The sequence below is a fragment of the Callospermophilus lateralis genome, chromosome 2, assembly GCF_048772815.1.
Source record: "Callospermophilus lateralis isolate mCalLat2 chromosome 2, mCalLat2.hap1, whole genome shotgun sequence".
Lineage (NCBI taxonomy): Eukaryota > Metazoa > Chordata > Mammalia > Rodentia > Sciuridae > Callospermophilus > Callospermophilus lateralis.
In genome coordinates, this window is record NC_135306.1 from 204,449,313 (window position 1) to 204,513,863 (window position 64,551).

The 64,551-nt window shown below is 49.9% G+C and overlaps 10 protein-coding genes across 16 annotated transcripts; 4 read left to right on the top strand and 6 right to left on the bottom strand.

Annotated features, from left to right (window-relative positions):
• Positions 1-1,079: 1,079 nt before the first annotated feature.
• Positions 1,080-3,578, bottom strand: LOC143393015 (uncharacterized). The gene is made up of 5 exons (XM_076847531.1): positions 3,523-3,578; positions 2,974-3,065; positions 2,629-2,727; positions 1,353-1,419; positions 1,080-1,248 (listed from the first exon to the last, which is right to left on the bottom strand). Exons 1-5 carry the CDS (start codon positions 3,559-3,561, stop codon positions 1,165-1,167), a joined length of 381 nt encoding a protein of 126 aa, XP_076703646.1. The 5' UTR covers positions 3,562-3,578; the 3' UTR covers positions 1,080-1,164.
• A 5,314-nt stretch (positions 3,579-8,892) lies between these two features.
• Positions 8,893-14,744, bottom strand: LOC143393014 (sororin-like). Of its 2 annotated transcripts, XM_076847530.1 has the most exons (6): positions 14,615-14,744; positions 14,317-14,411; positions 14,173-14,238; positions 14,056-14,091; positions 9,456-9,875; positions 8,893-9,265 (listed from the first exon to the last, which is right to left on the bottom strand). In XM_076847530.1, the coding sequence occupies exons 1-6, from the start codon at positions 14,658-14,660 to the stop codon at positions 9,185-9,187; spliced, it is 744 nt and encodes a 247-aa protein (XP_076703645.1). In that variant the 5' UTR covers positions 14,661-14,744; the 3' UTR covers positions 8,893-9,184. The 2 variants fall into 2 exon arrangements, with proteins under 2 accessions (XP_076703645.1, XP_076703644.1); XM_076847529.1 differs by having other exon boundaries at positions 14,056-14,238.
• Positions 14,745-14,863: 119 nt separating this feature from the next.
• On the top strand, positions 14,864-18,889 carry Zfpl1 (zinc finger protein like 1). 2 transcript variants are annotated; one of them, XM_076847527.1, is made up of 8 exons: positions 14,864-15,061; positions 15,352-15,461; positions 15,772-15,883; positions 17,002-17,195; positions 17,307-17,379; positions 17,454-17,600; positions 17,833-17,950; positions 18,430-18,889. In XM_076847527.1, the coding sequence occupies exons 2-8, from the start codon at positions 15,360-15,362 to the stop codon at positions 18,614-18,616; spliced, it is 933 nt and encodes a 310-aa protein (XP_076703642.1). In that variant the 5' UTR covers positions 14,864-15,061; positions 15,352-15,359; the 3' UTR covers positions 18,617-18,889. The 2 variants fall into 2 exon arrangements, with proteins under 2 accessions (XP_076703642.1, XP_076703643.1); XM_076847528.1 differs by having other exon boundaries at positions 14,864-15,041.
• A 39-nt stretch (positions 18,890-18,928) lies between these two features.
• On the bottom strand, positions 18,929-19,548 carry Catsperh (catsper channel auxiliary subunit eta). Of its 2 annotated transcripts, none has more exons than XM_076847533.1 (3): positions 19,315-19,548; positions 19,158-19,225; positions 18,929-19,019 (listed from the first exon to the last, which is right to left on the bottom strand). In XM_076847533.1, the coding sequence occupies exons 1-3, from the start codon at positions 19,486-19,488 to the stop codon at positions 18,929-18,931; spliced, it is 333 nt and encodes a 110-aa protein (XP_076703648.1). In that variant the 5' UTR covers positions 19,489-19,548. The 2 variants fall into 2 exon arrangements, with proteins under 2 accessions (XP_076703648.1, XP_076703647.1); XM_076847532.1 differs by having other exon boundaries at positions 18,943-19,019; positions 19,126-19,225.
• A 2,897-nt stretch (positions 19,549-22,445) lies between these two features.
• Positions 22,446-38,907, top strand: Vps51 (VPS51 subunit of GARP complex). Its single transcript, XM_076847534.2, has 10 exons — positions 22,446-22,748; positions 23,201-23,330; positions 34,767-34,913; positions 34,994-35,213; positions 35,374-36,091; positions 36,468-36,683; positions 36,866-37,084; positions 37,446-37,567; positions 37,657-37,744; positions 38,514-38,907. The coding sequence occupies exons 1-10, from the start codon at positions 22,524-22,526 to the stop codon at positions 38,772-38,774; spliced, it is 2,346 nt and encodes a 781-aa protein (XP_076703649.1). The 5' UTR covers positions 22,446-22,523; the 3' UTR covers positions 38,775-38,907.
• Position 38,908: 1 nt separating this feature from the next.
• Tm7sf2 (transmembrane 7 superfamily member 2) lies at positions 38,909-43,397 on the top strand. Of its 2 annotated transcripts, none has more exons than XM_076847537.1 (10): positions 38,909-39,259; positions 39,606-39,802; positions 39,893-39,980; positions 40,289-40,483; positions 40,562-40,665; positions 42,004-42,123; positions 42,209-42,377; positions 42,607-42,687; positions 42,768-42,890; positions 43,108-43,397. In XM_076847537.1, exons 1-10 carry the CDS (start codon positions 39,208-39,210, stop codon positions 43,266-43,268), a joined length of 1,290 nt encoding a protein of 429 aa, XP_076703652.1. In that variant the 5' UTR covers positions 38,909-39,207; the 3' UTR covers positions 43,269-43,397. The 2 variants fall into 2 exon arrangements, with proteins under 2 accessions (XP_076703652.1, XP_076703653.1); XM_076847538.1 differs by having other exon boundaries at positions 39,893-39,947.
• Positions 43,398-43,590: 193 nt separating this feature from the next.
• On the bottom strand, positions 43,591-44,866 carry Znhit2 (zinc finger HIT-type containing 2). Its single transcript, XM_076844759.1, has one exon. It carries the CDS (start codon positions 44,769-44,771, stop codon positions 43,614-43,616), a length of 1,158 nt encoding a protein of 385 aa, XP_076700874.1. The 5' UTR covers positions 44,772-44,866; the 3' UTR covers positions 43,591-43,613.
• Positions 44,867-48,774: 3,908 nt separating this feature from the next.
• Fau (FAU ubiquitin like and ribosomal protein S30 fusion) lies at positions 48,775-50,250 on the bottom strand. The gene is made up of 5 exons (XM_076844761.1): positions 50,139-50,250; positions 49,801-49,883; positions 49,560-49,704; positions 49,115-49,170; positions 48,775-48,948 (listed from the first exon to the last, which is right to left on the bottom strand). The coding sequence occupies exons 2-5, from the start codon at positions 49,873-49,875 to the stop codon at positions 48,823-48,825; spliced, it is 402 nt and encodes a 133-aa protein (XP_076700876.1). The 5' UTR covers positions 49,876-49,883; positions 50,139-50,250; the 3' UTR covers positions 48,775-48,822.
• Positions 50,251-50,394: 144 nt separating this feature from the next.
• On the top strand, positions 50,395-53,639 carry Mrpl49 (mitochondrial ribosomal protein L49). Its single transcript, XM_076847542.1, has 4 exons — positions 50,395-50,487; positions 51,123-51,273; positions 52,102-52,226; positions 52,337-53,639. Exons 1-4 carry the CDS (start codon positions 50,410-50,412, stop codon positions 52,481-52,483), a joined length of 501 nt encoding a protein of 166 aa, XP_076703657.1. The 5' UTR covers positions 50,395-50,409; the 3' UTR covers positions 52,484-53,639.
• Syvn1 (synoviolin 1) lies at positions 53,552-60,614 on the bottom strand. Of its 3 annotated transcripts, XM_076847540.1 has the most exons (17): positions 60,530-60,606; positions 60,333-60,439; positions 59,527-59,675; positions 59,219-59,311; positions 58,978-59,130; positions 58,824-58,872; positions 58,302-58,405; positions 57,580-57,706; positions 57,387-57,486; positions 57,246-57,311; positions 57,034-57,150; positions 56,789-56,952; positions 56,391-56,519; positions 56,151-56,303; positions 55,877-56,063; positions 54,856-55,007; positions 53,552-54,783 (listed from the first exon to the last, which is right to left on the bottom strand). In XM_076847540.1, exons 3-17 carry the CDS (start codon positions 59,656-59,658, stop codon positions 54,677-54,679), a joined length of 1,833 nt encoding a protein of 610 aa, XP_076703655.1. In that variant the 5' UTR covers positions 59,659-59,675; positions 60,333-60,439; positions 60,530-60,606; the 3' UTR covers positions 53,552-54,676. The 3 variants fall into 3 exon arrangements, with proteins under 3 accessions (XP_076703655.1, XP_076703656.1, XP_076703654.1); XM_076847541.1 differs by lacking the exon at positions 60,333-60,439 and having other exon boundaries at positions 56,151-56,300; positions 60,530-60,614; XM_076847539.1 differs by lacking the exon at positions 60,333-60,439 and having other exon boundaries at positions 60,530-60,614.
• Positions 60,615-64,551: the final 3,937 nt, after the last annotated feature.

Sequence of the window (64,551 nt, forward strand, 5' to 3'; positions counted from 1 at the left end):
ACCCAGGGATAATTTACCACTTGACTATATCTCCAGTTCTTTTAATTTTTTATTTAGACTCGAGATCTCACAAAGAGCTCCAGGCTGGCCAGGCACGGTGGAGCACCCTTAATCCCAGCAGCTCTGGAGGCTAAGGGCAGCAGGATCATGAGTTCAAAGCCAGCCTCAGCAATTTAGCAAAACCCTAAGCAACTCAGTGAGACCCTGTCTCTAAATAAAAATCCAAAAAGGGTTGTGGGGATGTGTCTCAATGGTTAAGCATCCCTGGGTTTAATCCCTAGTACCAAAAAAAAAAAAAAAAAAAAGAGCTCCAGGCTGGCCTCAAACTTGTGATCCTCCTGCCTTAGCCACTCGAATCATGGGGATTATAGGCGTGTGCTACCACATCTAGCTAAGAGTTGTTTCTAAATTTCTTGAAAATTAAGCCTTACCTATACCTATCCACACATATATTCATATTCCCCTCATGCGACACTAGGGAGGATTTCCTAGAGCTGAACACCTGCAGAGGGCAGCAGTGCGAATGGGCACAAGTTCTTAAGCTCTGAGAGCCAAAATCCAGATGTGTCTCCAGTCCTGAAAGGTGTTGGGCCCTTGGGGAGTTCCCTCTGCCTCTCTTCTTCCTATTCCATGTCTACAAAGGGGAGATGGCTGATCCAAGGCCACAAGATGTGTAGTGGCTCTTCCCACCACTTCCTCAAGTCTTTCTGCACTTTGGAGTTAAAGCAGGTGCCTGGATCTCCCTGGGGAGGAAATGCAGTCCCCCTTCCTGTCCCACCCAATGCTCACCACAGGAACATCACCTCTGAGTCTAAGGGCAGGGCCATGTATGTAGGGGACAGATCAGAGAACAAGAGGTTGAGGAAGTCAGGGGGTGGTCCAGACACTGGCTCACTTCAGAGCTGGGGGCTGCTTGCCCCCCCACCCAAGTCCCAGGCCCTTGGACACATGGTGGCGTTATTTCAGCTGGGAAGTTTATTGTGAAATCTAAAGAGTTGCTGGATGATTAAGTGGCTTCTGACAAAGTGCCCAGCCTTTGGCATCAGGCCTTGCTAGCTCTGATTCTGGTTTCTGTGTATGTGGTGGGAGGTTGGATGGCAGGACCAGCAGCACTGCCTTCTGGGGGAGGGGAGGCTGTAGAGAAAAGTGTGTGGCAGGGAGGACTCAGCTATCCACCAGTGCGTGCAGGGCAGGGCTTCCTCCTCCCAGGCCCGTTTCCTTCTGCAGGGTCTGGTACAACACAGTAGGCTGGAACACAGGGGTGCAGGGCCTCAGGTGGGTACTGAGCAGCGGGAGCTGGGCTGGGAGGCAAGGAGGAGGCAAGACAAAGGGGTCTGGGTTGGGGGTCTCACCAGGTTTTGCAGCTTCTCCCCCAAGATCAGGTTGTCCGCTTGGGTAGTGATGAGTGCCTCCCGAAGCCTAGGGTTGAAAGAGGGAGCCCTCTCAGCCCCCAGGCTGTTGTCCCAGGAGCACCCCGCCCCAGCCTCCTACATCAACTCTGTGACCAGTATCTCCTAAGCCCTGTCTTTTCATCACAACTGTTGGGAAAAGACATGTTCTTCCCAGGCAACTCTGCAGGGCCCCAGAGGGACAGATTTTGCTTTTCCCCTACTTTAGCAAGAGGACAGGCTGCTTCATCACATGGGCTGGGCTGCAAATTCTCTGAAGTCCCATTGGAAGGGGATGAGGGGCAGAAGGCGGCCCCCTCTGAGGGCTGTGACAGGATCCGGTGTGATTCGAATCAGCCCTGCCCAAGCATTTCAGGAGAGCTGTGAATGACAGCTTCATCACAGATCCCGTGGGTGGCCGTGGGGGAGAGCCGTAACACCCCACTGCTGCACTAGGCCCTCTGCCACCAGGTAGGGCCATGACCCTGGCATTACCACAAAGGGGCATACAGCCACGGGAACGGGATCGCGCAGAACAAGCTCCAGAGCCCAATATCCAGAGAACAGTCCCCCTCCCTGACAGACAGCCCACCTCAGTTCTTGGACAATTAAAGGTGGGGACTGGTTGCTGATGGGTGCGGACAGCTATTCGTGAAACATATGCGGGCATAACCCATCAGGCACTGAGCAGCCCACCTTTAACCTTTTTTGGAGAAGAACCTTCTATAGAATCTCTTTGATGTTCCCGATACACTTTATAAAGCAGGCGTGTCCCCATTTTGTCTAGAAGCTCGATCCATCTGATCAGCTTCTGAAATTGCTTTCTGTGGTTTTTTTTTTCGCCATTTTATTTCTATGGGTTTTTATTTCTCAGCCAGCCCATTCCACCGAGGGGAACCCCATGTCCACTGCCCGCGTGGATGTGGGCAGGAAATGGGAAGCTGCCAGACTGCCCTCCAGTCATGTTGCATGGACACAGTAGATTGAAAGGGAAGAGCTGTGGCCAAATGTGGCCCCCACTTGTGAAGCAGGTCCTGTTCTTGTAGGACACTGTGGCAAGGAGACGAGGGCCTGCTGGCAAGGTGATGCAGTAGGAGCCAGAGTGGGAGGAGGGGAGAAGAAATGGAGGGGAGCAGGAGGGAAAGAAAGCAGGGCAAGTGACGACCCCAGTCTCTGCCAGCAGCCATAGCCCTGGCCTGAGGACCAGGCCTGGCCTTGTGGGGCTGTCCGGCTGGCTCACCTCCTGCAATCATTCTGCAGATTCCTCATCTCCTTTGAGGTCTGCTGGGGGCCCCAGTCTTCCTGATCGAGGAACAGGTTCTCCTGGATCTCCGAGTCCCTGGGGCAGGTGGGCAGTGAGAGTAGGACCAGAGGATCTGGAGGCTGGGCAGGGCGCAGAGTAGGAGTGCCCAGCCGCAGCCCAGGCTCCTTTAGTCCTATCTGCACAGCCCAGGGCTGAGTCCTACCCAGGTCTGGATGTTCCTGTTGGGAGGAAGCACCCTTTGCCTCCCGCTTGATTCTGTCTCTGTCTCTCTCTCTCTCTCTCTCTCTCTCTCTCTCTCTCACACACACACACTGGCCTTACGATTCAGAGTCTTCCGATGCATTCAAGAGTGTAAACAGGAACGTGAAGGCAGGTTCTGGCTTCAGGTCTAGCTTTGGCTCTGAAACAGGTGGCTTTGCAGAGAAGGTATTGTGGTGACTTTAGTGTCTTGAGCTGCTTGCACAATCTGGGTCCTCCCGCACTCTGCTGCCCCTGCCATCACCCTGCTTTGCAGGGGCTCGTGCTGGGCATCCCCAGCCCAAGGAGGCAGAGTGGTGAGGGAGGTATGGATGAGAACTGTCTGGGAGGTTCTCCCGTCGCTAGGCCCAGACTCCCCAGCTGAGGCCACAGGAAGAGGTCAGGTCTTCACCCAGGCCCAGAAAGAACCTCTCCAGCCCTCCTGCCTCCCCTCTGCCTTGGGAGGCCCAGTGTTTGCTGTCACCTCCATGTTTGGCTCCCTGGAGACCTGAGGTATAGACTTTTGCTCCTCATCAGCCTGCACCACTGGATTCAAGATCTCCTTGGAGGGGGTTCCTCGCCTGCCCCTGAGAGACTGAGGGGGATACAACCTGGTTGGTGACCCATACCCACCATGCAACCTGCCTGCCTTCTCAGCCTGGAAACCTCCATTGTCCAGCAAGCTAGAGCCGTCGGAGTTATCAGATTTAGATCTGGCTGGGCGCGGTGGCACAAGTCTGAATCCCAGTGGCTTGGGAGGCTGAGGCAGGAGGATCTTGAGTTCAAAGCCAGCCTCAACAAATGTGAAACACTAAGCAACTCAGTGAGACCCTGTCTCTAAATAAAATACAAAAAAGGACTCGGGATGTGGCTCAGTGTGATTAAGTGTTTCTGAGTTCAATCCCTGGTACCAAAAAGAAAAAAGAAAAAAAGATTTAGATCAGTCAGATTCAGCAAATACAACAATACAACATAGCATGCCTAATTAGAGTTTTATATTTAAAAAATGCGTGCTTTGTGTATGTGTGTATGTGTGGCACTAGGGATTTAACCCAGGACTTTGCACATGGGTAGGCAAGTACTCTCCCACTGAGTTTGACTCCCAACCCGAGGCCCTTGTTTTCTATCTAATTTTCTGCTTCAAAAAAGCTTCTATTCAGGGGCTGGGGCTGGGGCTGAGCGGTGAAGTACTCGTCTAGCACGTGCAAGGCCCTGGGTTCGATCCTCAGCACCACATTTAAATAAAATAAAGGTATTGTGTCAACTACAACTAAAAAATATTAAAAAAAAAAAAAGAGCTTCTATTCAGACCAACCATGGACCTTACTTCCTGACACCATCCCAAACTTATCCCTGAGACCATATTCTTGGCCATGGTCACTCCCACCCCACTGCCCTCTCTACTCTGCCAATGTGAGTGCTGCCCAGTTTTCTCTGCTGAGCAAATGCCCCTCCCCAGCACCCAAGGAGGGGTCCATGGTGATTGATGCCATGGCTAAGGCTGAGGACATTTCCATCTCCAGAGGCCGTATGAGACCTTCTAACAACAGAACTAGAAAAGCAGTTTTGTCCCAGGTCACAAGTCTAAAGCTGCCTATAATTTAATGCTTGCCTCTCCTGTTCTCCTTCCACCTTCCTTCCATGCCACCATAATGATGCCCATGAATGTCCTGGCTGATGCTCTCCAGAGCATCAACAGAATCAGTGGCAAATACCAGGCTCTCATCAGATTGTGCTCCAAAGCCATTGGTTTTTAGCTGTGATGATAAAGCATGGGACATTGGCAAGTTTGAAATCATTGATGATCACAGAGCTGGGAAATTGTGACCCTCACAGGCAGGTTAAACAAGCATGGAGGGATTAGTCCCAGAGTTGATGTACAACTCAAGGATCTAGGAAGATGGTAGGATCATCTACCCCCCTCTTATCAGTTTGGTTTCATGAGACTGATGATCTCAGCTGGATTCACAGACCACAAGGAAGCAAGATAAAAACACATGAGAGAGAAAATCCTAGGACCCTTTTTCTAAGAACCTAATGCATCTATTACACGTGCAAGTAATATAAAACAATACTATACTTTATAAGAATATTACTAAGTATATAGATTATTTCTATATAATGTGTCTAAATAAAATGCCTTGATGGAAAAAATAGTCATAAGTCAATAGAAAAGATTGTCACCATTTTTCACCCTCAATTTTTCAGAACCCTGTGTACCTGTTGGCTATGGGACTAAGAACAAGTTGATTTGAGGACAGGGGTGACCTCAGATGTAAGCCATCTTCACCCTGAACTCTGCCTGGGCCTGAGGGACTTGTGGGCTTCTATACAGTGTGCTGTATGTTGTGTGAAGCCTTCCTTTCTTCCTTCTGGTGCTGGGGATTGAACCCAGGGCTTTATGCACGTGAGGCAAGCACTCTACCAACTGAGCCATGTCCCCAGACCCCGTGTATGTGTGGAGCCTTCCTAGGCAGTCACATCCCTGTGCACACAGTGTACACAGATCCCTGCAGAGGGCCATATCACCCATCACTCCAGGGACTTGCCAAGCTTCAGAGTGGCCACTCAGAAGCATGCCATCTCTGTCATCAGGTTTGATCTGTCTCAAGGGACCCTGGCTGAGTATAACAAGATCCACTGGCAAGATCTTGCCTTTGATAGTTTTGCTTTGGAAACTAGGCTTAACAAAACAACTTCAAAGAAAACAAAAACAGTCCCTGGGGAGGTCGTGGTAGCTGATTTATACAATGCAGAAAAACTGAAGTAGCCTGAAGGGCCAAAATATAAGCAAAAGTAAGTGACAACCTGTTAACATGATAGGATTCGGCTCACTCGTGTGTTCATCATCCCGGGGAAACACTGGTTGGCCAGCCACTGTCTGTGGCATGGGCCTCAGGCCAGGTCCTGAACACACAGAACAACTGCATTGTCTGAAGTTCCAGGGAACAGATACCCCAGGTACCCAGATGCCTATAGTGCAGACAGAAGGGAGATGTGCCACACAGGTCTGTGCAGAAAGCCCTGGCTGCAGAGGATCCATGATCCACTTCAGAGCTCCAGAAAGACTGCATGGAGGGGGCCCCCGCTGCCTGCTCCCAAAGGGCTGGAAGATGCAGAAGGCAAAGAGTGTAGGCAAAGGCAGGAAGGCTCAGAGGGCGCAATGTGGACAGGTGCGGATACTCCCACTGGTGTGAGCAGGTGCAGGGCTATGGCAGGGCCTGGACTATGGTCCCTGGTGAAGAGAATGCAAGGAGATCTTTGTGTTTGTCTGGGTTGTTTGGGTCATAGTTTGGAGAGTAGGTGAAAGGAGTAGACTTGAGGACAATAAGCCGAGAGCCTCGGGGGTAAAGGCGAGGGGAACTGCACTTGCTGTGACAACAGTTATGTGTCTCAACTGTGAGTACTGGGGAAGATGTGTGTGGGACCACAGAAGCTGCCCCTTGACAACAGGCACCTGTCGGGTACCAGTGACCCCATGTAGAGTGGTCAGTGAAATATAGGATATCCATTAAAATTTAAATCTAGGATAAAGGACATTAATTTTTATTTTTTATGCATGTCCCAAATATTTCATAAAACATACTTGTATTATAAAATAATGTATATAATTTTGGATAACAAATTATCTTAAAAACAAGAAAAAACACAAGATTCAAAGAAGCTAAGTAAGCCAGGTGTAGCAGTACACACCTATAATCCTAGCACCTCCAGAGGCTAAGGCAGGAGGATCACAAGTCTGAGGCCAGCCTCAGAAACTTAGTGAGACCCTATCTTGAAATAAAAACTAAAAAGGGCTAAGGATATGGCTCAGTGATAAAGCACCCCTGGGTTCAGTATCTGGCACCAGAAAGAAAAGAAACAATCTAAAGAGGTTAAGTGACTTGCCTACAACCTCAGAAGTCAAAGGTGGGGTCAGATTGATCAGCAGTGATGGCTGTTAGAGAGAGCCTGCCATCTTGTCACACAGTTGTCACACGGTGGGAGCAAAGGGGAGGAAGTCAACCTGGTATAGACCAGATGCTGGGAGGACCAGTAAAGTGGGAGGAAGCAGTTCCCTCAAGGGGCTCAGCCTCAGGAAGGGGCAATAGCAGCAGCCGAGATGCTGGTCAAGATTGCCGGATGGCGGGCTGGGGTTGTGGCTCAGTGGTAGAGCATTTGCTTAGCATGTGCGAGACCCTGGGTTTGACTCTCAGCACCACATAAAAATAAATAAAGATATAGTGCCCAACTACAACTAAAAAAAAAAAAATGTATATTTAAAGAAATAAAAAAGGTGGCATCTTTTACAATAAAACTAGAATAAACTGGTTAGAACATGGAGGAAAGGGAACTGAGGTTTCAGAAAGCTGGCCTTCACCTGTCTCCCATGGGTGGGGGGAGTGGCTCTGGGGAGAATTTCACCACCTTGACTTCTTAAGGACTAGGAGACAAGAACATGGGGACGAGAGGGAAATGAGGCTGGGAGGTGCCACCTGCATTACCACTCCTATGCCTTACCACAGCGCAACTGGGAGGATTCCTAGGAATTAGCATCTTTGACCCGTTCTCCAGGCGCTCCTGCATCACCCATTGCCGAGCAGAGTCCAGGCCAGGCCACCGTGTGAAGGGCACAGGCTCCTTCAAAGGAAAGGGAACGAGGCTGGACTCAGGAGGATTTGTTCCCAGGCACCTCGCCCAGACCTCATTTCTTTCCTCCTGAGATAGGGATGGGTAACTGGACAGAAGAAACACACCAGGACGTGGGGGCAGGGATCTACCACAGAGCCACTGAAGAGAGGCCAGGCTGGCAGCCTGTTACAGAGGGACAACACTTGTGACATGGCCCAGACTTGGCATCCTGGGTCTCATATCCTGGGCTCTGCCCAATAAAAGCAGTCTGAACAGGCAACTCTTTAATCACGTCTTTATTTCAAAACAGACTCCCAGTTTTTCTTTACACTGCATACAGCTCCCCAGGGACAGAGAAAGGCTTGCCAGGACAAGATCAACTCAACATCATGAGGCTCCTCCTGATTCTTCCCAAAGGTTCTGCCCTGCTGGCCAGCTGAGGAGAGTTCTACAGGCGTGGTCCAGTCAGATACCTGGGTTGGCCCCGGCAAGAGGGCCTGTTTGCAGCCTCCACAGAGCACAAGGTGCTGGACAGACAGCCTAAGTCTCCCAGGGCCTTCCTTCATGCCCACCAGGCCCACCCTGTTCTGTCCAGTCCCCTGCCAAGTGCTCCTCTTCCTGGTGGTCCACCAGCCTCTCCACAGCCTGTCAGCTTCTGCTTCCACAAGCTTGACAACATCAAAAGCGCAACAGGCCCAGGGCGAAGTGCGCCTCTCAGTGGGCAGGGTGGTCTCTGAAACCACACCTTCCCCCAGCATGGAAAAGGGAATGGCGGGGAAAGTTCCCAAGTCAGTGAGATGCACCCACCCTGGCAGTGTTCTCAGGTGAGGGCTTAAGGAGACTAAAAGTGAAACTTGCCACCAACCCCCGCAGTGTTCTGGCACACAAGAAAAGCTTCCTAAAACTTTATAAGTGTATCTGCAAAATGCTAGTGGGACTGGGACCTTGTGGGTGAGAAAAGGGGTCACCTGACCCCTGTTGCAGGCTACCTGTTCAGAGATGATAAGCCCCAGGTACTAGGGCATTAGAGTCCAAGGCCCTGGCAGCCACATCCTGAAATAAACTAGTCATTGCTTCTGAGGAGCCTGCTTTTCTGCAAGCAGCAGCATCCCCTCAGCCTGCCATTCATCAAACACCTCGACGGCAAGACAGCTCACCCGGCTCTGGCACCTTAAACATTTATGGTCTGAGACTCAAAGGGTAGAAGTGTCCTCCAACCCATGAATTCTCCCCTGAACTAACTATGGAATCAAACAAGAAACCCATGGAATTCAAAGTCTCTTTACATACATGTGCCTGTGGCTGGGAACCAAGCCATCAACAGAGGACAACTCCAGAGGGACAGCTTAAGGCTGGCCACCCTTTGCAGGTCCTGTTTAGAGCAACCACAATTCCCAGCAAGAGCAGATATAGGCTCTGACCCCCAGTACTTGGGAAGATAGGAAGAAGAGAGTGACTAGTCAGGACGAATGAGTGGCCAGGCCAGGCCAGGCCCATTTCCTGAACCCGAGGCTGCCTAGTGGGGCTGCCCAAGCCTTCAGGAGTAGCCAGGCCTCATGTGCAGCAATAGCACCTGCATGGGTAACAAAGCCAGCAGAGGGGACCCCCAGTGTCTTTGCCATCAAGAGGGGCTATGTTCAGGGAGAGGAGGGGAGAGACTAGCCAGGAGCACCCCCACTTCATATCATTCAATCAGGAGGTCAAACTGCTCAGCAGCTTCAAACTCAGCATTCATGGCCGCGGCCCACTCATCCAGTTCCGATTTCTAGGGAAGAGAAATGGGCGCAGGTAAGTGGCAAGGTGGCTACGTTAGCTGCAGCACATCACCCACACCTTGCAGGTGCTACCTTCCCCCAAGAGTCAGTTACACCCTGGCCCTGCATGTCTCCTGTTTTGTAGAGCCTCCAGTGTGCATGGCCAGCCAGAGGACAGAAAAGGCCCCATCTCTCACTCACCAGGATCTCAGGCACCTTTTTCTTCTTCCGTTTCTCTTTCAGGATTGGGGGAGAGATTCCAGGGAGCGTTGTATCTGGGGCCCAGAGCTTTGCAGGGACCTCAGTTAAATCTCCACACACCACAGGTGAGACTTTGGACAAGCCTTCAGGGCCCCCAAAGCCAAAGTAGGACCGTTGGCCTGGGGTGGAGGTGGAGGCAGAGCCGAGGATCTCCAGCCGGCTGTAGGATCGCCTGACTTTCTTAGACATGTCCAAGTCTCTGGCATCCAGTTCTCCTTCCTTGAAGTTGGACTCACCATTCAGGATGCATGACATAGGAGTGGTGGTGGGTGTGACAGGGATACTAGGAGTCTTGAATAGTTCCTCTTTAGTGGGCTGCCTGTTAGGAGGGTTGTTTTCTTTCTCCAAGAAAAAAGCAATCTGTACCAGAACAGGAGAGAACACATTTCTGGACCACTTACTTCCAGGCCCAAGGAGACTCTGGCTGGAAAGGACAGATAATTCTTCTTCTTCTTTTATTTTTTTTTTTTTTAGATGAACACAATATCTTTATTTTACTTATTTATTTTTATGTGGTGCTGAGGATCGAACCCAGTGCCTCACATTGCTAGGCAAGTGCTCTATCACTGAGCCACAACCCCAGTCCAGAACGGATACTTTTAAAAATAAGCTAGGGGGCTGGGGATGTGGCTCAAGCGGTGGCACGCTCTCCTGGCATGCGTGCGGTCCGGGTTCGATCCTCAGCACCACATACAAAGAAAGATGTTGTGTCCGACGAGAACTAAAAAATAAATATTAAAAAAATTCTAAAAAAAAAAGATAAAAATAAGCTAGTCATTGCTTCTGAGGAGCCTGCTTTTCTGCCTCAGGAATACTTGCCGCATCTGCTAGTGCTGTTGCTGTTTCAAAGTGTGCCTGGCATCCAGCCACCTCTCACTAAATCACCCAAGCTTCCATCTAGACGAGCTCAATGAACTCCTAATCCTTGCCTGTCTCCAGCCTTGCCTTCTATGATCCATTTGCCACATAGCTGCTTAAGTTTTTCCTAAAATGTCCATTTGTTTACCTGTCCTGAGCCAGGCACTGTTCTAGGCACTGGGAATACATCAGGGAATGAATTAAAAGTCTACTGCTACAGTGCTTCTATTCTAAAACATAACAGGAACCATGTGTTAAGTGAGGGGTGTTAACACTACAGAAAATCAAAGCCCACAAAAACCAACTGGATAGAGTTCTGGGAGTGGGCTGGAATCATAGGCCTCTCCGAGGAGACATGTGAAATATAACTCGACAATGGTGAGGGAGTGGGTCATATGGACATCTAAAAGAAGTGTTCTCAGCAGCAGGAATAGAGATGTAAACGTCCTGAGGCAAGAGTGTGCCAGTCAGAATGAGGAAACAAGGAGGCCAGTGTGGTACAGTGACTCAAGGGGAGAGGAGCTGAAGATGAGGTTTGAGAGGTAACAGGGGTGGGGGTGTTTCCCTGGGTCCTCCGTAAGCCCCTGGAGAGCTTCTGCAGAGACCAAGAGAGCCACGGCAAAGGCAGCAGACATGTATTTTAGAGGTTCATACATTGGCTCCTCATTATTCCATTCAGCTCCAATGCTTCCTCAGGGAGGCTGTCCCTCACCATCAAATCTGCATCAGCCCATCTCGCTTCTGATAGCTATTCTGTCACAATGACCTCTTTTATTTCCTGTGTAGCAACACTGATGTTGGCTTGGTTAATTAATGGTTGACTCAATCACCCAATCAGAATGGAAGTTACCTGAGAGCAGGGTCTTTAGTCTTACTGGCTGACTTGCCTATGCCTGGCACTTCCAGCAGAGCCCTGCATTTTGTAGGTGCTCATAAGGATGATTTCATGCCCATGAACTTCACACTGAATTTCCTGAAGGCCAAGACAAGGGTGGATGCAGAACAATTTAATGACTCTTGTGTTTGAAAGCCAAGGAAGTAGATCAGGAAACTTTTATCAGTTTCCTGATAACTTTAAAAGTTATCAGGAAACGTTTCCTCACTTCAAGCTTTGGGGAAACCTGTATGATAGGTCTTAGTAAAAGAGATGATAAACAGAATTGAGATTACTCTTGACTACTTCTTCCTCATTTCCTATGGCCAGTTGACCAGATTCCAGCAACTTTATCCTGCTCAGTGTTTCATGAATCTATCAGTCAACAAATAAAAACAAGTGGCTAGGACTGGGGTTGTGGCTCAGAGGTAAAGTGTTCTCCTAGCATGCATGAGGCACTGGGTTCGATCCTCAGCACCACATAAATGTAATGTAAAGATATTGTGTCCACCTAAAACTTAAGAATATTAAAAAAAATAAAATAAATAAGTGGCTACCACTGAGGTCCCTGCTCTCAGATGTCTATGTTTATCATAGAGGGAGAGAAAGACATCAAACATCCAAGTAAGTACACTCACACTGTTAAGGCCTGAGAAGAATTACACATAGAAAGTGACAGTGACCAGGTAAGGGTGTCAAGGAAGGTCTATGGGAGGCGATCTCTTTTGAGTCCAGTGCTGTGTGATGGGTCAGTTATGCGTAAAATGGAGAAAGGAAGGTGCCACTCTGCCAATACCTTAGTCAGGCCCTTACCATCTTATAGAAGGATTCCTGAGCTTCACGTCCTCACACCTGGTGTGGAGGCCCCAGCACAGTCATTCTTTATGTAATACTCAAGCTTGACTCAGTCACTACCTACCTTAAAACTTTTCAAAGGTCAGCTGGAGGTAGCTCAGTGGTAGAGTACCTACTTGGCACAAACAAGGCCCTGGGTTTGATCTCCAGCACCATCCCCAACAACAATAACAACAACAACAAAACATTTCCAAAGGCTGCCCACAGACCAAGGATGAGGCCCAAGCCCTGGAATTTGCTCTTCATGTCTCATTAGGATCTGCCCTGGCTTAGCAAGCTCTCTCCCCTACCCTGACTAAGTCTGTTGCAGACACAAATTACCATTCCTCACACCTCATAAGTTTTCTTTGGACTCTAGATCTCTGCAAACATGGCTTATTTTGCCCAGAATACCCCTACTTTTAATTTGGTTTAAGCCATAAAGAAGAATAAAATTAAGGCATTTTCTGGTAAATGGGTGGAACTGGAGAACATCATGCTAAGTAAAATAAGCCAGACCCAGAAAATCAAGGGCAGAATATTTTCTCTCATATGTGGAAGCCAGACCAAACTAAGGGAAAAAAAAAAACAAAAAAATTAGAAGGGGAGGAGAATCCCATGAAAACAGAAGAGAGATCAGTGGAATAGAGGAAGGGGATTGAGGGCAAGACAGAAAAAGGGAAGAACAGTGGGAATATTTTGATCAAACATTCCTATGTACATGGATATACCACAGTGAATTTCATTTTTATGTATATCCATGATACACTAATTAAGAAAAAACATAGGGGCTGCAGTTGTGGCTTAGTGGTAGAGAACTTGCCTAGCATGTGTGAAGCACTGGGTTCGATTCTCAGCACCACAGATAAAGAAATGAATAAAATAAACGTCCACCAACATCTAAAAAATATTTTTTAAAAAAGAAAAAATATTTATAAAACCAGAAGAAAGATCAATGGAGTAGAGGAAAAGGAAAAGAAAGGGGACAAAAGGAGGGAAAGTGCTGAGGACTGAATTGGAGTAAATTATGTTTCACACTGTATAATTATGTCAAAGTTGACCCAAATATTATGTCTATTAATAAGCTAATAAAAAAAAAATTCCTAGCCAAGTGTGGATGGCACATGCTTGTAATTCCAGCAGTTCAGGAGGCTAAGGCAGGAGGATGGGAAGTTCAAAGCCAGCCTCAGCAAAAGCAACTCAGTGAGACCCTGTCCCTAAATAAAATAGAAAATAGGGCTGGGGATGTGGCTCAATAGTCGAGTGCCCCTGAGTTCAATCCTTGGTACCCCCCCCCACAAAATTTTCTAAATATTTGTAAAAATACCCCTGAGCCACTGGGTTGGGTACCATCATAGCACCTGGTTTTCTTTTTGCAGCTCTAGACAAATAATATTGTAATCACTTGGTCATTTGTCTTTCTCCCCATCTGTAAATCCCACAAACTCTTCAAAGAATAAAATTAACATTTCTAACTGACTATATCTTCAGATTTCCTCTTTGTGTGTGTGTGTGTGTGTGTGTGTGTGTGTGTGTGTGTGTATGTGCTAGGGATTGAACCCAGGGCCTTGTGCTTTAGTGTCAAGCACTCTACCAACTGACCTATAGCCCCAGTCAGATTTCCTCTTAATGAAATATTCTCTGTAACAAGTTCTGCTAAAACTGTAAAAGCACCATAATATAACTCATAACAACCACATATAAAAACTGAGAATAAAACGGATAGACAGTGGATAGGACACAGCTCAGCATTTTAAGGAAAATGGTAGAAAATACACAGGTCATAAAGAGCTAAAAATGAAAAAAGTCTGCAGGGAGTAATCAAGATTGGCAATGCACCATGTTATCCAAAAGTAAATTGTTCCAGAATACTGCAAAAGAGCTCCCTGAGTAGATGTGAGAAGACAGTATGCTGCTCCCCAGCTCTATAGTGACCTGGATTCCACTCAACTAAGCCGTTGGAAATGAACTCACCCTAGAGCTCCTGCGAGGCGACTGGACAGCTGGGATCTGTGGGGAACAACACCAATGATCAAATGGCCAGCTCCCAGTTTTGGCCCCCCACTCACAACCCCGTCTCTTAACCCTCACCTCCACAGCATGAGCCACGATCTTCTTCAAAACGATGGGCTTCCTGACTGGAGCCGCATGGGGTTCCTGGAAACGAGGAGTGATCATGAGCTCTACATTAGTGCTGGGGCCTCTTGGGCAGTAACTGAGAAACCCAGGGCTCACCTTCCCACTGAGTTCAGGAAGGAAATTCGGAAGATCCGAGCCTGATTTCCGCTGGGACCGCCGCAGAGACGTAGCAGAAGATGGGGTCCTGGGCCCTATAGAGAAAAATGAAGAGAGGCTGAGCAGGACTCCAGGCCCTAGAGTCCAGAGACCGAGACTGGAGTGGGTCAGAGAAGGTTCCCAAACAAACCCTCTGGGGGCGCCTTCCTGAGGGAGAAAAGCATTCTTTGGCTCGGTGGGGAAAGGACTGCGATCCCAAACGGCTCAGCCCCACCTCTCCCGCGTTCCCTCTGCTCACCCGAGCCCCGAGCGGCCCCTCCGGACCGCGTTCGCCTCTCAGTCATATCTAGTCTGGGCCTCGACCTCCTCTGCCGCCGCAGCCCGAGGCTCGTGCTAACAGGGAAGGCCGTCTGCAGCAGCAAGTGGAAGGTTCGAATTACCCGCCCGGTCAGAGAGGAAGCGGAAATGACGTAAGGCGTGAGGGCCGCTCGCTTGGATTTTGCCCTCTTCGCCCGCCTTCCTGTCAAGCCTCTGCAGGGGTGTGGCCGCTGGCGCGGTGTCGTCATTAGCGCGCGCCGCACCCGGAAGAGACGTGGCAGCGGAGGGATAATCGGAGCGGCTGGAGCTGAAGCGGGCAGAGCGGGAGCTACGAAGAGCGCAATCCCTGTCCTTCCGCGCCTCGAATCACCGCTCGCGCACTTCGGGACCGGTGCCGCGGCGGATCAGTAACTTCGAGAGTGGGGGGGTCTGTAAAGAAAGGGGCGGGGCTAGCAAGGGGTGGGGCCCAGACGGGGCTTTGGGGGCGGGGCCAGGGGTATCAGTGGGTAGCTGACTGAGAGGCCTGACTGGGGGCGGGATACCGGAAGAATGAGGGGTCGCCGTACGAGGGATTTATGCAGGGGGCGTGACCCGACACCAGCAAGACGGGGATTTTGGGTTTGCGTGGATGTGAGAGGTGTCGGCGAAGTTAAGTGGAACCGGACGGGGCTGGTGAGACCCAAGTGGCAGCTTGGTAGGACCTGGCTTCTTCCCCAGGGTCGGTCATGGGACTTTGCAAGTGCCCCAAGAGGAAGGTGACCAACCTGTTCTGCTTTGAACACCGAGTCAACGTCTGCGAGCACTGCCTGGTAGCCAATCACGCCAAGGTGGGGCATTCAGAGGATCGCCTGAGCAGGGGACTGGGTGGTTGGCGATATTGGCTTCCTCCAAACCCTTGAGGGGCACCACTCTAGACTGTAAGCTCCATAAGGGCAAGGACTGGGTTTATTTTGCTCACTGCCATAGCCCCAGCCCCTAAGAGAGTCAGGCACATAGTAGGTGCTTAATAAATGTTTACTGGTTGAACAAACGAAAGGATATGTGTCTGTGGTGAGGGAAAAGAGGCAGTTGGACTTTGGAGTGGTTGGTCTTGGAGCCTAGGCTCCAACTGTGACTTCTCTTTCCCACTCCATCCAGTGCATCGTCCAGTCCTACCTGCAGTGGCTCCAAGATAGTGACTACAACCCCAATTGCCGCCTGTGCAGCACACCTCTGGCCAGCCGAGAGACAACCCGCCTTGTTTGCTATGGTGAGGCCTGGTCATCCTGGAGGGATCAGGGTAGCCCCAGAGCCATCCTGGTGATTGGTTTCCAAGTCCTCCTCCAGAAGCAGCATAATAAATTCCCCAGGCCTGGGAGGCCAGAGCCCTAGATTCCTGCCCTGTTAGGTTAATTCCCTGCTATGTAAGCTCAAGCAAGTCATTTTACCTTTCTAGGCTCCTGTGTCTTTTCCTAAAAATTAAAGCTCCTACTTCCTGCCCTGCCAGTCTTGGAGAGTTGAGCAAGAGCCTGTCAAACTTACGATGACAGCAGTTGCCAGCCACACCAGCATGGGACTTTCAGATATTTAGGATCTATTATTCATCCCAGTACCAAACAGAGGAAGAGTTTCCCACAGTAAAGTTAGCTAGAGGGAACCAGCAGTCATATGTGTTATGACTTTGGTCTGGTGTAAGAACATTAGCTTCAATTTTTGAAGGAGCTGATGCAAAAGAAAGAGCTCTATGTGTTTTTCAATGTGAGGGTGTGTGTAACTTGCATGACTTCATGTGTCTCTACATGGGATGTTCATTAGTACATTAGTGGATGGTCACAGGTGTGTTGTGGACATACAAGGAGAAAACATTGATCAGGATCCTTGAGTGTTAGCAACCATGTGAGCATATACAATGAGTTCATGGGAGCTAGTGTGGATATAAGGAATAACACTTGTTTTGGGGTTACATATTCATAAGCACAGGAATATTTGTGTCCATAGATGTGTACATGCATCCTTGTGCCTATGTGTATATCTAGGAATCCGTTTGGAAACTATTCTTGATTCACTGTTAGCTCAAGGAGAATGATGAGTACAGGCCCAGAAAGGACTCCCTAAAAGACATTGGTGGCATTTTCTTCCTGCCCACCCTATCTGTTTGTGCGGTAGGCAGTTTTGTAGCATCTGTCTCGACTTTAGTGGGTGGTATCCAAGAAGGCCGAAGTCTTAGGCAACACTGATGAAATGGACCTGGAGTGAGGAGGGAAAATCAAGGCCCTGGGCCTACATGTGTATGTCTCTTCATCCTGGCAGTGGGATGGGGGCTATTGTTGGGCTAAGAACCCAAAGAGTCTTCTTCCTGTGTCTCTCCCTTATTTCATGGGCCCTCAGATCTCTTCCACTGGGCCTGCCTCAATGAACGTGCAGCCCAGCTACCCCGAAATACAGCACCTGCTGGCTATCAGTGCCCCAGCTGCAATGGTCCCATCTTCCCTCCAAGCAACCTGGCTGGCCCTGTGGCCTCTGCACTGAGAGAGAAGCTAGCCACAGTCAACTGGGCCCGGTCAGGACTGGGCCTCCCTCTGGTGAGAGTCCCTTTGTCTGACCATCTGTTCGCCCCAAGCCTTACCTTCTTCGCCAGATGGGTGGGTGGGGACAACATTGGTCAGGCTAGTGACCCAAATTCCTTCCTCCAGATTGATGAGGTGATAAGCCCAGAGCCTGAGCCCCTCAATTCCTCCGACTTCTCTGATTGGTCCAGCTTTAATGGTAAGTGGTGGCCTTTACCTGCTTTCTGGGACCTTGCCTTTCTGCATTGCTCATGGCTCTCTCCATACCCACAGCCACCAGTACCCCCGGACAGGAGGACATAGACAGCGCTTCTGCTGCCCCAGCCTTCTACAGCCAGGCTCCCCGACCCCCTGCCTCTCCCAGCCGACCCGAGCAGCACACGGTCATCCACATGGGCAATACTGAGCCCTTGACTCATGGTGAGCCATGGGATTGTCCCAGCCAGAGAAGGTCAGAAAGGGCATGGGTGGTGTGGGTGGAGGCAACTTGGGGATCCAGAGCCTCCCCCAAAGTGGCACTTCCTCACCCTAAGCACAGACATGGCCTCCCCTCAGTTCCAAGATACTCTATCAGGCTGGGGAGGTTAGGATACCCCCCTGCACAGGGCCAGTTTCTCTGAGCCTGTTGATGCTGGTGGCTTCATCCCTGCAGCCCCAAGGAAGGTGTATGACACACGGGATGATGACCGACTACCTGGCCTCCATGGGGATTGTGATGATGACAAGTACCGCCGCCGGCCAGCCCTGGGCTGGCTGGCCCAGTTGCTCAGGTATATGGGGTCAGTCAGGGCAGGATGGCAGGAAGGGGAGGAGAGGAAATAAGCCAAGAGAGGAAGAGATCTGATGACAGCAGGGCTGGTTCTGGGCATTGGTGGCATCCAGTGCAGGGTCTGTGCAGAGGCCTCGGCTGGGCAGTAGCTACCTTGGGGTGCTCTCTCTGTGACTGTTCTTACCTCCTGTAGGAGGTCTGGACTTGGGCTCTCTGTGGCCCCTTCCTGCTCCAACAGCACCCAATCTTTGTAACTCTCCCCCATGCCTGACATATCCCAGTTTCCAAAACACAGTCTCAGCTAGAACCTGTGCCTCAGCTGCTGTGAGATGCACAATGACTCCACCTGGTGGCAGGTTCAGGGGTGATCATCCCTGTGGCGTAGATGAGGAAACTGAGGCTCAAGGATGGTGACTAAGGCTCGTCTCTGTGCCCCAGGGACCAAGGGCCTAACCTGACTCTGCCCTCATTCCCCCCCAGGAGCCGGGCTGGGTCTCGAAAGCGGCCGCTGACCCTGCTCCAGCGGGCGGGGCTGCTGCTACTGTTGGGCCTTCTGGGTTTCCTGGCCCTCCTCGCCCTCATGTCTCGCCTGGGCCGGGCTGCTGCTGACAGCGATCCCAATCTCGACCCACTCATGAACCCTCATATCCGTGTGGGTCCCTCCTGAGCCCTTGCTTGTGGCTGGGCCAGCCTAGGACCTGGGATCCTAAGGAGGGAAGGCAGGGAGGCCAGGAGTCTCTTTTCCACTCCTCTCCTTCAAGCCTGAGACACTAAGATTCCTGACCCAAGGCCAAGGCCACCAGAGTGGCTATAGGCTGGGTCAGGAGTCATGTAGGTCAAGCATTTATCTTAACCTACTTCCCCCTGGGTCTCCAGCCTCCCACCCTCCTCCCTTGAAGGAGCTGACAGGTGCAAATAAATAACAGACTTTATTAAAACACCCAAAGCAGCCTTTTCCTTCTCCCTTCTCATCCCGTCCCTAGTCCCCAGGCCTCAGTGGTTCTCTTCCCGGTATTGGATGGCCAGAAACTCCAGGGACAGGCGGTTGAAGAACATGGCTAAATTGAGCACTGGGCAGAAGAGAGAGACCCCATCAACCCAACACCCCTGCCCTCTCCTGTTATATCCTAGGGTTCCAAAGCTCCCCCTCCTCTTAGCACACCTCCTCCCACTCACTCAGTATGGTCAGGGCAAAGCACCGCAGAAACTTGTCACCTGTCATCTCTGCGTAGAGTGACCCCATGGCAGCCCAGCAGATGCTGATCACCTGGGAGAACTGTAGGCCCATCCAGTGGGAGAGCGATCCCCTTACACAACAGCGGGTTTCCATCAGCCCCCTCAGCCCTGAGCCCCTGCCAGGCCTACCATCAGGACAGTCGTGTAGTGGAAGCTCATGTGGTCATAGTGGTGGGTGATGCAGAAGTTATGCACATCATTGGCAAAGACGGCCAGGTGTATGAAGAAGAGCAGCAGTGCGGTCATGGTAAGCATCATGCCTGGTGGAAAGAAGAACACAGCTATGCGGTCGCGCCACCGCATCCTGGCCGCAGTGTAGACTCAAGTCAGATGTGAGAGCTTGAGCAGACCAGCACTGCCCAGAAGAGCAGCAGAACCCTGAGGACCTAGGGCTCTCCATCCAGAATAGCAGTGGGATTCCAGAACTAGGAGGACACTGGGGGGGACAGAATTCTGGAACGCAGGCTGATTCCAGCAAATACAAGAGTGTTTCATGGATGGCCGGGGTTGCTCTGAGGTGGGGAGGCATGGGCAAGAGATGCAGAGCAGCGGGGCCCTTGTGCTGGTAAAGGGACAGCACCTGCCACGGTTCCACCCCAACTCCACTGTGTGCATCTCCACAGATGCAGGTAGCGCAGGTGCGTTCTGCAGATGAATGACCAGGCACAGCAGAGTTAAAGGGCACTTCCCAGGCATGTGGCAAGTTTTAGGCAAATGAGATTAGGACCCAGATGTGTAGCTGGAAGCATCCTTGGTGAGGGGACCTAGGCTGGATTGCAGGTTCTAGGTATTTGCCCCACTTCCTGTTGGGGTGGAAGAGACAGGACAATACATCCTCCATTGCTGTCCAGGGTAGCTCAGAGCAGCTGGCTCTTCCACTTTTTCTCGTGTTCCTCCAGGACCAACGCTGACCAGCTTTCCCCTCCATATTTGGATGCTCAGCATCTCCCTCATTTCCAGAGTCCCACAGAGCGCTGGGGCTGGCGGCATCAGGCCTTTTTTATTCTCAAGTCTGAGTCAGGGATTGTTTTCCTCAAACTTGCATAGCCATTGAGCCACACTGAGTCTATTCTGGAACTCAGATCCCATCCTCCTTGAGACAGAGCAGGGAGGGGCAGACACAAGCCCAGAAAAAACCATTTCCTTCACGCAGGTGAGAGGTGAGAATTCCACTGCTGTCAACAAAACAAACCAGAGAAGCTGTGAAAAATGGTATGGAGGGATATAAAAGCTCCCAGGGTTGAAGTAGGAGAGGGAGTAACTCATGTTCACCGTGCCAGCCTACTGTCTCCTGCCCAGCTGCCTGCACAGAAAGTTAGGTTCTAGATCAGACCAAGACCTGAAGTCTCCCACCTCCACGCAGTAGGATTGGAACCTACAGCTGTCATCCATGTTTGCTCCCTCCTCCCCATCTGTCGTCAATCACAGCAGTTCCTCAGACCCCTGACCTAACCATGTGGCTATGTCATTTTTTTTTTTTTTTGCAATGTTGGGGACCAAATCCAGGACCTTGAGCTTGTTAAGCCAAGTGCTGAACTGAGCCACACCCCAGCCCACTAGAGTTTGAATATATGGCTTGACCCCTGAACTCATGCCAGAGTTTAATCCCCTAAATCTCATATTAATGGTATTAAGAGGGCAGCAGCTTTAGCAGGCTTTGGTGTTCAGAGGAGAGGCTTTGGGGGAAGCAACTAGATTCTGTCATTAGGGTAGAACCCCTTTGATTGAATCCTGGTGGCTTTATATCAAGAAAAGAGATCACACAGATAAACAAGTGATGTGGTGCAGTCTGCGGGAAGGAGGCTTGCCAGAAGCACTGTCATGTTTGGACTTCCAGCATCCAAAATAAATTTCTTCTTACAAAGTAACCTGCTTCAGGCATTTCATTCTAGTAACAAATTTAAAGCACATCAAAAGGGTGATGTCCCAATGCACATCCGTGGTCCCATTGTTCAGATAGGTATTTGCACCCAAATTCTCATTTGAGTATAAAGTGAACTTCAATACATTGAAATTCCTAACTCAATGCTATTTTAGATGGAGCCCAAGTAATATATGAATATATATTCTAAAATATTTTAGTTGTAGAGAGAAACAATATATTTTATGTGTTTTTATGTGGTGGTGAGGATTGAACCCATTGCCTCACCTGTGCTAGGCAAACGCTCTTCCACTGTGGCATATGCTTGTAATGGAAGCAACAGGCTGAGGCAGGAGGATCACAGGTTCATATCCAGTCTCAGCAATTAGCAAGGGCCTAAGCAACTTGGCAAGACCCTGTCTTAAACTGTCTTAAATATTAATTAATTAAAAGGGCTGGGAATGTGGCTCAGTGGTTTAGAGCCCCTGGATTCAATCCCCCAGTACCAAAAAAAAAAAAAAAAAAAAAAAAAAGTAAAAACATTGTAGTTCATACGGTCTATGAAAATAAGTCGTGCTCTGTTTTGGTCTGCAGGACCCTTGGCAAAGAAAAATTAAATAAATAGTTTTTTCCATCCATTCCATCCAGCCCCCACTAGACCATCGTAAGTAATGTTTCAAGGGCTACCCGCATTAACAAAGTCTTTCTTTTCTTCCATTCCCACTCTGTGCGTTCCAAATGAATTTTAAGTCATTCTTCTCTCGTGTGCTTCAGCTGTCGTTAGCTGCACCTTTTTCCAAGGCAGAAACCTGGAATCGTCCTCCCTTCCTTCCCAACCCTCCAGTGGCACATCCCTTCAGTCATTTAACGTCTGCGGGGTCTGTTTTAAGCATGAGAGAATAGGGGTTCTCAAATGTGCCTAATGTGCGTGCCAGAACTTCTTGGGGACTTTAAAAAGAGGGTAGGTCTAAAAGAGCTTTTTTTTTTTTTTTTTTTTTTAAATCGCATCAAGGGTACTTCTAAAGACAGTTCTGATGCATCACAGGACCGGGCCTGGAAAATCACTGTGCTCTATGCCCCTGTGGGTTAGGGTACAGGCTTTAGTCCTCACAGCCCCCTAGTGGGGTATGTCCCCAATTTTAGGTGAACAAATTCCAGTGCTCATCCAGTCCATCTGTGCACATATTCTCTGTGTCTCTTGCCTGCAGGGATGAAGGACTCGGGGAGTCATGACCCGGCCCTCTTCCCGAGAGAGCAGCAAGCCAAGGCAGTTCCAAACTAGGGAAACTCAGGGCTCTCCCGGAACCATCATCACTCGTGGAAGACCGGTGTGGGGGAACACTAGTCTCGAAGGACCTAGAGCTGCAGGGGGACATTTCACCTGAAGGACTGCCTCGTTTCAACAACAACTTTATGGCTGCCGGAAGTACTTCTCGTTCCCTTTCCAGCTTCACGCCCGTGGGCTGCAGTGGGAGCGATGGCGGCGGCAGCCACCGGGCCTGGCCCGGGGTCTGGACCTGGAGACTCCCCTGAAGGACCCGAGGCGGAGGCTCCAGAGCGGCGGCGGAAGGCGCATGGGATGCTGAAGCTTTACTACGGACTCTCGGAAGGGGAGGCGGCGGGGCGCCCCGCCGGGCCGGACCCGCTGGATCCGACTGATCTCAATGGGGCACACTTCGACCCGGAAGTTTATCTGGACAAGGTGTGTGTGGAGTGGTGGGTCTAGGCTCCCCATGTATCAGACCCCCAGAACATGCCTCCGACTTAGTTGCAGGGGTGACAGGAGCAAGGGTCTAAGAGGAGAACGACCCCGCCAGGCAGTAGAGGTTCTGCTGGAGCTTGAGAGCGTGGGCAGGTTGGGACTGGCCTCAGGTGGTGCTGGGGTCTGAGGTCTTCAGGCTGCTGTTCCCATAGGGCCCGGGTAGGGGGCGTGGCCCAGGCTCTGACAGGCACAGGGCTGTACCTAGGCTGAGCCTGACAAACCCCAAACCCGGTCTAACCCAGTAATCTCTGAGGCAGGCCACTGTAGGCTCCATATATGGGATTCGTGACAGGGTGGGATCAGAGTTTTCTTGCACAGAAAGCCTACCAGTTGGGCAAGTTGGGGGACATGAATGCCCTCTGACCTGAACACTAACCACCCTACTTCTCTAGTTGCGTAGAGAGTGCCCCCTGGCCCAGCTGATGGACAGTGAGACCGACATGGTGCGGCAGATCCGGGCTCTAGACAGCGACATGCAGACCCTGGTTTATGAAAACTACAACAAGTTCATCTCAGCCACAGGTGATCCCCACTGGGACACATGAGTCTAACTTCTCTCATTCCTCCTGTGTTGGGAGAAAAGTAGGGATTTAGAGGGAGGAGACCCAGATTTCAGTCCTGCTTGACATTAATACACTATCACCTCCCTCCCTCTCGTCCTTTGTGATCAGACTACGGTGGAGGTAATAGCTGCTCCAGAAGGGTTGTTTTAATACCAAAGAGGAGAAATGATGAAATGAAATTTTTAAATGAATTTATATAAATCATTTAAAAAGACTTCCTAACACCAAGGAAGTCTTAGTAAAGTTGCTTTTTGTTTGTTTGTTTTTAATTAGTGATAACTTTTGTCTCTGGTCCAGACCTACTTCAAGGTAGATGGCCTTGTTCTTCTCTTCCTTTCTTCTTTTCCCCTTCCTCCTACCCTCCTTCTCTAATTAAACAAGGAGAGAAAAATTATGACATTAGAGACACAAAGATCATATAAGGTTTTTTAATTTATTTTGCCAAGAGCTATTTTGCACATTGGGGCTCTAACAGTGAATCCACCTGACAAAGCTCCTGCCTTTTGTAGCCCACATTCTACTTGGAAAGACAGACAATAAATAAACACACAAGTAAAGGTGGTAATAAGTGCTTTAAAAAATTGAGTAAGAAGAAAAGAATATGTGTAGGGTCCTCCTTTAGTGAGGGTGAGTATGGGAAGGCCACTCTGAGGTGTGTCGTCTGAGCAGGGCCTTGAGAGACAGAGCCAGCCATGGGGTGGTGGGACTGGGGCAGGAGCACAGAGGTCTGGAAAAGAGAGCACATCTGGAGCATTCAGACGCAGCAGGGGCAAGTGGTGAGCTTAGGTAGGCTAGAGAGTTAGTAGGGATCAGGTTAGGGAAGGACCTGGGTGGTTGTGAGGAGTCTGCTTTTTACAGTGAGATGGAAGAACAGAAGAACGGTTGGTCTGGCTTATGTCTTAAAAGGGCCCTTCTGTCCACTTTGTTAAAAATGGACTAGAGAGGGAATAGGGTTGCAGCTCAGTGCTAGAGCGTTTGCCTAATATGTGTGAGGCACTGGGTTTGATCCTCACCACCACATACAAAAATAAGTAAAGTAAAACTTTTATTTATAAAAAAAAAAATGGACTAGAGGGCTGGGGTTGTGGCTCAGTACTTGCCTAGCATGTGGGAGGTACTAGGTTTGATCCTCAGTACCACATAAAAATAAATAAAATAAAGGTATTATATCCATTTACAACTAAAAGAAAAAAATACTTATATATATTAAATGGACTAGAGCCAGACACAGTGACATGCATGTAATCCCAGCAGCTTGGAATATTGAGGCAGGATGATCAATGTGCTGGTCTCAGCAATTTAGACCCTGTTTCAAAATAAAAATTAAAAAGGGCTGGAGATGTGGCTCAGTGGTGAAGTGCTCAGTGGTGGGTTCAATTCCCAGTACCAAAAAGAAAGTGGACTATAGAGTTGGGTATGGTGGCACACTCCTATAATCCCAGCAACTTGGGAGGCTGAGGCAGGAGGATTGCAAGTTTGAGGCCAGCTTCAGTAACTTAGCAAGACCCTGTCTCTAAAAATAAAGGGGGCTGGGGATGTAGTTCAGTGGTAAAATGCCCCTGGGTTCAAACCCCAGTACCCCCCCCCAAAAAAAAATGAAAGGAAGTGAGGGTGGCAGAGACCATAGGTGGCTATTGAAGCAGTCATGCTGATGACATGGGCCAGGGTGGCAATATGGTAAAGTAGAATGATTCAAGGTATTTTTGAAGGTCAACCTTAAGGCATTTATTGATTGAATCATGTGATACATGAGAGAAAGAGAATTAAAGGTGCTGGAGGTGTGGGCCCTGAGTCACTGGGAAGAATGGTGATGCTTCTTATTTTGAAGGAGTAAGTTGCAGTGAGAGCAAAATTCAAGAGTTCAGTTTTGGCCCTGTCAAGTTGTGATGCATATTAGAGGAAGAGTCCGGCATTCAGGGTGTATGGAACAAGATGAGGGATCGACTTGGAGGGAATATAGAGAGAGGAGAGATCTGAGAATTGAGCCCAAGGGTATTCTGACAGTCAAAGTCAGTAGGACAAGGAAGATCCCACAGAGGGAGCGAGCAGTTGGAGAGGTTTGAGGCCAGCCAGAAGCATGGTTGTCTTTGAACTAAATGAAGAAAACATTCCAAAATATGGAACTAACAAACTTAGTCGAGCATCCAGAGAGTAAGGCAACATGGAGTACTTGTTGACTGGGCAGGGACATGCAGGAGAAGAGCTGAGAGGCTCTGGAGCAGTGCACAGGTGCAGGGGCTGCCCTCGGCTAAGGACAGGTGCTCATCTACTAGGCTGGGCTGTAGCTCAAGAGTGGAGCACTTGCCTGGCAGGCAGTTCCCCAGCACTGCCGGGGTGGGGGGGTGAGGTGGCACCAAGCACTTACCTACAGTAGCAGAAGGGGAAGAAGAATGTGGGCAGAGCCAGGCAGGTGCTAGATGTGGTAGAGCTTAACTAGAGACCTTCCAGAACATGTCAGGGATTTTCCTTTATCCAAAGATTGCTGAGGCAATGTGTAGACAGATGAATCATGTGGTGAGATTTATGTTTTGAAAAGGTCCCTCCAGCTGCACTGGGAGGAACAGATGGAGAGGTGGCAGGAGCGAGGCCTTTTCTGTAGTTCAGGCTAGAAATTCTGGTAACTTGCACCAGCATGATGGTGATGGGCAGGATGAGAGGCATTTGGGGGCAATATTGACAGCCCAAGGAGCTTCGACTGTAAAGATTACCTCCAGGTTTCAGCTTAAGCACTAGGTGGTGGATAGAGCAGCAAGGTGATTTATTTATTTATGTTTTTGTTGCTGTAGATGGACACAATATCTTTATTTGTTTTTATGTGGTGCTGAGGATCAAACCCAGTGCCTCACACAGGTGAGGCATTCCAGAGAGAGACAGATGGTAAATGAAGAAGTTAAGATCATTTCACCTTGACAAGCTCTCTGGAGAATTTAAAACAGGATAATTTCTTAGAGGGTAGATGGTAGTGACTGATTTATAGAAGGTGGTAGAGAAAGGCTTTTCTGAGATGGGGACAATTAAAGCGAGTGATGGAATTCCCCCAGGAGGATGTGGGGGCAGAATGACTCCAACTGAGAGAACAGCCTAGGCAAAGGCCCTGGAAACTCTCCAGTGCAGCAGGGACAACAGTGGAGAGAGCTGGACCTGACTGTGGACCAGGGGATGGCAAACTTTTTCTGCAAAGGACCATAGCACATGGCTTTCTGGGCCATCTGTTGTGTTGCATCTGTTCAACTCTGCCACTGACACCTGAAATAGCCATACAGGTGATATGTGAATGAACGAGGGTGGCTGTGTTCCATCACAACCTCATTTGCGTAAGCAGGAAGTGAAATTCTGGAGTGATGTGAGCAAAAATGCTGGAGCAAATGCATTGATCTCTCTTTCCTCCATTAGAAAGCAATGAAAAGGACTGGGGTCGTGGCTCAATGATAGAGTGAGCACTTGCCTCGCACATGTGAGGCACTGGGTTTAATCCTCAGCACCACATAAAAATAAGTAAATAAAATAAAGATATTGTGTCCATCTATAACTGCAAAATATTTTTTAAAAAGCAATGAAAATATTCACAGTAGTCTGAAACAACTTCTTTAGATCTGTAGAAATTAACCAAGGTTTTCAGTAATATAGGGAAAAAGAAAAATGGGTGAATTTTGGTAAGAATAGTGAACACTGTGACTTTTTTTTTTCTTTTTTTTTTTTTTAGTACTGGGGATTGAACCCAGGGTGCTTAACCACTGAGCCACATCCCCACCCTTTTCTTATATTTTATTTAGAGACATTATTTAGAGACAGGGTCTCCCTTAGTTATTTAGAGCCTCATTAAGTTGCTGAGGCTGACTTTGAATTCACTATCCTCTGCCCTCAGCCTCCAGAGCCACTGGGATTACAGGTGTGTGCCATGGTACCCAGCCCTAGGGCATTTTAACTTGCTTTAGCCCCACTGCTTGCTCTCCAACTCAGCTACAGCCTTGAAAAATAATAGCTCATATTTCTGGTCCTGGATGGAAGACAACAGAGATGGAGCCCTTTCAAGACCTCATACTCAACAAATTGTCATTATTTGATCTGTCTGGTGGTTTCTTTTTTTGTTTTTCCTTTCTTCTTTTCGAGATGGGGTCTCACTATATTACCCATACTGGTCTTCAGCTCATGAGCTCAAGTGCTGCTCCTACCTCAGCATCCCAAGTGCTGGGACCATAATTATGCCCTGGCCTGGCTGTCTGGGGGTTTCTTGAAGGACTTCACTCTGTAGCTTTATCCGTATTTGAGTTAGAGGTTGCCTAGTGCTGGAGGCCTCTCAAGGAGGAGCTTTTCAGAACAATTATAGATAAGTAGTGTGATTGCCCAAGTTGATGGATAATAGTCAGGCTAGCTAATAATCTAACCAAAAAGTCTAAAAGGAAAAGCTCAGGAATTGGATGTCCATATCTCAGGAAGGCCACACACATTTGCTGGGTTGTACCCATACTCAGGAAAGGCCTTAGAGTGCCCTAAGCTCTCCCCTCTGCCCCTCTGACTTATCTGGAATCTCTGTACTAACAGGAAGTGGAGGCTAAGGCCAAGTTGTAACCAACTGACTAGCTGCATGTTTAAGATCCCCAGCATGCACACACACGGCCAGGGAGATTTATGGGTTCCAGGCATTTAAGGAGTTTTTAGTTTAATTATTAGCTGACCACTAAGCTAAGTGAAGATATCAGTAACCATATACATCTAAGAACACAGACTTTGTGGAATTTATTCAGAAACTAATTAGATCAGGTTTAGTAACTCAGAAAAATCACTAAACAAAAACAGCAACTATAGCAAGCAGCAACAATAAATCCTGAGTAGGGAGGAGAATCTGATTCACTGAGTTGTCATATTATTTTAAATGTCTCTTTTCAACAAAAATTTATGAGACACTCAGAGACAAGAAAATATGGCCTGTTGCAGTAAAATCAATAATAAAAACTGTCTCTGATGAAACCTAAACATTTATTTACTACTAGACTTAAATCTGTTGTTTTAAGTATATTCAAAGAGCAAAGGAAAGTGATGTCTAAAGACATAAAGAAAAGGATGTGCTGATGCATGTCTCTAATCCCAGCAACTTGGGAGGCCAAGGCAGGAGGATCAAAAGTTCAAGGCCAGCCTCAGCAACTTGGTGAGACCCTCTCTCAAAATAAAAAATAAGTGCAGGGGCTAGGGATGTAGCTCAAGTGGTAGCACGCTCGCCTGGCATGCGTGCGGCCCGGGTTTGATTCTCAGCACCACGTACAAACGGGGATGTTGTGTCCGCCGATAACTAAAAAATAAATATTTTAAAAAAAAAAAGTGCTGGGGAGGTGGCTCCGTGTATAGCTCCCCTTGGTTCAATCCCTGGTGCCAATAAATAAATAAATAGATAAATAAATTTTTAAAAAGAATTAAAGGAAGATGTGAAAATGATATTGTTTTTAAAAAGAACCAGGTAGAAATGATGTAGTATAATAAATATAATGAAAATTTAATTTATAAAAATGGCTGAACTAATTAGGAGAAATTTTAAAAAAGGAAAAAAGTGGGGCTGGAGTTGTGGCTCAATGGTGAAGTGCTTGTCTCCCATTCATGGGGCACAGGGTCAATCCTCAGCACCACATAAAAAAATAAAGGTGTTGGGCTGGGGTCGTGGCTCAGAGGTAGAGTGCTCACTTACCATGTGTGAGGCACTGGGTTCGATCCTCAGCACCACATAGAGTAAAATAAAGACATTGTTCACCTATAACTAAAAAGTAAATATTAAAAAAAGATGTTGTGCCCATCCACAACTAAAAACAAAACAAAACAAAAGTCTTTAAAAAAGCAAAGAAATGGCTCAACAGCAGATTTGAACAAGGAGAAGAATCAGCAAAACTTGAATATGTCAACTGAGATTATCCAATCTGAAGGATAAAAAGTAAAAATGATAAAATTGAATAGAATCTCAGAGATCTGTGGGACATTATCTGGTGTGCCAACATGTGTACGCTAGAAGTGTCAGATGGAGAGGAGAGAAGAGAAGAATATATGAATAAACATAGCAGAGATTTTGAATGAAAAACATTTATCTGTGTGTCCAAGAAACAAAACAAACTACAAGTAGGATACATATTAAAAGATTGATGCCTGGACACATTGTAGTCCAAAGACAGAGAAATTAGCTCCCGGCACAGTGATGCATGCCTATAATCCCTGTGGCTCAGGAGGCTGAGGCAGGAGGATCCTGAGTTCAAAGCCAGCCTCAGCAAAGGTGAGGCGCTAAGCAGCTCAGTGAGATCCTATTTCTAAATAAAATACAAAATAGGGCTTGGATTGTGTCTCAATGGTCAAGTGCCTCTGAATTCAACCAGTAACACCACCAAACCCCCAAAAAAGAGAAATTAGAAAGTATGTCAAGAGAGAAGCATTCTCTAATGCAGAAGGGATCATCAGTAAGGTCAACACCTGGGGCTGGGGATTTAATTCAGTGCTAGTGCTTGCCTAGCCTGAGGCCCAGAATTCAATCCCCAGGTCTGCAAAAAAACAACCAGAGATCAACAGCTGATTTCTTAGAAGCCAGGAAGTTGGAAGGCATGACATTACAAAGTGCTGGAAGGAAGATAAATGCCAGCCAAGAATTCTATACTCAATAATAAAACTATCCTGAAAAAAAAGAAGGAAAGCTGAGTGGGATGATGTGCTCCCATAGTCCCAGCTACATAGGATGCTGAAGGACCCAGGAGTTTGAATCCAGCATGGAAAGAAAGAAATTGACAAGAGGATTATAAAAATTCATAAGGAAATGTGAGAGACTCAAAATAGCCCAAATGGTCTTGCAAAAGAACAAACTTACACCAGTTTCAAAACTTACTTCAATCTAATTAACTAAGAAGATATAATACTGGCATAGGATTGCCATCTAGATCAATTGAATAGAACTGAGTCCAGAAACAAACACATCTTTGATCAGTGGACTTTTAACAAAGGTGCCAAGATCATTCAATTTGAAAAATAGGTTTTTTCAACACGTGGTGCTAAGACAGCAGATGTCCACATACGGAAGAATGAAGTTGCATCCCTATCTCACATCACATAAAATTAATTAACTCAACATGGATCATAGACCTTAATGTAAGAGCTAACAGTATAAAACTCTTAGAAGAAAAAGAAAGATGCAAATCTTCATGACCTTGGATTGTGCAAGGGTTTCTTAGATATGACACCAAAAGCACAAATAAGTAAAGGAAAAAATAGATAAATTGAACTTCTCAGAATTATCTTGCGTTTCAGGTGACACTATTGAAGAAATAAAAGGACACCTTACAGAATGGAAGAAAATATTTGCAAATTACATATCTAATAAGAGTATAGTACCCAGAATTATAATATAAAGAACTTTTATAACTCAGGGATAAAAAGACAAGTAGCCCTATTTGAAAATGGGCAAAAGATCTAAATGGGTGTTTTTACAAAGAAAACATACAAATGACCAATAAGCACATGTAAAGATGCTCAGCTTCATTAGTAATTAGGGAAGTTCAAACAAGATACCACTGTACACCAAGATGGTGGTAATCCCAAAGTGGAAAATAACAAGTGTTGGTGAGGATGTGGAGGATGGAACCATCATAATTACTAGTAAAAACAGTTTAACCATTCCTGAAAAGATAAACCCAGAGTTACCATGTGACCCAGCAGTTCTACTCCTAGAAATATGCTGAAGAGAATTGAAAACAAATGTTCACATCAAAATATGGGTGCAATCCAGTGTGGTGGCACATATATTAAATCCTAGCTTTCCAGGAGGCTGAGGCAGGAGGATTGTAAGCTCTAGGTCAGCCTGGTCAGCTTTGCAAGACCCCATCTTAAAAGGGCTGGGGATGTAGCTCAGCGGTACAGTGCGCCTGGGTTCAATCCCCAGTATTGAGAAAAATGAAAAAGTTCTTTCAGCAGGGTGTGGTGGTATACCCCTTGTCATCCCAGCTACTCTAGAGGCCGAGGCAGGAAGATCACAAAATTGAGGCCAGCCTGTTCGATTTAGTGAGACACTTTTCTCAAGAAGAGCTCAGGATGTAGCTCAGTAGTAGAATGCTTGCCTAGCATGTGCCAGCTCCTGGATTCCATGCACAGTATTCGGGTGAGGAGGTGATGCTGACTGGCAGTGGCAATTATGGTCATTCTTACTGTTTCCTTTGTTTTGTTTTTGTGGTGCTAGCTGTCAATCTCAGGACCTTGCCCATGTTGAACAGGTGCACCATCACTGATCCATAGCTCAGTCCTGTCTGTAATATTTTGGGGGATGCTCCTAGAACTGCCTCATTGAACATGATGCTGAGTTTGGAGGTTAGGAAAATATTCAGCCATTAATATCTTACTGAGTTTTTTTTTTTTTAATGGACACAGTATCTTTTTTTTTTTAAGAGAGAGAAGAGAGAGAGAGAATTTTTTAATATTTATTTTTTAGTTATTGGCGGACACAACATCTTTGTATGTGGTGCTGAGAATCGAACCCGGGCCGCACGCATGCCAGGCGAGCGCGCTACCGCTTGAGCCACATCCCCAGCCCGACACAATATCTTTATTTATTTATTTTTATGTGGTGCTGAGGATCAAACCCGTGCCTCACACCTGCAAGACAAACGCTCTACCACTGAGTTACAGCCCCAGCCCCTCTTACTGAGTTTTAAAAACTCAGTAATAGATGTTGAATTGTCTCATTTATTTGTTTGTTTGTTTGTTTATTGATACAGGGGATTTAACTTAAAGGCACTTGGCCACATCCCCAGCCCTATTTTGTATTTTATTTAGACAGGGTCTCACTGAGTTGCTTAGTACCTTGCTTTTGCTGAGACTAGATTTGAACTTGCAATCCTCCTGTCTCAGCCTCCCAAGCTGCTGGGATTACAGGCGTATGCTGTCGTGCCCAGCTGTCTTATTTATGGATATGGTGAATTTAAAAAGGTTTTTTAAAGGGGAGAGAAAATACAGTGAATTATTATTAAAAGATCCTCTGATATTGAACCATGTTTACATTCATGAAATAAAGACTATTTGAATGTATTTTATCAGTTATTCTTTTAATAAAACTGCTGAATTCCATTTTCTAATTTACCCGCGCATCTCTATTTAATTCATCTTTGCATCTCCATTCATAAGAGAGATGAATGTGTTGTTTCTTTTTTGTCTACACTCTGTGGGGTTTTCATATCAGAGTTTGTGCTACCAAGTTCAAGTGGAAGCTTCTCTCCCTGCTGGGATGAGTGACATTCGCGCACATCCTCTGGGGCTGGGTCCTACCTCCAGAGGATAGGGATGTCTTTCCTTAGCAACATTCTGAATTTTTTTTTTTGTTTTGTTTTCTGGAACCCATTTTGGTAAATTCTATTTTTGTAGCAAGTTATCCTTTTTTTAATATTTATTTTTTAGTTATAGGTGGACACAATGTCTTTATTTTACTTTATGTGGGGCTGAGGATGGAACCCAGTATCTCATGCATGCTAGGAGAGTGCTCTACCTCTGAGCCACAACCCCAGCCCAGCAAGTTATCCATTTTATCCTTAGAATATAACCCTTATGAATTAATTCAGGGTTTCATTTTGTTATCTTCTACATACATTGCAATTTCAGTTGACTTGCTGATGGAGTGAATGTGAGGTGAAGGAAAGATAGGACTCAAAGATGACAGGTCGGAAATAGCCAGGAGCCAAGATGGAAGAGAGAGAAGCAGCTTTAGGGAACATGAGGAGTTTTGTTTTGGACATATCCATATTGAGGTGTTACAGGGTCCTTCTGCAGGGCTGTGGTCAGAACCAGGGGCAGAACTGTTTTCACGCAGCTGCAGCAAGAGACTGCATAAGGTGCTCAGGGAGCGGGAGAGCAGAAAGCACGGATTGTGTGTAGGTGTTCCTTCATTCTGCAGATTTGAAGGGAGTTGACATTTGCTTTTATTTTCTTCATGAAGTATGAAGCAGGGTCTCCAGTAGAGAGTTTCAGAGCATGAGCTGGGCGCAGTGGCACACACCTGTAATTCCAGTGACCCAGAATGCTGAGACAGGAGGATGGCAAATTCAAAGCCAGCTGCAGCAACTTAGTAAGGCCCTAAGCAACTCAGTGAGACCCTGTCTCAAAATAAAAAATGAAAAGGGCTGGGGATGTGGCTTAGTGGTAAAAGCACCCCTGGGTTCAATCCCCATTAGGGAGAGGGAGAGAGGGAATTGGAGGCTGAGGACTGAAGAGAAAATGCTACTTTGGAAAATGGAAAAACAGACCCACTAGATCACTTGGGAAGATGGCTAGGTAGCGTGGAGTGCTACTTTGGGACATCAGGCGATAACATTTCAAGGGAGAACAGCTGGAGTGATTTTGTGACCCATCTTTGGCTGTTTGGGTATGAGATGTAAGTGTCTAGCTGGGCTTAACCTGCACTAGTCATAGAAGGAGGGGACAGGAGAGGTCAGGGGCTGGCAAACACAGTGATGCTGATGGAGGATTCAAATGATCAGAGAGGCATTAGGAATAGTGATCAAGAGCCAGGGGTGTTTGGTGGGTGGACAGGTTGGTGATGGAATTACAACTGAGATTTTTGGAGAAGCATTTCCTGAAGATCACTAGGAGTTGTGGACCAGATGAGGCACAGGCAGGAAGAGGTGACTGAGGAGGCTGGTGAACAGTCAGTGTTCAGAGGCTTGTCCATGTCGCTGATATCCACAAAGAAGTAGCAGGAGGGAATCAAGAGGGAAGAGTGATCGGGAACTGAGAGGAGTGGCAGGGGATGGCAACAAGGGTGGGTATTATACAGATCTTCAAAACAGTGGGGTTTTGAGGAGAGGTGGGGTAGAAATGATCTAGAAGCATTAAGGGCCAGACCCTGAGGTACCTTGGATGTAAAAGGAACAGCTTCCTTAGGCAGTTTTCTTTGAGGACAAAAGGGAAGGACCCTTCAAATAAGATAGACCATGTTCCAGAAGGCGAGTGAAAGGGTTGTGGGACAGGCAGTTTAGGAAGGAGAACAGGGTGAACAAATATTTATTATTTCCCCTGCACTAGGCATAGAGGATGCCCCTGTGAACTAGCAGACAGGTCCCTGCCTTTGCAGAACTTGTGTTTTAATGCTGCTTCAGCCAGTACTAAGTGTCTTGAGTTCTCCTTGAGGTCTAGATACCTTCTGAAGACAGAGATCCCTCTGCTTCTCCCCTGGACACAAGAGCCAAGGGTACAGAGCAGCTATGTGTGTGCAAATGCCTTCTGCTCTAACATAATCACCCCCTCTCCATGCTGTGACCAAGCCCTTGGCAACCCTTTCACGCTGAGTCATGGGTGTGTGTGAGAGCCTTTGTTCCAGGTCTCAAGCTAAGAACTGCACCTGCCCTCCCCACAGTCATCTCCTTTTCCCTCTTCTGGGCCCTTGCTCTACCAGACACCATCCGGAAGATGAAGAACGATTTCCGTAAGATGGAGGACGAGATGGACCGTCTGGCCACCAACATGGCGGTGATCACCGACTTCAGTGCACGCATCAGCGCCACGCTGCAGGACCGCCACGAGCGTATCACCAAGCTGGCAGGTGGGTCCCATCCCTAGCAGGCCCTGCAGAAGGCAGCCCTCTGCTGTGGGGCTAACATGTTCTCCCGGTTGGCCCCCCAGGTGTTCATGCGCTCCTGCGAAAGCTGCAGTTCCTCTTCGAGCTGCCCTCGCGCCTCACCAAGTGTGTGGAGCTGGGCGCCTATGGGCAGGCGGTGCGCTACCAGGGCCGCGCGCGGGCCGTGCTGCAGCAATACCAGCACCTGCCCTCCTTCCGTGCCATCCAGGACGACTGTCAGGTCATCACGGCCCGCCTTGCTCAGCAGCTGCGGCAGCGCTTCAGGTGTGGTCCCTGGCCCTAGCCTTGCCCACCAGCCAGGGCGGAGTACACACCTCCCAGGCACTTGTGGGCTGTGCCCTGCCTACTGCCTTGCCTCCCTGACTCCTGCCCACCCTGCTAGCCGCCCTAGGTCTGCCTCTCACTGCCATCTCCCTCCCCACAGGGAGGGTGGCTCAGGCGCCCCTGAGCAGGCCGAGTGCGTGGAGTTGTTGCTGGCCCTGGGCGAGCCTGCCGAGGAGCTGTGCGAAGAGTTCCTGGCTCATGCTCGTGGGAGGCTTGAAGAGGAGCTGAGCAGCCTGGAGAGCGAGCTGGGGCCCTCTCCTCCTGCCCCTGATGTGTTAGAGTTCACTGACCGAGGCGGCAGTGGCTTCGTGGGCGGCCTCTGCCAGGTGGCAGCAGCCTATCAGGAGCTATTTGCAGCCCAAGGCCCCGCGGGTGCAGAGAAGCTGGCAGCCTTTGCACGGGAGCTGGGCGGCAGATACTTTGCTCTGGTGGAGCGGAGACTGGCACAGGAGCAGGGTGGTGGTGACAACTCGCTGCTGGTGCGAGCGCTGGATCGCTTCCATCGGCGTCTCCGGGCTCCTGGGGCCCTACTGGCTGCTGCAGGGCTCGCTGAGGCTGCCACCGAGATTGTGGAGCGAGTGGCCCGAGAGCGCCTGGGCCATCATCTACAGGGCCTGCGGGCAGCCTTCCTGGGCTGCTTGACGGATGTGCGCCAGGCCCTTGCTGCTCCTCGCCTGGCTGGGAAGGAAGGCCCCAGCCTAGCCGACTTGCTGGCCAATGTGGCCAGCTCCATCTTGAGCCACATCAAGGCCTCTCTGGCAGCTGTGCACCTCTTCACTGCCAAGGAGGTGTCCTTCTCCAACAAGCCCTATTTCCGGGTACGGTCTGCCCAGGGGCTTTTAGTTATTTGTTCTGCTAATTGGCTCTCCAATGCCCTTTTACTAACACATATTTACCAGTGATTGGGGAATTGAGGACTAGTTACCACGGCTCACATAGTCTTTGCCCCTAGAGGGCACTCTAGATATGCTGTCAGGTTCTCCAGGATGGGGGGGACTCTGAGAGCACCTGCAGCCAAGCTATAGCAGAGGAAAGTGCTGCCACTGCCACACATACATAAACCAAGCAGAGAAGCTGCTCCTGGATACTTGAGATGCAAGATGAAGCTGTCCCTTGGAGAGGGGCCAGGGCAGAGGGTGGGACAGCCCCTGCCTAGAAGAAAGGACTGTCTATCTGGGCCCTTCTTCCTCCCAGGGCGAGTTCTGCAGCCAGGGTGTCCGAGAAGGCCTCATCGTGGGCTTCATCCGCTCCATGTGCCTGACAGCTCAGAGCTTCTGTGACAACCCAGGAGAGAAAGGAGGTGCCACACCCCCTGCCTTGCTTCTGCTACTTTCCCGCCTCTGCCTGGACTATGAGACAGCCACTATCTCCTACATTCTCACTCTCACTGATGAGCAGTTTCTGGTGCAGGTGAAATTTGGGCTCATGGTGGGGGGCAGAGGGTGGTGGTTCTGGGAACATAGGAGGCTGGGCGGTCCCTGGCGGCCAGACACAACCTCTACCCTACTTTGGCTGTGTCTAACTCTCAATTGGAAGTGGCCCCTGAACTGTCACCAAGTACCCACTGCCTCTGTCCTCTGCCTCTGGCTCAGGACCAGTCTCCAGTGACACCTGTCAGCACACTGTGTGCAGAGGCCAGGGAGACAGCGCGGCGACTGCTGACTCACTATGTGAAGGTGCAGGGCCTGGTCATATCACAGATGCTACGCAAGAGTGTGGAGACGCGGGACTGGCTTACTACACTGGAGCCTCGGAATGTGCGCGCTGTCATGAAGCGGGTTGTGGAGGATACAACAGCTATTGATGTGCAGGTGCTGCCCTCGGCTGACTGCTGTAGCCCTGACACAGACTGGGGGTATTGGGAACAGCACTCTAAGATCAAGACAAAAGGGCCAGGCAATGCCTGTATTCATGTTCTTATTCCTCAGCCTTGGGAGTGTAATAGCATCACCACCCCCATTTTACCTACAGGGCAGCAGAGGCCTAGGGTCACCCAGGAAATTGGGACAGGGCTATGCTGAATATTGGGTCTCAGACTGACTCTTATATCCTGCTTTGCCCCACTCCACTGATTCTATAAATGGTGACTCAGTACCCTGCGATTCTTGTAACAAATGAGTAAGTATCAGGCATCCTCTGCTGAGGCTCCTGTGGTACCTCTTTCACCACCAGGTGGGGCTCCTATATGAAGAGGGTGTTCGCAAGGCCCAGAGTAGCGACTCCAGCAAGAGGACCTTCTCAGTGTACAGCAGCTCTCGGCAGCAGGGCCGCTATGCACCTAGCTACACACCCAGGTCTGGCTGGTAGGGGTGCCTCAGGGAAATGCACGAAAGAGGACCATGTGCTGGGCGGGTTGTGATTCCTTGTCTCATTCCTTATGCAGTGCTCCAATGGACACCAACCTCTTGAGCAATATCCAGAAGCTGTTCTCTGAGCGTATTGATGTGTTCAGCCCTGTGGAGTTCAACAAGGTCTGAAGTCCCATGTGACCCAGACTCCAGGGGAACTGGGGAAGCTTGGCTGGAGCAGCTGTGCACCAGCCCAGGAAGCCCTAGGACCCGGTCTGTGCCCAACTGAGAGTGACCTTGATCCTCCAGTCTCTATTTCTAAGGCTGTTTCCAGGTAGTTCAGAACACCACAACCATCACTTCATAGCTCAAGCCTGGATGCTGATCTAGAAGCCTCTGCCTTTGTCTCCACAGTAGTTCTGGGTCCTCAGGGTTTCCTAGTCACACCTTGGCTTTTGCCCAACTCCAGTCCAAGTTCAGGGATATTTTTTCCCTCATTTAGTAATGTCTTTCCTTACCCATGTTAATACTGGCCCCTATCTCTGCCTCTGATTGCTGGGTCCTGCCTTCCCTTTCCCTTTAGATACCCTGTGATTCTTGTAACAAATGAGTAGGTATAGGGTATCCTCTGCTGAGGCTCCTTGTGGTACCCACGTACCTGCCAGGGCTGGAGGTGTTGTGGAGCCCGTGAGCGCTGCTGCTGTTACCTCTATAGCAGAGGTACCAGGTACCATGTCCCTGGAACTCTCTGCCCGGGACCTCCTGTCTTATGCCATTTGCTGGCACCTCATGTTGTTGATAGACCTTTATTTATATGAGGTGCTGAGAATCAGATCCAGTGCCTCACTGGTGCCAGGCAAGTGCGCTACCACAGAGCCACAGCCACAGCCCCCTGACCCCTCTTCTTAACACCTACAGTCACTCAGCTGCCTCCCTATGTCCCTGCCTGCAGGTGTCGGTGTTGACAGGCATCATTAAGATCAGTCTGAAGACGCTGCTGGAATGTGTGAGGCTGCGCACCTTTGGGCGCTTTGGGCTGCAGCAGGTGCAGGTGGACTGCCACTTCCTGCAGCTCTATTTATGGCGCTTTGTGGCGGATGAGGAGCTTGTGCACCTGCTCCTGGATGAAGTGGTGGCCTCAGCTGCCCTGCGCTGCCCGGACCCAGTGCCTATGGAGCCCAGTGTTGTGGAGGTCATCTGCGAGCGCGGCTAGGCTCATCTGATGAGCACACAGGGCCGCCGTGGTGTCCATCTGGTCAATGCCATGGTCTGACCTTCTGGTGCGGCAGACCTTCCCTGGGTCAGGACGGGTGTCAGGACCAGCTTAATAAACCTGTTTCCTCCTAGGTCTCTTAGTGCGTGCGGGAACCTGCAAGGGGTGGGGTTTGGGGATTGAGGCTTCTGAGGCGCCAGCGCTGGATCCGCCCCCGAGCGCCAATTGGCTGGTGTTCTGGGCCCAGGATGAGCAGGGGGCGTGTCCATTTAAAGACCTCGGGACTAGAGCTGCTGCAGCCCCAGCTTTGTTTGGAGGCAGATGCAGCGGGTCGCAACCTCTTGGTGGCCAAGCCTTTCTCCTGGGGGACAGGGCGGGCTGCGTTTCCTTGACCGACTTTTGTGAGCCCCCACCCCTGGGTGAAGCGGAAACCATGGCTTCTTTTCAGGGCCCCCGAGCCCCACTGGAATTCGGGGGGCCCCTGGGTAATGAGGCTGAGCGGGGCTGGGCTGGAGGGGTGAACTAGGAACAGGACGAGGCAGGATCTGAGGGTGGCAGTTTTGGGGGTACCCAAAGGAAAAAAGAGAAGGAGTTGGCAGGGAAAATGTCTCCAGAGGGAGAGCCAGGAGGGGCACTTCTGGGGGCTGGGCGCTGGGGATTTGTGGAGATTTGTGGAGAAATGAGATTTGGGGGAGGAGGGTCTTCTAGGGAAAGGGATCCAGAGGCAGCGGGAGCTCGGGGACTGACAATCGGATTCGGAGACGACGGTGGTAGCCTGTGGGTTCGGGAGAGATGGGAAGCGGACATCCGAAGTTGTGGCCCCCTCCGTAGGCGCTGCGGCGCTGCTGCTGCTGCTACCCGCCACAATGTTCCACCTGCTACTGGTGGCCCGCTCAGGCCCGGCGCGCCTACTAGGCCCACCTCCGTACCTGCCAGGGCTGGAGGTGCTGTGGAGCCCGCGAGCGCTGCTGCTGTTACTCACCTGGCTCGGCCTGCAGGCGGCGCTCTACCTGCTGCCGGCGCGCAAGGTGTGAGCTCTGTTCCAAAGCTTCGGGGAGGCGGGAGGAAGGAGGGCAAGAAGGCCCCACAACCCTTATCAGATTGCCCTTTACCCGCAGGTGGCCGAGGGGCAAGAATTGAAGGACAAGAGTCGTCTGTGCTACCCCATTAATGGTGCCTGGAGGACTGGCCCTTGCACTGGACTTGGTGGGAGTGGGGTTCAATATCTAGCCAGACGGTCCATGGAGATGAGTTCCCGACCCCAAGCTCCCATATGTACCTCTCTTATGCCAAGGAGTCTCCTCACGCCCCTTATCCCCGCTCCTTTACTTCATTTGCAGCTACTCTATGCACCAGGGCAGTAGCTGAGGTGGCTCTCTGAAGGCTAAGGTGGTAGCCTAATGGTTTAAGCAGGGTCTGTGACCTCCCTGACCTTGACCTTGCTTTGGTGCATGTGTATGTTGGGAGGGACGGTGGCGATGCCCAGCCCCAGGACTTACTCTTTTGTGATTCAGGCTTCCAGGCCCTGGTGCTGACAGCCCTATTGGTGGGGCTGGGGGTGTCCGTTGGGCTGCCCCTGGGTGCGCTCCCGGAAATGCTTCTGCCCTTGGCATTTGCAGCCACCATCACCACCTTCATCTTCAGCTTCCTTCTCTATATGAAGGCTCAGGTGGTCCCTGCCTCAGCCCTGGCACCTGGGGGAAACTCAGGTGAGAGGGGTCCCAGTGGGGTGGAAATGCGGCAGATGGGGACACTTGTTTGCACTTTCACTCTCTGTTATTCTCTAGGCAATCTTATCTACGACTTTTTCCTGGGACGGGAGCTCAACCCTCGCATTTGTTCCTTTGACTTCAAGTATTTCTGTGAACTGCGACCGGGTCTCATCGGCTGGGTATGCTGGGCTTTATGGGGCTGGCCTCAGGCCAGGGGAAGGCAGGGCCCCAACAGTGCAGAACAAAAATCATTGTCATTCCCTCCTCCCTGTTGATCTATTGTGTCCTCAACATTGCTGTACTGCTGGAAGACAAGAGAGAGAGAGTCACAGGAGAGGAAAGAAAAGAAAACATAAAGCCTTCATCCTAATGGGAAAGAGAGACCCAAACCAGTAAAATATATATAGTGAACTGGTGTAGTGCAGTAGTGGGGCATTGCCTAGCACCTGCAACACCCTGGATTCCATCCCCAGCATCACAACATACAAACACACCACACACACACACACACACACACACACACACACACACAAACTATGAAAGAAAACCAAGCAGGAAGAGTTAAGAGAGCTCATGCAAGTTTTAAATACAGCAATCAAGTGCAAAATCTATTTTGAGGACAGTGTTGATCACATGTTTTTGATGGTCAAGGCAGTACAGAATCTAGAACTGATCACTGGGTTTAGCAGCCTACCTGTCCGTCACTGTTGGCCTTGACAACATTCCATCTCTGTCCTAGAGTTATGATCACCCATGCTGGACGTTGGCCAAGAATACCAAAGGAACTCTTGGGAAAGGTCCCTCATGTAAACTTAGAAGTGACCTCACCCTGAGGGCAGGAGTGTGATGTGTTCACCATGGATCTGTTTTATTTTCCCCCAATCTTTTATTTTTTGAGATGGGAGGTCTGACTGTGTAGCCCAGGGTGGTGTCAAACCAAAGATCCTCCTGCATCTGCCTTCTAAGTAGTAAGACTACAGGCATGCACCACTGACCTGGCCCCCTGTGGATCTGGAGCTGGTCCTGCTCACAGACACTTCAGCCTCTAAGGCTATTTGCTTACTTGTGAAATTGGATCAAATTAAAACTTTCTCCCAAGATTATTGTGAGAATGAGAAAGGTAAGCTTAATGCTAGCACTTAGCTCAGCTCTGCCCAAATGAGGGTGCTCAGCATGGACTGGATCCTAGCTAACTGCTAGTACTGCACACATTATGTCAATTCCTCACACAGCACCTGAGTCAGGTCCCTATCTCTATTCCCCACATGGTGGTGGGAAAGTGGGCTTTGGGAAAGGTAACAACCTGCCCAAGTGGCAAAGCTCAGATTCAAAAGCAGGAGTTTGAACTTGAGCCATAGTCACAGTCTGTCTACCTGAGCACAGGGCCTGGATCCACTTAACAAGGGGCTAAAGAGTGACTGACAGTGACAGGTGAAAAAAGGGGAGAGGCTGGCACTTCCCCACCCAGGTGCTTCCACTTGGGTGGAGGCAATGGACTTGTCCCCCACTATCCCCAGGTCTTCATCAACCTGGCCCTGCTGGTGCAGGAGGCAGAGCAGCGGGGGAGTCCTTCACTTGCCATGTGGCTGGTCAATGCTTTCCAGCTACTGTATGTGGGTGACGCCCTCTGGCATGAGGTGAGGCTGCACTGGGTAGGGGAGGCTGGGGAGAGTCCTTGTGGACATAGGACTAAGACAGTGTACCTGGGTCCTGTCCCTATAGGAGGCTGTCCTCACCACCATGGACATCACACATGATGGATTTGGCTTCATGCTGGCCTTTGGGGACCTGGCCTGGGTACCCTTCACCTACAGCCTGCAGGCCCAGTTCCTGTTGTACCACCCACAGCCCCTGGGGTTGCCCATGGCTGCAGTCATCTGTCTCATCAATGGTCAGTCAGGAAGGGCAGCAAGCTGGGCCCATCATTTCCCTTCCCTCTTTCTTTCATGCACACTTTGTTCAGTATTCAGTAGGTAGGTGCGAAGCTCGGGTGATTATCTAAAGCTGGGGCTGGGTTCTGGATATCCAGGCAGTCAGCTATAGACATGCCAGTAGATACTAAAAATCAGGCAGAAGACCATGGCCCTCAACCTTGACTATCTGCTCATACTCTCCCCCAGCTATTGGTTACTACATATTCCGTGGGGCCAATTCCCAGAAAAACACTTTCCGAAAGAACCCTTCAGATCCCAGTGTGTCCGGTAAGTTGGGTCTCTTGGGGACCATAGATGAGGTGGAGCATGACTTTCTGGGATTCTCTACCTCACTCTCTGTTTCCCAGGCCTTGAGACCATTCCTACTGCCACCGGGCGGCAGCTGCTGGTATCTGGATGGTGGGGTATGGTCCGTCATCCCAACTATCTCGGAGACCTCATCATGGCTCTGGCCTGGTCCTTGCCTTGTGGTGAGTGCCCTGGGTGGATATGAGCAGTAGCATGGTGATCACAGGATGCCTATGATCAGCTACTAGGGATGGACCCAGTGTGTGGTATGTGGCTGGGGCAAACCCTATTGCCAGGTTGGGTTGCCTTTCCCTGCTGAGCCTTGATGCTTTGTGAGCCACTAGGCATGGAAATCTCTATGAACTGCTGTCTGAGTGGTCACAGAGCACTTCTGTACAGGGGTGTCCCACCTGCTACCCTACTTCTACGTCCTCTACTTCACTGCACTGTTGGTGCACCGGGAGGCCCGGGATGAGCGGCAGTGCCTGCAGAAGTACGGCCGGGCTTGGCACGAGTACTGTCGGCGGGTACCTTACCGCATCTTGCCCTACATCTACTGAAGCAGCTTCACTGGCCACCAGACCACCATGATAGGAATCTGGACAGAACTGGGGCCTGAGCTCACCCAGGAAGGGATGACCAGCCTCTGAGAAAAGGTCATTTGGAACAAGATGAAGCCGGTGCCCCCAAATGGAGACATTTTTCTCCCATTGTATAAATGTCTGGAACCCTTGGTGTTGTTTTGCTCCCATTCTGGGACCAGTGTGTTTATACCCAGAGTTGGGTGAGCTCTGACTAGGAGGAAGCTGAGAGGCAGTTTGTGAACACAGCTGTCACTCAGAAATGGGCACTGTCCACAGTTGGGCAGACCAGGCACAGCTTTATTAATAACAAGGGTCTCCAGATCAGCCAGGGAGCTCCTCAATGAGAGTCCTCGGTGCAGGTGGCATAGGGCCTCCCCAAAGGCGCTCTAGTTCCCCAGTGAGGGCTGCCACCTCCTCTGCTGCCACCGTGTGGGCTTGGTGGGCCCTGGTGCAGTCTAAAGCCAATGGTGTTAGGACAGCCTCATTTTCATTGGTCCAGGCCAGCAGAAATTGGCACTTCTTCCGGGCCCGGTAGAGGCGATCTCGCTCTTCTCTAGCCACGGCCTGTTTCCTGGCCCTGCCCAGAGTCTGCACTAGATGCCCCAATGCAGCCAGCGTGTAGCCTTTCTGGTTGGCGGGACCCTCACCCAGCAGGATGCGGGCGGCCTCTTGCATAGCACCCCGTGTACCCAGGGGCCCTGGTGGGTGCTCGCTGGTTTCTAGCACGCTGGCTGCAGCCAGCAGGGCTTCCTCCGCAGAAGCAAAGACTTGCTGGGCGCCCAGGGCTCCAGAAACGCCCAGCAGCGTGGCACAAAAGTCGGAGAGCAGCTCTTCGTCCCCGCCATGATAAAGGGCTAGAGTGTGAGCATAGGCGAACAGCACGTTGGGGAGCTGGAAGCGCACGAGCGGCGAGGCTGGGCAGCGACTCAGGCTGGCCAGCGCAGGGATGTGGGTGGGCACCGAGGGCCTGCAGGCCCTAGGGGCGTCTCCAGAAACTGGCTCCGCGGGGTCGGGTTCTAGCTCCGCAGGTTCACTGCTGGGGACACCATCTAACTCCTCTAGAAGCCGCGGCCCGGCCCCACGGTCCCACCACCACGGCCGCCACGGAGGCAGCAGCTTCCCGGCCTCGCCGCGGCTCAGCAACCGCTCGAAGGCCGCCTTCTCCGCGGGTGCCAACTCTTCCCAGAGTCTGGAAAGGCCGCCGGGTGCCGGGCCAGTGCTCAGGCCTGCCTCCTCGGGGTCGTCCTCTGTCTCGCGTTGCTGGCGCAGCCGGCGTAGAGCACATGCTAGGCGGCTAGGCGAGGCGCTGCGCCCGCGGAGCTCTCTCAGCACCTGGTCACGGTAGAAGTCTTCGGCGCAGGCACCATGCGCCCGATAGCAGCGCAGCGAACAGTAGGGCACATTACAGCGTGGACAGGTGTAGCGCGCTGGCTGGGCCTCCCCGCCTGGGCAGAAACCGCACAGCCCGGCCGGCTCCATGGCAACTAGAGCAGCTAGCTAACAGCGAACGCCAGCGCCCAAGCGCAGCCACTTCCGGCGCATCTTCAGTTACTTCCGCCTCTTTGCCAGGCCGAGGGAGCTTTCGGTTCGGCAAAGCTCGGAGGCTTCTCGGCAATTTCCGCCCACAATCATAAGCCAAGCCTCTCCCTTCTCTCAAGTAGCACTTTGGGCAGGCGCAGAAACCTAACGCAACGTACGAGCCCCGCCCACTAAGGCGATGACGCACAAGATCGGAAAAATGCGCAGGTGAGCACTACGCTGGTCCTCGCTCGCCCCCTAGTGGCTGACCAAACCCTTCCCCATCCCCGCCCCACAAGTTTCCTAAAAGTGAAAAACAACTTTTCTGTAAGAGCTGGGGGCTTGGGTTGGAGTTGTGGCTCAGTAGTAGAGCGCTTGCCTAGCCTGTGTGAGGCACTGGGTACGATTCTCAGCGCCACAATAAAATAAATAAAGGTCCATTGACAATTAAAAAATAAAAAATACAAAGCTGGGGGCAGAAATCATCTATGCTAAGCACCTACTTTGGGCCAATAATCGTGCCAGTTCTATGGGAGATAAGATTCCTCTCTATACTGGAGGAACAGACATTTTGCTAGGGGACATAGACAATTTAAGGGGCAGTTAGAATGGAAGACAGGCCTAGACCTGGGTGTTGGGGGCATTGCTTTAAAAGAAGGCAATGTTTAACAAATATCTGAGCTTCTGTTCAATTCCTAACCTAAACCTGCCTCTTCCTTCATTAAATACTTTCTGATTAAATATCCAATAGTAGTCAGGCACTGTGAGGCCTGTAATCCCAACTACTTGAGAGGCTGAGGCAGGATGATAGCAAGTTAGGGATCAGCCTGGACAATTTAGCAGGACCCAAAATAAACAATAAGGGCTGGGGATGTAGTTCACTATATATATTATGTTTATATACACAAACAATACAATATTTATATACACATAAAATCTTCATTCACCTAATTCTGTTAAATGCAGACTCCATATTGAGGACCAAGAACACAAGGAGGATCAAAGTGATGAGATTCCTGTCCTAAAGTTATCTTCTGGTGTAACAGAGATGATGAACCACAAACAACAACAATGAGGTGTTTTTATTTTACATACTGAGGAATGAACTCAGGGGCACTTAACCACTGAATTGCATCCCCAGCACCCGCCTCCTGCACCACACACATTTTTTAAATTTTGAGAACAAAGTCTCAAGTTGCTGAGGCTGGCCTCAAACTTGTCATTCTCCTGCCTTAACCTTCTCAGTTGCTGGGATTACAGATATGTACTACCATATCTGGCTGAAAGATGAGGTCTTGATCTATGTACCTATGAAATGTATCCTGGTTCTTTGGTCACTCTCACATTCATTCCCACATCCTGTCACTTCTGCCTCTGAAATATCTTACATCTATCTTGATATGTATCATTTATCTCCCTACAAAGACTTGGATGGACCACCACTGATGGTCTAAGCTACCTGCCTCCTCATCGGATGACAGTGCCTTAACTGTTTTCCTAACTTCCTCCAGAAAAAAAGCCTGAGAAATAGATTATAGGGCTGGGGATATAGCTCAGTGGTAGAGCATTTGCCTTGACTAGTCAAGGCCTGGTTTGATTTCCAGCACTGAAAAGTGAAAAACCCACAAGAATTTAGATCACAAATCAGATTACATCAGTCCCTTGCTTAAATCCTCTTCATGACCCTCTGTTGCTTTTAAACTCAACCCCAGCTGTGGTGTGAATCAAAACTCATGTTGAGACGCGCACTGTGGGCCACAACCATAATCCCAGCAGTTTGGGAGACTGAGGCTGGAGGATTGTGAGTTCAAAGTTAGCTTCATCAATTTAGCAAGGCTCTAAGCAATTTAGCAAGACCCTGTCTCTAAATAAAATATAAAAAACAGCTGGGGATGTGACTCTGCAGTTAACTGCACCTGGATTTACTCCCTTGTACCAAAACAAACAAAACCAAAACCAAAAACAAACTTATGTTTAAATGTAATCCCTTTTGTGAGGCATTAAGAGGCAAAAACCTTTTAGAAGTGGTTAAGTCCAAGGTTCTACCTTAGTGGATTGATCCATTCATGGATTAATGCAGTGTGGATAAAATAAAGGAGTTCTTTCCCATGGCTAACAAGGTCCTGCAGAATCTGCTGCACTCACTAGATATCACTTCTGCTTCTGCCCTTGGAAGCCTCTTGGCTGGAACTCTCCCCAGCTCAACACTTGATTAGTTATTTCAGGACTCCTATCTTTTCCTCAGTGGTCTTCCTTAGGGAGCATCCCTAAGTAGTCTGTCCACAACTTCCCCCACATCACACCCACATTGCAGCAGTCTTTCTATGAGGCTATTAACACTTGTAATGAGTTTCCTCATATTTCCCCACACAAAAAATTTACTGTGGGCTAGGGATGTATGTCATTCAAGGGCAAGGACTTGAAAACTTGAATTCAATCCTCTACCAATCTTTAAAAAAAAAAAAAAAACTGATAAATAGAAAGTCAGGGGCTGGGATTGTGGCTCAGTGGTAGAGCGCTCTCCTAGCACAGGCAGGACCTGGGTTCGATCCTCAGCACCACATAAAAATAAAGGCATTATGTTGTGTCCATCCACACTTAAAAATATAATAAATATTTAAAAAAAAAAAAAGGAACTGTTTTTTTTTTTCCCCCCAGTGCTGGGGATCAAACCCAGGGCCTTGAGCATATTATCCCAAACTCCCTACCACTGACCAACATTCCCAGTTCTTTTTTATTTAAATCACCACTCACAATATTTTTTTTTAATCGAGAGAGAGAATTTTAATATTTATTTTTTAGTTTTCAGCGGACACAACATCTTTGTTTGTATGTGGTGCTGAGGATCCAACCCGGGCCGCACGCACGTCAGGCGTGGCTCAAGCGGTAGAGCGATGGCCTGGCGCGTGCGGCCCGGGTTGGATCCTCAGCACCACATACAAACAAAGATGTTGTGTCCGCCGATAACTAAAAAATATTAAAAAAAAAAAAAAAGTCTCTCTATACAGCCTATATACCTACAATAAGCCAGGGGCTATCTAAGCATTTTATATCCTTTCACCTTCACAGCAACTCTCAGATGATGCAGAGACTAGATAAGTAGTTCAAGGGCTGGGGTTGTAGTTCAGTGATAGAGCATGTATGAGGTACTCGGTTTGATCCTCAGGACCATATAAAAAGTAAACATAAAAGAATGCTGTCTATCTACAACTCTAAAATAAATAAATAAATAAATAAATAAATAAGTAGTTCAAGATCTGCCAAACAGTAAGTATAAGAGGGAAAAAGAAAAAAAAGTTCAGCAGTCTAAACCCAAGGGCTTTCCCCCATAGTATATTATATTAAGAACCAGCAGGTTCAAAAACAGATGAATGATGAGTGGGTTTCAGATATGCTGGAAGCCTTAGTTGCTAGGAGGGATCCTTAAATCAACTCTAAAAGAACTGTTTGGGAACATTTTATCCAATTATAGCATGATTAAATCAGCAAGGCCAATCAAACAATTATAAGTAAACAAGGTCACCCATCACCATGGTGCCAATGTAATCAAGCAATACCTTGCTGATTTCTAGTACTGAGGTACAGCAGGTTTCTTGTGTCCTGGACTTTAGTAAGGCCACAGCTAGTTCTAAGTTCAAGGAAGGACTAGATTGGCATTTCCTGACTTTATCTTCTACCCAAACCCCTTCCATACTGCCCTTTGCTACCTCCATAAAAAACACCTCATCATGATTTCTGCTACCTTCTCTAGCTAGAAGATGAAAAAGGAATTGTGGGGGGAATAATCAAATTATTCAGAATGGGTAATTTCCAACTCTTTATCTTAAGGGCGGTCATCTGTGTCTCTCCTGTAGTTTACCATTTCTTCCTTCCAGATTATGGGCCTCTGCCCTTACTGCCTCCAACCCCTGGTGAAAACCATACCTTTTCCTAACATCCTGCAAATTAAAATGAAACAATGAGCTGTCTGGACGAAGTGGCTTTATTAGAGAAAACAAAGATTACATAGGACTTAGGAGTTGGCATTGGGGCCTTTCTTCTTGCCAAAGGTAGGCACAACATTGACAAAGCGCCGGTTGTACTGCATCCGCCGCTTGGCACGGCCTGTCTTCTTCTTCTTCTTCTCCTGTTTGGCCACCTGGGAAAAAGAAGGGCTGATCAGAACCTGGCTGACCTCTTACAAGCCTGGCACTCTTCCCTCAGGCTCCTCTCCAGGAAGGGACAAGACAAACAGGAACATCAAGGGTCTTGGATTAGCTGTGACAGTAAGACAAAGTCCAAACACCACAAATTTTCTCACTCACCTTGGGAGTTTGACCTCTTACTTTTCCAGCACGGGCCAGAGAACCATGGACTTTACCTGTGGTGAGAAGGGAGAACAGCAGCAGGTTGAGACAAGTTTGGCCCAAACTGGAGTGAAACAAAGTCAGAGTTTTGACCTGTAATAACATTTTCTGGCTCTGGACTTTCAATAAGACTTGAAGAGCATCTTGGGGATCTGGTCTGACACCTTGATTTTAGTGGAGAAACTGAAGCCAGACAAAGGTCTGCCAGAAGAACAGCTGTCTGGCTCCTTCTCTCACACCTCTTGGAGTTCATTTAGAGGTGAACGGGAAAAAATTTAGCTGGACTGAAGATCGTGGAAAACACTTCAGTGCCTTACCATAGAAACGATACCGAGCTGCCCGGACTATGTACCCCACACCCATTCACTTAAGGCAGTTCAAAAAGCCGTCCTCCCCCACTTACCTCCAAGCATGCGGCCGGCTACTTCCAAAGTGGTCAAGGCCTCCACTCCACACTGGCCCAGAGTAGCCTCATCCTCCAGCGGCGTGCCTGCCAGGAGCACGACTTGGTCTTCCGGGGCGATGCCCTCCAGTGAGGCTACATGAGCCTGCAGGAGAAGCAAGATTCGTGTGCATTTCCGCGGGTACGAGGGCCAAGAGAACCAGAGGACGGGTAGAGTGCAAGCAGCTCCACGCAGACTTACCTTGATCTGAGCGACCGTCTCCTGGCTGGTTACTTCGAGGGTATGTAGCTCTTGGGCGCGGACAAAGAGCTGCATGTCGGCGACTGAAATGAAAGGCTCGTGTGAGAAGAGGAAAAGCGTCCCAGAAACAAGGGAGTCAGGGAATGGGAAACGGAGCAGGACGATCGCGTCGGGTCTGAGACTGGCTCGGCGTGTCAACGTGGCGGAGACCGGGCCTGCGAAGAAGCTCAGGCAGGGACTCAAGCCCGGGCCGCCATAGAGAAGCCCCTGCCCCTTGATTTCCCGGTGCCTTCAGACTCCGCGGCCGGCCTGCTACTAAGCCCTCGCCTAAGTCTTACCTGAGCCGCGGCCCGAGGTGCCGCTACCGTGAAGATGGAGTCGAGAAAGAGGAAGAAGCGAGGGCGCGCACGTCCTCACCGCCTGCTTCGTGCCACGTCACTACTGAGCGACCGCGAGGTCCTCTAATATTTGTACCGCTCATCACCATTCTAGCTCCGCCCCTTTACGCTACGCGCAGGCGTCCTTTCTTCGTGGGCTGCGCGCGCAGGCGGGTGGAGGGGGCGGGACCAGGCCGGTTGCGCGCGCAGAGGGCCAGTGGGGCTGGTCAAGATGGCGGCGGCCGTGTTCCGGGCATCGCTGCGGGGCTGGACCACTGGGGTCCTGCGGGGCTTCGGGCTGCGGCACCAGGTGAGAGCGCCGAGCTTGGAACTGAGGGAAGAGGGCTGAATGCGCGGCTCACTGTTGTTCATTGTAACTCTGCAATCAGCATCCCTACATGGGTCCTTAGTTTTCTTGCCCAATTGGTGGCACTTGTCTCGAAGGTAAATACAAGATTGAGGGGAAAGTGGTAGATCCCGGAGTGCGCTTGGGGAATATGGGGTTTGGGATGTGGATAAAATCGAGCGCGGGTTAGTCGCGACTGGGGGTTACTGCCCACGACACTCGCTGCCTGGGTCCTGAGTGTGAGCAGGGAATTGCCATTAGTTAAAGTACCTAATCTAGAACTAGACTGTTTTAACAGAATGTGCAGAGACAACTTTTAAATACTGAAAAATGCCATAGTGTTCAATCTTACTGCTGATTGGCTTTTCAGAAATACACAGTGTCATTTGAGTCCTGAGAGAGGCATGCTGTTCAGAGTGCCTGAGTTTCTTTGTCCAGTCCCACCTACACCTTGCACACCGGGAAACTGAAGCTTGGTGCTTTCCACCTCACACCTTTTATTTATGCTCTTCTCTCTGCTTGAAATGTTTCCGTTTTTGTACTTAATAAAGTTCTCTGTTGTTGGGTAAGCCATGGAGAGATTGTTTGTTTTGCCTCAGAGCCAGACCCAGGGGCCACCTGATTACCCCAGCTTCGTGGAATCTGTGGATGAGTATCACTTCGTGGAGCGCCTGTTACCTCCAGCCAGCATCCCAAAGCCCCCAAAGCATGAACATTATCCCACCCCTAGTGGCTGGCAGCCTCCCAGAGGTGAGGTGGTTTGAAGGCTGATGGGGAGCATCTCCCTCCCCAGTGGATTCAGGACTCATGTAGAAATCCTTTAGGATTAGCATTGGTTAGTGCCCAAGTAAGGGCTCAGGAGTGGAGCTATCCATTCATGGGTACCCATCCATCCACACTGTTGGGATGGTCTTTCCACCTGGGGGAAAAAAATGAATCATAGAGAGAAAACCAAGTGCTTGAACTGATATTCTCCCCCAGCAGACTATGTACCATAATTGAGAACACAGCTTGGGAGTCAGGCAGTTTAGGGTTTGAATTTGATACTGCTGTTCATTGCTGGTATGATCTTGAGTTAATCATTTCTCCCACCTTAATTTCAGCAAAAGAGAGATAATTTTCTCAGCACATAAAACATTTCCCTTAGTGGAAAGCCCAGTATATGGTAGGTGTTTGTAAGTCCTTTGTTACAGAGATTGATTTTGGCCTCCCTGACCCAGTGGAAAAGGGCACGGATTACCTGAGAGGGGACCCAAAGATCCAGGGAGGCATGACCCTGACTTCATTTATTTCTTGCCATTAGTTAAAGTACCTAATCTAGAACTAGACTGTTTTAACAGAATGGTGGGAATCCCAGCCCTGGTCCCTGCTCCATTCCAAACCACTTACATGATACCAGGATAAACAATTTGGTCCTGACTATAAACTGAAGGAAAGAGATGCCCTGATATGAAGTCTGTAGTTGGCTTGGTCCAGTTGGTTGCAATAACCCTCTGCTGATTTTTGTGAGGGGAAGGGCCTTGACTGTTGTTGTGTGAGGTCTAGAATGAATGGCTTATCAATATCCATCACTGACAGATCCCCCACCCAACCTGCCCTACTTTGTGCGGCGCTCTCGAATGCACAACATCCCTGTCTACAAGGACATCACACATGGCAACCGCCAAATGACTGTGATCCGGAAAGTGGAGGGGGATATCTGGGTGAGTAGGGAAGGGGTGGTAGCAGGGTATGGTTCTGTACTTTGGGGGGCTAAAAGGACAGTAGTCTGAGATGGACTATTGATCAGACCCAATTTATCATCTTTTCCCAGGCCCTACAGAAGGATGTGGAAGATTTTCTGAGCCCACTGCTGGGGAAGACACCTATTACCCAGGTTAATGAGGTGACTGGTACCCTTCGAGTCAAGGGCTACTTTGATGAGCAGCTTAAAGCCTGGCTCCTTGAGAAGGGCTTCTGAAGCCTCCTGAGCAACCTGCATGGCATAGTCCCCCACAAACTGGAGTTCAGGGGACCTTGGAAGTTGCAATGTATTGGAACCCCTGGGACAGGATACAAAAATCAGGGTTAAGGGCTTGGACAGGGCAGAGTATAAAGGCTAAAAGGCTGTGGGGCCAGGCCTTTCTTACATAAAGAGGGAAACAGGTCCCTATGCACAGGTGTCCATTAGGGGAAAGCTCTCAAGCATGAGACCCTCCTTGAACCACCAAGCTAGGAGAGGACATTATCTGATGTCCTTCCCCTCACTGTGGCATGTTACTTGGGGCTGGAAATGACAGTGCAACCCCCTTTGGGGGAGGGTTCACAGGGCAGAGCCTTTAGGCACATCCTTCCTCAGCCCTCTGGGAGCTCACTGCCAGGAGCATTCCTGAACCTTTGCTGTAGATCAGACCTGGCTTGGTCCTGGAGGGTTTGTAAAACACTGTTGACTTCAGCACAGGGTCCTGAGAAAAGCCTTAAGTTCAAGTGCATTCCTGGGCACCAGAGCATAGATAGCCATGTAGCCCAGGGAGAGGTGGGAATCCCAGCCCTGGTCCCTGTTCCATTCCAAACCACTTAGACTTAACTGGGTTTCCAGCTCTAAGAAGTCAAGTGATTAGCTTTGGCTGGCCTGGCCAGGCCATAAGATGGTACTCAGCAGCTCCTCGCAGTCTGGCCCAAGCCCATCCTCCCAGCCTGTTGACCTGCAGGCAGGAAGTTGCAGGCCTTTTACTCCTGTGAGTGGTCCACCCATAGTCAACTAGCCTTCACACTTTCCCCACCCTGGAGTCACCCAGGTCAAAGACCTGAGGTTCCTCCCCTTCCCTCAAACTGGCTAAGACCGCGTTTGGATCCTGCTCTTGGTCTCTGACCTAAGGTAGGGTACTGATTTCTCTCTGGGGCTCAGTTTCTCCATATGCAAATAGGTATGTCTTTGTAGTTGTTCAATAGTCAAGTATCTACTCCTGGAAATTACAGACCATTATCAAGTCCATAGTCTTGGTAAGAAAAAGGAGCCCAACCCTGATCCTGACATAAGCCCCACCAATCATTAATGCAAGTTTTTATTTGGCCGTATATACAATTTAAGCTATTAAAATTTTTACAATATTTACAAATTAAATAATCATCTGAAACTGTCTCCAGCAACTCTTGTAACACAAAACCAAGGGGAAGAAAGACAGGGACAGGCAGGCCTTGGCTCCTGTGGTCCCTGCCTGGCCCAGAGCCTGTTCTAAAGTGGAGAGGAGGAGCTGCACTTCTGGCTCCTCTTTCCTGGGGATGGGCATTCAAATTCAAAAGATAAAATTTAAGCCAAAAGCCACCAGGTAAGGTAGTAGTTCCAATCCTTCTGAACTTAAGAATCTTAAGTTCTGCAAGGTGAGAAGTGGCCTTCCTTGGATTCTGGGTTGCAGTGGTTAAGGAGCAGCACACTAGCCCCCAGCCCGGCTGTGGCTGGGCAGTGGCTACAGGGTGAGACTGAGGCAGCCTCACCTAAGAGAAGCTGCAGGGGAAAGGGCCTGGGGGAGGGGCAGGGCAGGGTCCCTCAGTGCTGCCCGCCTGCCCCCCACCCCCAGGCACTCCTTTCCCTGAGTTGTGTGGTTGCCAGTAAGACGTGGAAATGCCACAGGGCACAGGGGGCATAGCCACCACCACAAAGGGGCTTCTGGGGGAGATCAGGGTAAGAAAAGGAAATTTGTACCAGTCTTGGCAGGAGGGCCAGGGCAAGTTCCCGGCCTGCCTCCAGCCCCTCTGGGGTCCACACTTGGGTATGGGAACTAATACTGTTCGGCACTGCAGTGTGACCCCCCCATACAAGTAGGGCTTGGAGGGGCTGCCCCTTCTCCCAGAAATGGATGGGAAAGAAGGGGGTTCTCAGAGGCTGAACCTTTTGCTTTCACAGCTCCAGCTATGCCCCAGCAGAACACAGGGCTGAAGAGGTGGCAAGGAATGCTGAAGTTGACCCAGCATCCCCATGCCTGCCTGGGCCTCAGGGCTGGAGTCTTGGACTGGGAACTCAGCCTCTTTCCACTTGGCCTCAGGGATGCCTCCTCTTTTTCAGAGCTGGGGTTACTACTCCCTGGTGCAGAGAGGGAGCTGGCACTTGGTGGCAGGACTTGTTCCAGCGAGGGCTGCTCAAGAGAGCGGGGACAGGGTGAGGACAGGGGCAGTGTCAGTGGGCAACAGGGGACTCCAACTTTTGTAGGCGGCGACGGCGGAGCTCTGCAGCATCAGGCTCTCCATCTTCAGGCAGCTCCTCGGCACCCACTGACTCAGGAGCTGAGGATAAAGAAGTCAGAAGTGGAACCCGGAGAAGCCCCAGCCAGATCCCTAAAGGCTGATCAAACCTACCTGGAGGCTTTTCAGTTTCAGGGGCTGGTGGGGAGGCTCCTGGAGATGGGGTGGTAGCCTCAGAGCTGGGGATGCTGGTAGAGGAGGCAGCAGCGACCACTGGAGAGGCAGTCTCTTCAGCAGGGTTGACAGAAGTGGCAGGCCGGGGGGGCCTAGGGACAGGGGACAGAAAGTAGGTCCAGCCTTGGTAACCTAGCTTGGGCAGATTGTTCTGTTCTTGTCAAGCCTTATAGGACAGTCTAGGACAATGTGCCCCTGTGACTATCAGGCACAAAGGAACACACTTGGAATGGACGCTCCTGTGGAGTGACTCAAGGGCCACAAAGTGTTCTCAAAACACTTGGAGGTGGACTGCTGACCCATCTCTCCTTTTCCCCTGCAGTCTCTGCTCAGGGGCATCAGGACTTCACAGGGCATTTGTTGAATAATCACAAAATGCTAAAGTCTTAACTCTGGCTTCCCTCCAAGCCTGTGTTGTCACTATTAGGTGCAAGGCACTTGGTACATGTCACCTCTGTAAATAGAAACTCCACTATTCTCATGAGGTGAAGGAGATCACAAAGCAAGTGAACAATGGGACTAGCACTTGAATTCAGATCAGGCTGGCTCCCATGTACCCAGCACTCCCCCCCCCCCCCCCCCCGCCCCAAGTAACTTTGCATTAACTGTTTCTTCAATTCAGGGGCATTTCTTAGTGTCAGTAAGGTATTAGGTGATGAGCTAAAGCTAGGAATAATTTGAGTTAAAAATATAAAGGAGTAAGATTCAAGGTCAGCTCACTAATAAACATCACTCTTTCTTAGCTCCAGATGTGCCTCTGGAGTGGGAGGATAAAGGCACTGGGAGTAAAGCCCAGAGACCCTGAGAATGTCTGGAGATAGGTGACCTGAGTAAGTAGGTATTAGGGGGTATCAAGGGAGACATGCCAAGAACAACGGTGAGGGACCTCTTCTTGGCAACTACATAGCTCCCCACTTTCTTGCAAACACTCTGTGGCCCCCATATTCCCATGTAGACATACCCCAAAGAGGCCAGCACAGTGAGATACTGGTTGATTTGCAGCATGGCGGCGTCGAGCAGAGTGTGGATGTTACGCAGGCTCTGCAGCCGGGCCTCCAGGTGCTGCCGCTCATGGCCCTCCAGAGCCCGCAGTTCCTCTGGGGTCAGCCCAGCAAAGCCCGCAGGGGGCACAGGCATGGGGGGGAAGGCTGGAAGAGGTGGAGGCTCAGTTTGGCTACCTGGGCCTGATACCCCCCTACACCTTCTAGAATATCCCAGAGAATGGTCCAACTTACCAAAGGGTGGCGGCAGGGGCATACCCATCCAGGGAGGAGGGAAGGGAAAGCCTGGGGCAGGGCCAGCCTCTGGCGCAGAGCCAGGTGCTGGGGCAGGGGCACTTGTGCCAGCAGCTGTAGTTGTAGCTGCTCCACTGGGCCGAGAAAGGGCTGCTGAAGTGCAGAATGAGAAATCAGTGCTGTGGGGTCTCTGGATCCATTCCTGCCACCCTGCAGCTGCTGCAGTACCCAAAGGCTCACCTGCACTGGTGGATGGAGGGGCTGCAGCCTCTCCGGAGCTTGGGGGAGGTGGGACAGGTGGGAAGGGACCCATGGGGGGCCACAGCGGGAACATGCCTGGAGGAAAAGGAGGCAGGAGGCCCTGGGGGACTGCAGAGAGAAGACAAGACAGGATGGTAAGAAGACCACTGAACTGATATTGACCCCACTCCCAAACAGGGAGCTTGGCTACTGGGAGCTGTGTCCTCTGCTCCCAGGGCCTGAGCTCAGCACTGGTTACAGTGATTATAATCATTTATTTCTCGTCTTTTCACCCTCTCTGGCCCAGACTTGGAGGGCAGAGACTTGGATTCCCCAGCATCTCCCATTCCCAACTCTGGGGAAGTACCCAACATATGGCCAAATGAAGGGATACTTACAGTTAGGGGGCTGAGGCAGGAGTGGTGGAGGATGAGGGGCAGGGGGTGGCCCCTGATCCGCAGGTTCAGGAGGTGGTGGTGACTGGGCTGGCAGAGATGCTCTTAGGACATCCATTCGGCAGGTAGGGCAGGTCTGCTGTCGCTGGAACCAGGAGCGCAGGCAGCTAGGGATTAAGACCAGGTAGTGGTCAGCAGGTCTCCAGGGGCCTGTGATCTGATGTACAGGTTCCCAGGGCCCCTCCCACCTGGTGTGGAAGATGTGGTTGCAGGGCAGCCTCTTGGCACCAGTGACCATCTCTTCTCGGCAGATGATACAGACATTGTCCATTGCCTGAAGTTCCTCAGGAGTGGCATCTGGATACCTGGTTAGGATGGCAGAGCATGTGTCAGAACCAGAGCTGAAAGCAAGGTGACCTGGGACAGTGTTTGGGAGAGAACCTGGGACAAGCCCACTTACAGTGTGTTCATGTTGCGGATGGCTCGGCGGGACATGATGGCGTCTGTCACAGCTTTCTTGAACTGCCTGAAACAATAGTCAGTAAATGCAGGGAGGGGGAGGGATCAGGTTAGGAGACTAAAGGGACAGGGCTGGGCTCACCTCATGGCCAGGTACATGGGTCGGATGGCAAAGAGCGGGAAGGTGTGCACCTTGATCATGATGGTCATGAAGGCCATGTACAGCAGAACCTTGATAAAGCCTGGGGGTAAGGATGCAGAGACCTGGTCACAGGGTCTGGCAGGTAGAATAGGAGATTCTGGTCTGGGTCAGGAGAGGTCCAGGCTGCCCTCACCTGTGAACAGCTCTGTGTAGAGCATGTACACAGCTTTATTGTCCCAGGGGTTCTCGCTCTGGAGGTCCACGGAGTGTAGCACATACTTGATGAAGATGGTGAGCACCATTGTCATCAGGATGGCATACTGGAGGGGAGAGGGGCACAAGGGGGATGTAAACACCAGCTCCCCTTAATCCAGCCATGCTCTGCAGTGCCAGGGCCCCAGCACAGCAGGGTGCCGTGTTACCAGCACAGGATCTGAACACAGCCTGTCTTCCCAGCTCCCCAGCTCACTATGACTTCAGGCAGTTCACTCAACCTCAACTTGCTCATCTGTAAAATGCAGAATTAACTATTTATTTATAGCAGCGTTGTCTTGCTGATTAAGAAATGCAGGTCAGCGGCTCAGCACAAGACTGGTATACAGTGGACACTTGACAAATGCTGACACGCCTCCCCGGTGGCCCATCCAGCTAATTCTCTCCTGTCCATCCACCTATGCAGAGCCAACTCTAGCATCAGCCTCCAGGAAAACTTCCCTGAGCCCAGGTCAGGCCTTGTCTGCAACCTCTTTTGTGCCCTCCTGTCATCAACTAGGAGTGTATGAGGGGTACCATGACTGACTGATCACTGTTCCCTGGTGGCCACACAGCAGCTGCTCAGTAAGGGTCCGTTGGGTTACTCAGTAACATGCAGTGCCACCTTGGACTTGTCTCTCCAAACTCCCAAGCCAGTTTTACCTCAAAGCCAAACACCAGCTGCACAGAAGCCCCACGGGTCAGGATGCTGTGATAAGCGTGGCTGACGAAGAGGAAGTCCAGGATACCCAGGAGGAACATAAGGGCTGTGGGGACCCCCAAATGGGGTAGGATAGGATTAGCCCAGGGCCTGACAGCAACTTCTGCTCTAGGACAACCCCACCTTCAAGCCCACCATGGCCCAGCCACCTAGTCAGGTGGGCACATTCCACTGATCTCAGCCCTCTGGAAACTTAAGTTTTGCCATGGCAGTGGGTTGTTGGGGCAGCCTCCAGGTGAGGAGGCAGAAAGATAAGGCTCAGCAGTTAAGAAGCCCTGGAGTGGAACAGGGCACAGACGATGCAAATTAACTTCCTAAATTATCTTTCCTGTACAGCTGCAGGCTGAGGGATGGCTTGTGCTCTGGGGTACAGGTCCATGGCTAGTGACTTTTCACCTTCCATTCCTCTATGGTTCCTGTCCTCCCTCCAGCTCCCTCCCTTCCCTTCCACAGATCTCACTCACAGACAATTCGGCAGTGAAAGAGCCAGGAGATATTGGGGCTGCGTTCCATCTAAAGCAGAGCAGAGTGACCCATCAGGAAGGCTGGAGTCCTCCCATATGCCCAATCCAGCCCTCATTGCTCCATAAGCCTGCCCACTGGCCACTCCCAACTCACAAAGTCCACACGGTCCTCAGCCAGCCAGTGGAAACATTTGAGAAAGAGGAGGAGGGTGAAGAGCGCAACAAAGCGAGGGCTGAAGTCGTCCCGAAAAACGGTGAAGGCCAGACAAGTCTCAGTAACAGCATACCAGGAACGCTCCAGAAGGTGCTAGGGGTTGGGCAGGGGATGATGTGGAATCCAGACATTCTGCTTGCCCAACACCCTGCCCCTCATCTTTGAACCACCAACATCTTACCTCCATCTCTGCTGCCCTCAGCTGCCCAAAGAACACCTTGCCCATCACCTTGCCCAAAAGGAAGACAAGGACGAAGGCCTGGATGTACAGGACCTAGGAGTGGGGAAAGGCTATGGTTTGGGGTCACTTTCTGCTTTCCTCTGCCTGGAGCTCATCATTCAGGAACCTCCCCAAGACTTCACCAGTTTATTTAAACTTAGGCAGCTAGTGGCTACTTCTCCCCTACTGACCTGTAGCCCCGCCTCTGCCCTAGGCAGACTCCTCCTTCCCTCCCAGGGAGTTCTGCCCTCCCTGAGCCCTGAACTCACTGCCATGCTGGGGCTGGACTTGGTCAAGTACACCACAGTGGGGTAGAACTGGTGTTTGAGGTAGTAGGCATGAGCCACCACGGCCCCGGTCAGCGCCAGGCTGGCCGCCATCATCACTGCGGTGCGGAACATTGCCCTGGCCCGCAGACCTGCGTGGGGAAAGGAAAGACAATAACGTGTATTGCCCATCCTATGCAAATCTAGCATAGTGCCTGGCACAACGTCAACGGGATAAAGAGGGTAAAATCTCACTTTACTATCACAACCATCAGATCAAGAAAAGCATATGTTTCCCGTTTCCCCATTTCACAAATAAAGAAACTGAGCCTCAAAGGGGTTAAGCGATCACACTGATATGAAACCTGGGTCAGTCTAGTTTCAGATCTAGGGCTCTTTCCACGCTGCCTGCCAAGCCGCCGCCTCCTCTGGGGAGGCAATGAGGAAAAGAAGCATTGTTGGAGGACCAGTGGGGGGTGGGGGGGACTGCCACCGCTGACCCTAGGGTGAAGGTGCTGGGGTTTGTGGCAAAAGCAAAAATCTGCTCCAGGGGCGGGAACGCTCGGCCTGGACTGGGCGAAGCAAAGCCGCAGAGGGGCACAGCCCGGGGAGGCAGCAGTGCGGGTGACAGCTGTGCCAGGGTGGTCAGTGCGGACGCGCGCCCCGCGGGAGCGGGCGGGGTACGTCAGCCTGGAACCCTGGCGCCCCCCAACCCCCGGAGCTATATCAACTCGGGGCACTAAGAAACGGCCGACCAGCAGGGTGCAGTGCGGGACAGAGGGACTCGGGTCAGCTTCGCAGCCGCGCACCTGTGAGCGCCAGGAGTTGTGAGCGTCGCAGGCGGGGCCCAGCTTCCGTGGCCGCGCCGGCGACTGAGGTCTACGGCCAGCTGACAGGCCGAAAGCAGGCGGCGGGACTGAGGGGGCGAGCCGATCCCGGTGACTTTAACAGGAAGGTCTTGGTCCCGACCCCAACCACATCCCGGAGCCCACTTCACTTCACTCACCAGGAGCCCAGCGCCGCGAGCCCGCTCAATCTCCGCGACTGCGGCAGCCGCTCGGGTTAACAACACTCCCCACCCCCTGCGAACCGGAACTTCGGGGGTAAGACACCTCACTTCCGGCGGCGCGGGGCGCGGCGTGGACCGTACCAAGTGTGCCCTTCGTTTGCTTCCACCGCGCGCCTTGCGTGGTGCTGGGAGCAGAGGTTTTGCCGCCGTTTTGGGGATATGTGCTTACCGAATAGGGCTAAGCAAGAGGTGAGAGAGGTGGCCGGAGCGGAAGAGGGTAACGGAAGAGGTTGTCCCCCTACCTACTAGTCACAGATGGTATGGTCTCTACCGCTGGGTGGACTCAACCCAGTCCCCAGTCCGGCTCTCAGAGCCACTGGAAGGTGGAGCATTTTGCAGGCCGTGCCACTTGTAGGGGGTAGTGAACAAGGGTCAGGCTATACAGTAGGCCTAAGAGAAATAAAATGTCTTAGCGCCTCGTTACAGGAATATCACAACAGTCTGACAAATAAGGTGCTTTCTGGGAAAAACTGGCTGCAGAAAACAGAAATTCTTCCCCTCCATGATCACCCCTCGAGTTGTGTGGGAGTGAGTTGGGTCCCGTGGCTGCCACTGATTGGTTGCGAGAAAGTTACGCGGACCAATAAGAAAAAGAAAGGAAAATTGTTTGGCCTATAGAAAGAGAAAAGCGGGTGAGTGGTTGCTAGGGGCGGTGGGCCCCGTTGCCTAGGTCTAGGTCCTTCCCCGACTGCGGCGAGTAGGCAAAGCCCTGTTCATGGGCAGGTGATCCCTGTCCGGCCTCTGGAAACGTTTGCCCCTCCACGAAAGGGAGGGGCAGTTAGGTGTGCAGGGTCTGAGGAGAAGGCTGAGCTAATTAGATCCTCCTAATCTTGGGACCGAGTATTCTCCGTCTGCGCCAAGGGATTGACTTTTCAGCGCCGCATGCCGGTGTCCTTTTCTGTGCCTACGGTTTTGCTGTCCTTATCTGGGGACACTGGTCCTGGGCTGTCCGCTATTTCAATCGGTGTCTGGGTCGCTGCCAACTCAATGCTGTCATTAACAAAATGAAACTAAGACACTCACTTTGCGCCCTGTATTTTCCTTCGTCATCTCTTTTAACCATCAGTCGTCAAAGTTGATCAGCTAGGTGGTGCTATTGCCATATTAAACGTGGGACAGTTGTGGTTCAGAGGCTTAGCAAGACCTGTCCTAAGATTCCTTAGGTCTGTCAGCCTATAAATGCCCAAGCTATTATTCTCAGTCATCCTCCCGCCCCCCACCTGTTGACCTTACAGGTTGAGCTTCTAATCAGTCACTGAGTTGGCTCCCCCATAAAGCCATTTATGACTTTTTACTGACTACATCCAATCATCCACTTTCAGTCTTTATTGACTCAATCTCTCTCACCTACCTGAAAGTCTAATAAACTTGTGCCACCCACACGCCCCTACTTTTTTCTTTCTAGCTACGCAACTGCCCCTCCCTCTCCCACCATTTTGTAAAATTTTGGGTTCATCTTAGTCCCATTGCTACTTTTCTTATATGATTTCTTCTGTGGATTCAACCCCACCACCATCACCCAGATGTTGATGACTCCCATGTCTGGCTTCCAGCTGAGGTCTCCTTTGCTTTCAAAAGAATTCTGTGTCCCTGGACTGAGAAACCTGGGCAGCATGCCGTGTTTCTCTGTCTGCCCGGACATTCAGCCTGGTAATTAAGCCATTTGTTACCTGTCTGTCTACAAGTATGTCTCCTCTTCTAGAGACAGTGAACAAAAGAAAGACCTCTGCCTTTATGGCCATTTCCCTAGTAAATGTGATAGACAATAAACACTACATATAATATGAATGAATTATGTAATATGTTGGAAATTCATAGGGCTAGAGGGGAAAAGAAGAGCAGAATAAAGGGAATGTGATAGACAATAAACACTACATATAATATGAATGAATTATGTAATATGTTGGAAATTCATAGGGCTAGAGGGGAAAAGAAGAGCAGAATAAAGGGAATCAGTACTGTGGGAGGGCACTTGAAGCAGGATGCAGTATCATCAAGGATAGTCAGGTAAGCATCACTGAGAAGGTGACCTTTGAGCAAAGACTTGAAGGAGGTGAGAGCATGAGCCAAGTGGATTTCTGAATAAAGAAATGCCACTACAGGTGATCTGGTCCTGGTTTGTTGGAGGAGGTGAGTGTGGCTAGAGAAGACCTAGCAAAGGATGAATAATAGGAGAAGGATCAAGGGCCACATTATATTGGCCATCCCAGGCTTTTATTCTGAGTGACATGAGGATCTGTTGGAAGGTGTTGAGCAAAAGTGTGATCTGCTCTCACATAGGACTCAAAGATCAATGCGTTTTCTGTTTTGGAATACACTGGATGGGGGCAGGAGGGAGTGAGAGGCAAGAGTAGAAGCAGCCAGTTAGAAGGCTCATGCAATATGTTAGGCAAGGAAGGAAGTCCTGGGCTGGGGATGTGGCTCAAGCGGTAGTGCGCTCGCCTGGCATGCGTGCGGCCCGGGTTCGATTCTCAGCACCACATACAAACAAAGATGTTGTGTCCGCCGAAAACTAAAAAATAAATATTAAAAAAATTCTCTCTCTCTCTCTCTCTCTCTCTCTCTCTCTCTCTCTCTCTCTCTCCATCTCTCACTCTCTCTAAAAAAAAAAAAAAAAGGAAGGAAGTCCTATTAATTCCACCTCCTGTCTTTCCTTGCCGTCTTCACTGCCACTGGCCTACTGCAGACCACCATCATCTCATGCCTACACAAAAGGAACAGCCTCCTTTCCTTACTCTTCTTCTATGTATTATTCATTCAGTGGCCAGAAAGATCTGACATCTTAGCCGGGCACAGTGGCACACACCAGTAGCTTGGGAGGCTGAGACAGAGGTTGAGGCAGGAAGATCAGAAGTTCAAAACCAGCCTCAGCAATATAGCAAGGCCCTAAGCAACTTAGCAAGCAATACCCTGTCTTTAAATTAATTTTTTAAAAAAAAAAAAACAGGCTGGGAATGTGGCTAAATGGTAAAGTGCCGCTGGATTTAATCCCTGGTACAAAAAAAAAAAAAAAAAAAAAACCAGATCTGACATCTTAGTCAAAGTTTGTCTCCTATCCCCTCTCTGCCCTTTGGCCATAAGGCCTTGTTTGTGGGAACCTCAGATATACCACACCTTCTTATTTCATCTTCCTTTTTTCTTTTTTTATGGTGCTGGGGATTGAACCCAGGGCCTTGTGCATTTTAGGCAAGCACTCTACCAATTGAGCTATATCTCCAGCCCCGCTTAGTTTATTTTCTATTGGTATAAGAAAATACCAAGAATTGGGTAATTTATAAAGACCAGAAGTTTATTTGATTTATGGTTTTTGAGGCTGGGAAATCCAAGATCATAATGCTGGCATCTGTGTGGCATCTGGTGAGGGCCTTCTTTACTGTATCATAATATGGTAGAGGGTATCACATGACAAGACGGAGAAAGTATGTGTCTGCTTAGGTTTCTATTCCTCTTCCTGTAAAGCTACCAGTCCCATCATGGGGTCCCACTCTGACAATCTCATCTGATCCAGTTAAAGGCCTTACTTCCAAATACCATCAGCCTTCAAATACTTAATTTGGGAATTAACTTTCCAGCACATGAAATTTGAGGGCCATGTTAAAATCCTAGCATCTGTCATGTCCCAATCCAGTATATCATCTTTTGCATGGGACTTTCCTCTTCCTTGGAATATCTAGCTCCTCAAAAATCATCAGATTTGGGCAGGGTTCCCCTTCTCTGTGTTCTCTTGGTGCACTGTGGACACTCACTGTATTGGAATTGGCAGTGAACTTCAATCAGCTTGCAGAGACCCTGAGTTTAAGGTTGGGGCCTATCTCAACTGAGCAGATGAGTAAATTTTTGAGCAAAGAATATTATCAGGATTAAAGAAGGTCATTTTATAATGATAAAGAGGTCAGTTAATTAAGAAGAAATAACAATCCTAAACATTTATGCACCCAAGAACAGGGCTTCACATTATA

What these genes read in the sequence shown, in the direction of transcription:
- Znhit2 (XM_076844759.1), bottom strand. Translation starts at nt 44,771, where the DNA reads ATGGAGCCGGCCGGGCTGTGCGGTTTCTGCCCAGGCGGGGAGGCCCAG.
- Zfpl1 (XM_076847527.1), top strand. Translation starts at nt 15,360, where the DNA reads ATGGGACTTTGCAAGTGCCCCAAGAGGAAGGTGACCAACCTGTTCTGC. An exon ending in TGATTGGTCCAGCTTTAATG is followed by an intron (nt 17,380 to 17,453) that starts GTAAGTGGTGGC and finishes CCATACCCACAG; the next exon opens with CCACCAGTACCCCCGGACAG. An exon ending in TGGCTGGCCCAGTTGCTCAG is followed by an intron (nt 17,951 to 18,429) that starts GTATATGGGGTC and finishes ATTCCCCCCCAG; the next exon opens with GAGCCGGGCTGGGTCTCGAA.
- Catsperh (XM_076847532.1), bottom strand. Translation starts at nt 19,488, where the DNA reads ATGCGGTGGCGCGACCGCATAGCTGTGTTCTTCTTTCCACCAGGCATG. An exon ending in ACTACACGACTGTCCTGATG is followed by an intron (nt 19,226 to 19,314) that starts GTAGGCCTGGCA and finishes ATGGGCCTACAG; the next exon opens with TTCTCCCAGGTGATCAGCAT. An exon ending in CTTTGCCCTGACCATACTGA is followed by an intron (nt 19,020 to 19,125) that starts GTGAGTGGGAGG and finishes TCTTCTGCCCAG; the next exon opens with TGCTCAATTTAGCCATGTTC.
- LOC143393014 (XM_076847529.1), bottom strand. Translation starts at nt 14,660, where the DNA reads ATGACTGAGAGGCGAACGCGGTCCGGAGGGGCCGCTCGGGGCTCGG. An exon ending in AGGGGCCGCTCGGGGCTCGG is followed by an intron (nt 14,412 to 14,614) that starts GTGAGCAGAGGG and finishes TTTTCTCTATAG; the next exon opens with GGCCCAGGACCCCATCTTCT. An exon ending in TTCCTGAACTCAGTGGGAAG is followed by an intron (nt 14,239 to 14,316) that starts GTGAGCCCTGGG and finishes CCTCGTTTCCAG; the next exon opens with GAACCCCATGCGGCTCCAGT.
- Vps51 (XM_076847534.2), top strand. Translation starts at nt 22,524, where the DNA reads ATGGCGGCGGCAGCCACCGGGCCTGGCCCGGGGTCTGGACCTGGAGAC. An exon ending in ATGAGCAGTTTCTGGTGCAG is followed by an intron (nt 36,684 to 36,865) that starts GTGAAATTTGGG and finishes CCTCTGGCTCAG; the next exon opens with GACCAGTCTCCAGTGACACC. An exon ending in GCACCTAGCTACACACCCAG is followed by an intron (nt 37,568 to 37,656) that starts GTCTGGCTGGTA and finishes TTCCTTATGCAG; the next exon opens with TGCTCCAATGGACACCAACC.
- LOC143393015 (XM_076847531.1), bottom strand. Translation starts at nt 3,561, where the DNA reads ATGGAGGTTTCCAGGCTGAGAAGGCAGGCAGGTTGCATG. An exon ending in CTGCAGAATGATTGCAGGAG is followed by an intron (nt 1,420 to 2,628) that starts GTGAGCCAGCCG and finishes TTTCAACCCTAG; the next exon opens with GCTTCGGGAGGCACTCATCA. An exon ending in GGGAGAAGCTGCAAAACCTG is followed by an intron (nt 1,249 to 1,352) that starts GTGAGACCCCCA and finishes CCTGTGTTCCAG; the next exon opens with CCTACTGTGTTGTACCAGAC.
- Fau (XM_076844761.1), bottom strand. Translation starts at nt 49,875, where the DNA reads ATGCAGCTCTTTGTCCGCGCCCAAGAGCTACATACCCTCGAAGTAACC. An exon ending in AGCCGGCCGCATGCTTGGAG is followed by an intron (nt 49,171 to 49,559) that starts GTAAGTGGGGGA and finishes TTCTCACCACAG; the next exon opens with GTAAAGTCCATGGTTCTCTG. An exon ending in TAAGAGGTCAAACTCCCAAG is followed by an intron (nt 48,949 to 49,114) that starts GTGAGTGAGAAA and finishes TCTTTTTCCCAG; the next exon opens with GTGGCCAAACAGGAGAAGAA.
- Syvn1 (XM_076847539.1), bottom strand. Translation starts at nt 59,658, where the DNA reads ATGTTCCGCACCGCAGTGATGATGGCGGCCAGCCTGGCGCTGACCGGG. An exon ending in CCCATGTACCTGGCCATGAG is followed by an intron (nt 57,312 to 57,386) that starts GTGAGCCCAGCC and finishes CTATTGTTTCAG; the next exon opens with GCAGTTCAAGAAAGCTGTGA. An exon ending in CCCTCCATCCACCAGTGCAG is followed by an intron (nt 56,304 to 56,390) that starts GTGAGCCTTTGG and finishes TCTGCACTTCAG; the next exon opens with CAGCCCTTTCTCGGCCCAGT.
- Tm7sf2 (XM_076847537.1), top strand. Translation starts at nt 39,208, where the DNA reads ATGGCTTCTTTTCAGGGCCCCCGAGCCCCACTGGAATTCGGGGGGCCC. An exon ending in ACCTGCTGCCGGCGCGCAAG is followed by an intron (nt 39,803 to 39,892) that starts GTGTGAGCTCTG and finishes CTTTACCCGCAG; the next exon opens with GTGGCCGAGGGGCAAGAATT. An exon ending in GGCCTGGTCCTTGCCTTGTG is followed by an intron (nt 42,891 to 43,107) that starts GTGAGTGCCCTG and finishes ACTTCTGTACAG; the next exon opens with GGGTGTCCCACCTGCTACCC.
- Mrpl49 (XM_076847542.1), top strand. Translation starts at nt 50,410, where the DNA reads ATGGCGGCGGCCGTGTTCCGGGCATCGCTGCGGGGCTGGACCACTGGG. An exon ending in TGGCTGGCAGCCTCCCAGAG is followed by an intron (nt 51,274 to 52,101) that starts GTGAGGTGGTTT and finishes CATCACTGACAG; the next exon opens with ATCCCCCACCCAACCTGCCC. An exon ending in AAGTGGAGGGGGATATCTGG is followed by an intron (nt 52,227 to 52,336) that starts GTGAGTAGGGAA and finishes ATCTTTTCCCAG; the next exon opens with GCCCTACAGAAGGATGTGGA.